Below are 72,089 nucleotides of genomic sequence, written 5' to 3' on the forward strand. Positions count from 1 at the left end.
AGAGTGTGGAGATTCCTTAAAAAATTGCAAATAGAACTGCCTTATGACCCAGCAATCCCACTGCTGGGCATACACTCCGAGGAAACCAGAATTGAAAGAGACACATGTACCCCAATGTTCATCGCAGCACTGTTTATAATAGCCAGGACATGGAAACAACCTAGATGTCCATCAGCAGATGAATGGATAAGAAATCAGTGGTACATATACACAATGGAGTATTACTCAGCTATTAAAAAGAATACATTTGAATCAGTTCTAATGAGAAGGTTGAAACTGGAGCAGATTATACAGACTGAAGTAAGCCAGAAAGAAAAACACCAATACAGTATCAGTTCAGTTCAGTCGCTCAGTCGTGTCCGACTCTTTGTGACCCCACAAATTGCAGCACACCAGGCCTCCCTGTCCATCACCATCTGCCGGAGTTCACTCAGACTCACGTCCATCAAGTCCGTGATGCCATCCAGCCATCTCATCCTCGGTCGTCCCCTTCTCCTCCTGACCCCAATCTCCCCCAGCATCAGAGTCTTTTCCAATGAGTCAACTCTTCGCATGAGGTGTCCAAAGTACTGGAGCTTCAGCTTTAGCATCATTCCTTCCAAAGAAATCCCAAGGCTGATCTCCTTCAGAATGGACTGGTTGGATCTCCTTGCAGTCCAAGGGACTCTCAAGAGTCTTCTCCAACACCACAGTTCAAACGCATCGATTCTTTGGCACTCAGCCTTCTTCACAGTCCAACTCTCACATCCATACATGACCACAGGAAAAACCATAGCCTTGACTAGACGGACCTTAGTTTGCAAAGTAACGTCTCTGCTTTTGAACATACTATCTAGTTTGGTCATAACTTTTCTTCCAAGGAGTAAGCGTCTTTTAATTTCATGGCTGCAGTCACCATCTGCAGTGGTTTTGGAGCCAAAAAAAATAAAGTCTGACACTGTTTCTACTGTTTCCCCATCTATTTCCCATGAAGTGATGGGACCAGATGCCGTGATCTTTGTTTTCTGAATGTTGAGCTTTAAGCCAACTTTTTCACTCTCCTCTTTCACTTTCATCAAGAGGCTTTTTAGCTCCTCTTCACTTTCTGCCATAAGGGTGGTGTCATCTGCATATATGAGGTAATTGATATTTCTCCCGGAAATCTTGATTCCAGCTTGTGTTTCTTCCAGTCCAGCGTTTCTCATGATGTACTCTGCATAGAAGTTAAATAAGCAGGGTGACAATATACAGCCTTGACGTACTCCGTTTCCTATTTGGAACCAGTCTGTTGTTCCATGTCCAGTTCTAACTGTTGCTTCCTGACCTGCATACAGATTTCTCAAGAGGCAGGTCAGGTGGTCTGCTATTCCCATCTCTTGAAGAATTTTCCACAGTTGATTGTGATCCACACAGTCAAAGGCTTTGGCATAGTCAATAAAGCAGAAATAGATGTTTTTCTGGAACTCTCTTGCTTTTTCCATGATCCAGCAGATGTTGGCAATTTGATCTCTGGTTCCTCTGCCTTTTCTAAAACCAGCTTGAACATCTGGGAGTTCATGGTTCACGTATTGCTGAAGTCTGGCTTGGAGAATTTTGAGCATGACTTTACTAGCATGTGAGATGAGTGCAATTGTGTGGTAGTTTGAGCATTCTTTGGCATTGCCTTCCTTTGGAATTGGAATGAAAAGCGACCTTTTCCAGTCCTGTGGCCACTGCTGTGTTTTCCAAATTTGCTGGCATATTGAGTGCCGCACTTTCACAGCATCATCTTTCAGGATTTGAAACAGCTCAACTGGAATTCCATCACCTCCACCAGCCTTGTTCGTAGTGATGCTTTCTAAGGCCCACTTGACTTCTCATTCCAAGATGTCTGGCTCGAGATGAGTGATCACATCATCTTGATTATCTGGGTCATGAAGATATTTTTTGTACAGTTCTTCCATGTATTCTTGCCATCTCTTCTTAATATCTTCTGCTTCTGTTAGGTCCATACCATTTCTGTCCTTTATTGAGCCCATCTTTGCATGAAATGTTCCCTTGGTATCTCTAATTTTCTTGAAGAGATCTCTAGTCTTTCCCATTCTGTTGTTTTCCTCTATTTCTTTGCATTGATCGCTGAAGAAGGTTTTCTTATCTCTTCTTGCTATTCTCTGGAACTCTGCATTCAGATGCTTATATGTTTCCTTTTCTCCTTTGCTTTTTGCCTCTCTTCTTTTCACAGCTATTTGTAAGGCCTCCCCAGACAGCCATTTTGCTTTTTTGCATTTCTTTTCCATGGGGATGGTCTTGATCCCTGTCTCCTTTACAGTATACTAACACATATATATGGAATTTAGAAAGACGGTAATGATGACCCTGTATGCAAGACAGCAAAAGAGACACAGATGTGTAGAGCAGACTTTTGGACTCTGAGGGAGAGGGAGAGGGTAGGATGATTTGGGAGAACGGCATTGAAACATGTATACTATCATGTAAGAAACAAATCGCCAATCTATGTTCGATGCAGGATTCAGGATGCTTGGGGCTGGTGCACAGGGATGATCCGGAGGGATGATGTGGGGTGGGAGGTGGGAGGGGGGTTCATGTTTGGGAGCTCATGTACACCCGTGGCAGATTCATATCAATGTACGCCAAAACCAATACAGTATTGTAAAATAAAATAAAGTAAAAATTAAAATTAAAATTAAAAAAATAAAAATAAAATATTGTAAAGTAACTAACCTCCAATTAAAATAAATAAATTTATATTAAAAATTAAATTTAAAAAGGAAAAAAATTTTAATAAATTAAAAAAAAAAAGTAGTGAAGTTCAGTGTCTGCCTGAGACAGTGGATGGAATGGGTTAAGGAGGTCAAAAGATACAGATTTCCAGTTGTAAAATAAATCATGGGACTATAATGTACAGCATGGTGACTATAGTTAATAAGACTGAATAGTATATTTGGAAGTTCCTACGAGACTAGATCTTAGAAGTTCTTATCACAAGAAAAAATGTCATAATTATGTATGGAAATTGTTAATTATATTTATTATGGTCATCAGTTTGCAGTACATATACATATCAAATCATTATGCCATACACCTGAAAGTAATAGAATGTTATTTGTTAACTATACCTCAATATGGGGCATCCCCAGTGACTCAGTAGTAAAGAATCCACCAGCAATGCAGGAGCCACAGGAGACGGTGGCTTTGATCCCTGGGTTGAGAAGATCCCCTAGGGGAGGAAATGCCAAGCAGTTCCATTATTCCTACAGGGATAATCCCATGGACAGAGAAGCCTGGCGGCCTACAGTCCATGGGGTCACAAAGAATCAGACATGACTGAAGTGACTTAGCAGGCATACACCAATTGTGATGATGATAAAAAGAGCTAAGACTATTAAACATAGCAGAGGTGCTCGACATTTGGTTATCCTCAATAATTTTTAGCTTATATAATAAATTTATCATTCTCATTTATTGTATGTTTGTGGTTTCCAGTTCCTGTTCCAGATTTCTATTTTTGTTACTATTTGAAATTATTGTAATCTGTTTTTAAGAGATTTAACTATAGGTATGAATGCTATTTTTTTCTCTCACACTCATTTTTTCTGCCAATTTTCATTTTTTAATAATTTGAGATTTACAGAAAAGTTACACAGGTAGTAAGTACAGAGATTTCCATAATGATGATAATGGAACTAGATAGAAATGATTTTTGTAAAACATTACAATATATCAGCATCTGCAATTGAATGTCACCTTAACGTAGCTATTGGTTTTTACAAATTTGTGGTATATCAACTGCCTTATTAAAATTATATTCAATGAAAGAGGTTTTCAGCTTTCAATTCATTATCAGAAACCAATCTATAATCTTCAAACAAAAATTTCAGATCTCAAGGGTGTTAGTAAATAGTACTTGTGAGTGTAAACTTTCTTTTCTTCTTTAATACTTAAAGGGGCATTCTTTTAATGTTTCTCTCACATATTTCCATGGTAATTTTGAAGGTAAGTTTTGATGTTCTAATTATTGATCTGTTATCCTACAAGCTGAATTAACCAATCAATAAATTTATCTCTTAGTGATTTTCAGTTTTTAATGAGGGTTTACAAGTAATATCATCTTGCAAAGTTAAGTATTTTCTTCTATATGTGTCCATTTTTCTCTTTCCTAATTTTAGGCATTTCTGTTCTTTCTCTTTCTTTTTATTGCTTTCATTAAGCATCTGATTTTCTCTATTTGACTTTTGTCAAAGAATTAGCACTAGAATTTATTTCTTGGTTGTAAAATTTTTCTTCTTCATTTATTAGCTCTGCTTTTAGCTTAATTTTCTGCTTTACTTAGTTTTGTTTTGTAAAACTTAACTGCATCTTCAAATTTTAAAATGTTTTTCACTCGAGATAGAGTACCTGTGTGACTATTTTTGAAAGAAATAGTAGGATAAAATGAATCTAAAAACCTAGACTTTTGTTGCCACTCAAACTTGATTTCTGCCCACAAGTTAGTGTATCTTGTTATAGGTCATTTCCCCTTGGGTTTGTACAAGTATGTGTCTAATTATAAAAGATCTGTATGCTGATTTAATTTCTCAAGGCCAGAAAAGCAGGTCAACTATCCTCTCATAGCAAGTGTTCAAAATTTTATTTTTCTTTCCACATGATGGAATTTTTCCTTCTTAATCTTTTTTGAAAAGACATAAATTCTAGCAATGAAGACAGTATCCCTCATAGAGCAATAGTAGAAAGAATTTTTGTCTAACATTTATTGCCTTTTTACACTTTCTTTTATGAACCTTTAATATCCTATGCCTTTTTCTAAATGCATGCATTAATCTTTCTATGATTTACACTTAGGACTTTCTAAATACATTAATTTTTATCAAATAGATTATTTTTTATATCCTAATTCTCTCCATAGCATATTCTCATTTATAATTTTTCAACTTATGGTACAATTATTGAATTTTTCTCCCCTTATTTCTACCAGATACTTTTTATTCAGAGAGAGCTACTGAACCTAGGAACAGATTTTCCAAGTAGCAATGGCAACCACAATTTGTTACCAAATAGATCAAATTTTTAGCCCCAAATGAATGACATCCCCCTGGGTTTGGATTAAGGATATTTCTGTCATTCGCAGTAATTATTATCTGGAATGAATTCTGTGTTTCTTTTCAGCTGATTCTGAACAAACCCAGCAGCCACATGGAAATAAACCAAACAAGAAGCTTTCTCCTCCTGGGATTCACAGAGGACCCAGACCTGCAGCCTCTCTTCTTTGGGCTGTTTCTGTCCTTGTACCTGGTCACATTTGCTGGGAACTTGGCCATCATCCTGGCCATCATCTCAGACCCCCACCTCCACACCCCCATGTACTTCTTTCTCTCCAACCTGTCCTTTGCAGACATAGGTTTCACCTCCACCACCATCCCAAAGATGCTGTGGAACATCCAGACACAGAGCAAAGTTATCACTTATGAAGGCTGCATCATCCAGATATTTTTTTTTCTTTGTATTTGGATGCCTGGACATTTTAATCCTGAGTGTGATGGCCTATGACCGCTTTGTGGCCATCTGTCACCCTCTACACTACATGGTCATCATTAACCCCTGGGTCTGTGGAATGCTGACTCTGGGTTCCTGGTGCCTCAGTGTCACAAGCTCCCTGCTTGAGACTTTGACTGTCTTGAGGCTGTCCTTCTGCATGAACATGACGATCCCACACTTTTTTTGTGATCTTCTTGAAGTCCTGAAGCTCACCTGTTCTGACACCCTCATCAATAACATAGTGGTGTATTTTGTGGCTATTGTTCTAGGTGTTTTTCCTCTCTTTTGGATCTTCTTTTCTTACTCTCAGATTTTCTCCTCCGTCCTGAGAATTTCATCAGCCAGGGGCAAGTATAAAGCTTTTTCCACCTGTGGATCTCACCTTTTTGTGGTTTCCTTGTTCTATAGCACAGGCCTAGGGGTCTACCTCAGTTATGCAGTCACTTCATCCTCTAGGACAATTCTGGTGGCCTCAGTGATGTACACTGTGGTCACCCCCATGCTGAATCCCTTCATCTACAGTCTGAGGAACAGAGACATGAAGGGGACCCTAGGGAGATTCCTCAGCAGGGCACCATCTCTCAATGATGGGATTGTTGTAGGACTCTCATAAGTAGCAAGGATCAAATCATTGGTAGGCATTTTTCACATTCTTGGATATATCTAAACATTAGTTTAATTTTTCTAGTTCTGTAATCACTATATCTTACTGTGCCTTGACTTTGACTATATTTAAAGATGGTGTATTATTTTTCTGGGGCTGTTATGACAAGTACCATAAATCAGTTGGCTTAAATAACAGAAATTTATTGCCTCACAGTTCTAGAGACTAAGATTCTGAAATCAAGGGATAAGCAGGGTCCATTCATCCTGAAGCTGTGATCAAAAACCTGTTCCATACCTAGCTTTTTTTAGTTTGCTTTCTGTAGTTTTATAGTTTCATACAATTGTGGTCAAAGAAAATGCTTGATGTAATTGCTGTTCTCTTAAATTGATTGAGGGTGTTTTGTGACCTTGTATGTGATCTATCCTGGAGATCATTTCATCTGCACTTGAAAAGAATGTGCACTCTGCTGGGTTTGGATATAAGTTCCTCTAGATAGCAATTTAGTTCAATTGGCCTATTGTATCATTTAGGCCCACTGATACCTTATTGATTTTCTATCTGGATGATCTTTCCATTGGTGGAACTAGGGTGTTAAAATTCTCTGCTATTATTGTATCATTGCTAGTTTCTCCCTTCATGTCTGTTAGCATTTGCGTTAAATATATAGGTGCTCCTGTATTAGGTATGTGTACGCTAACAACTGTAATATCTGAATGTCCTTCTTTGTCTTTTGTTATAGCCTTTGTTTTAAACTCTATTTTGTCTTACATGAGTAGAGCTACTCCTGCATTCTTGTTGTTTGCATTTCCATTAACTATCATTTCCATCCCCTCACTTTCAGTTTGTTTGTGTCTTGCCCTGAAGTGAGTTTTTGCAGGCAGCTTACTGAAGGACTTTCTTTTCCAACCAGCCACCCTATGTTTTTTTATTGGAATGTTTAGTCCATTGGTATGTAAATATTGATAGCTGTGTACTTATTGCTATTTTATTCCTTGTTTTTCAGTTGTTTTCATAGTTCTCTGTTCATTTCTTCTTTTTGTTTCTCCTGTTGTGACTTGATGAGTTTATTTAATGGTATACATGGTTTCCTTCCTTTTTTTTATTTTTGTTTATCTCCTATAGGTTTTCAGATTTGTATTTACCATGAGTTCATATTTCTTCACTCATAATTATATCTACTTGAAAAAACTGATAGGCATTTAAGTTCAAACATATTTTAAATGTTTCGTTTTTATGCTCCTATACCCCACATGTTGTGATTTTATGTCATATTTTACATATTCATGCTTATCTCTTTAGTATCTATTACAATCATCAGTTCAGTTCAGTTTAGTCACGCAGTTGTGTCCAACTCTTTGTGACCCCATGAATCACAGCACGCCATGCCTCCCTGTCCATCACCAACTCCTGGAGCACACCCAAATTCATGCCCATCGAGTCGGTGATGCCCTCCAGCCATCTCATCCTCTGTTGTCCCCTTCTCCTCCTGCCCCCAATCCCTCCCAGCATCAGAGTCTTTTCCAATGAGTCAACTCTTTGCATGAGGTGACCAAAGTATTGGAGTTTCAGCTTCAGCATCAGTCTTTCCAATGAACACCCAGGACTGATCTCCTTTAGGGTGGACTGGTTGGATCTCCTTGCAGTCCAAGGGACTCTCAAGAGTCTTCTCCAACACCACAGTTCAAAAGCATCAATTCTTTGGTGCTCAGATTTCTTCACAGTCCAAATCTCACATTCATACATGACCACAGGAAAAACCATAGCCATGACTACATGGACCTTTTTTGACAAAGTAATATCTCTGCTTTCCAATATTGCTATCTAGGTTGGTCATAACTTTCCTTCCAAGGAGTAAGCATCTTTTAATTTCATGGCTGAAGTCACCATCTGCTGTGATTTTGGAGCCCCCCAAAATAAAGTCTGACACTGTTTCCCCATCTATTTCCCATGAAGTGATGGGACCAATGCCATGATCCTCGTTTTCTGAATGTTGAGCTTTAAACCAACTTTTTCACTCTCCTCTTTTACTTTCATCAAGACGCTTTTTAGCTCCTCTTCACTTTCTGCCATAAGGGTGGTGTCATCTGCATATATGAGGTTACTGATATTTCTCCCAGCAATCTTGATTCCAGCTTGCACTTCTTCCAGCCCAGCGTTTCTCATCATGTACTCTGCATATATGTTAAATAAGCAGGGTGACAATATACAGCCTTGACATAGCACTTTTCCTATTTGGAACCAGTCTGTTGTTCCATGTCCAGTTCTAACTGTTGCTTCCTGACCTGCATATAGGTTTCTCAAGAGGCAGGTCAGGTGGTCTGGTATTCCCATCTCTTTCAGAATTTTCCACAGTTTATTGTGATCCACTCAGTCAAAGGCTTTGGCATAGTCAATAAAGCAGAAATAGATGTTTTTCTGGAACTCTTGCTTTTTCCATGAGCCAGCAGATGTTGGCAATTTGATCTCTGTTTCCTCTGCCTTTTCTAAAACCAGCTTGAACATCTGAAAGTTCACAGTTCACGTACTGCTGAAACCTGGCTTGGAGAATTTTGAGCATGACTTTACTAGCGTGTGAGATGAATGCAATTGTGTGGTAGTTTGAGCATTCTTTGGCATTGCCTTTCTTTGGGATTGGAATGAAAACTGATCTTTTCCAGTCTTGTGACCACTGCTGAGTTTTCCAAATTTGCTGGCATATTGAGTGCAGCACTTTCACAGCATCATCTTTCAGGATTTGAAATAGCTCCACTGGAATTCCATCACCTCCACTAGCTTTGTTCATAGTGATGCTTTCTAAGGCCCACTTGACTTCACATTCCAGGATGTCTGGCTCTAGGTGAGTGATCACATCATCATGATTATCTGGGTTGTGAAGCTCTTTTTTGTATAGTTCTTCTGTATATTCTTGCCATCTCTTCTTAATATCTTCTGCTTCTGTTAGGTCCAGACCATTTCTGTCCTTTATCGAGCCCATCTTTGCATGAAATGTTCCCTTGGTAACTCTAATTTTCTTGAAGAGATCTCTAGTCTTTGTCATTCTGTTGTTTTCTTCTATTTCTTTGCATTGATTGCTGAAGAAGGCTTTCTTATCTCTCCTTGCTATTCTTTGGAACTCTGCATTCAAATGGGAATATCTTTCCTTTTCTCCTTTGCTTTTCACTTCTCTTCTTTACAGAGTTATTTGTAAGGCCTCTTAAGACAGCCTTTTTGCTTTTTTGCATTTCTTTTCCATGGGGATGGTCTTGATCTTTGTCTCCTGTACAATGCCATCATAGTTACTTTTATATATCTTTGTCTTTTAATCTATGTATTAATTATTTAAGTAATCTTTAATCCTTACTATATATTTACCTTTCCTAGTGGACTTTTCCCTTTCCTATAGATATTTCTTTTATATTTAGAGAAGACTACAACTTTTCTTTTAAGATAGGTTCCCTATTGATGAAATATTTCCATTTTTGCTTGTCTGAGAACTTCTTTGTCTCTGCTTCTATTCTAAATGATGATCTTCCAGGGTAGGAGATCCTAGGTTGCAGGATTTTCCCTTTCAGTACTTTGAATGTATCAAGTCACTCTTTTCTGGCCTGCAAAGTTTCCACAGATAAATCAGTTGATATATGGATTCCCTTATATATCCAGAGATCTCATATGTTGCACTGTTTTTTTATTTCTTTTTGTTTGCTATTATGATTATATAATCTCTACTATTCTATCTTCCAAATCACTTATGCATTCTTCTGTATCATTGAGTATGCCCTTCATTTCTTCTAGAGTGCTTTTTATTTTAGATATTGAATTATCTATTTTTTATCAGATCTTCTTTATACTTTTGTTGCTGTTTAGTCACTCAGTCATGTTCAACTCTTTTTGACCCCAAGTACTGCAGCATGCCAGACTTCCCTGTCCTTCTCTATCTTCTGGAGTTTGCTCAAGCTCATGTTCATTGAGTTGATGATGCCATCCAGTCATTTCATCCTCTGATGCTCCATTTTCTTCCTGCCCTAAATCTTTCCCAGCATTAGGGTTTTTTCCAATAAGTCAGCTCTTTGCATCAAGTGGCCAAATATTGGAGCTTCAGCTTTATTATCTGCCCTTCCATTGACTATTTAGGGTTGATTTCCTTTAGGTTTGACCAGTTTTATCTCCTTGCTGTCCAAGGGACTCTCAAGATTCTTCTCCAGCATCACAGTTCAAAAGCATCAGTTCTTTGGTGCTCAGCCTTTTTTACAGTCCCACTCCCACATCTGTACATGACTACTGGAAAAACTATAGCTTTGACTATACAGAGCTTTATATCTTTGGGTCTATGCTAAGTCACTTCAGTCATGTCTGACTCTTTGAGACCCTACAGACTGCAGCTCACTAGGTTCCTCTTCCATGGCATTCTCCAGACAAGAATACTGAAGTGGGTTGCCATTTCCTCCTATAGGGGATCTTCCCAGGGATTGAACCCACATCTCTCATGTCTTCTGCACTGGCTGGTGGGTTCTTTGCCACTAGTGCCACCTAGGGACTTTTAGTTCCTTATTAAATTGATCTGTGTTTAGGTTAATTCTTTTCCCTAATTCATGTTTATTATCAATACATTTTTATTACAAATGTTTTGAATTCTTTGGTATATTATTTATTTCAGTTTCACTTACATTTCTTTTAATTTATACAGAGGCTTTCTCTTGCTCTTTCAAATGAGAACACTGCTATTTAGTAGCTGCAGCCACATGTGACTCTGTGCAACCCTATGGACTGTAGCCTGCAAGGCTCCTCTTTCTATGAAATTCTCCAGGCAAGAGTACTGGAACGAGTTTCCATTCCCTTCTCCAGGGGATCTTCCCAACCCAAGGACCGAACTCAGATTTCCTGCATTGCAGGCAGATTCTTTACCATTGACCCACCAGGGAAGTGGTGAAGGCAATGGCACCCCATTCCAGTACTCACTCTTGCCTGGAAAATCCCATGGACGGAGGAGCCTAGTAGGCTGCAGTCCATGAGGTCGCTAAGAGTCGGACAAGACTGAGCGATTTCACTTTCACTTTTCACTTTCATGTACTGGAGACGGAAATGGCAACCCACTCCAGTGTTCTTGCCTGGAGAATCCCAGGGATGCGGGAACCTGGTGGGCTGCCATCTATGGGGCTGCACGGAGTCGAACACAACTGAAGCAAGTTAGCAGCAGCAGCAGCAGCAGCACCAGGGAAGCCCTCATGAGAATAGTTCCTATTTATTTTCAGTTTACTTAATTTTTCTCTCTGTCTGTAATGAATTTCAGTGAAACGGTTATCTATTGTAATCTTAAAGGTCTTTTCTTATTTAGCAGTGTCTCTATGTAGATTGCTTATGTCCAATACCTTTGGAAGGATGGCTGGATTTGACATGGATGACAGTCATATCTTTCCATAGGGGGTGCTGGCTGCTATAACCTTGGTGATGGGAGAGCTAGAGCCTGGTGTAGAGTGGACATGGGTCTTCCTCTCTGCTTAGTGGCCATCACCATCCTGTTAGTGTCATGTTGCTCCCAAGTTAATGGAGCAGAAGGCCTGTTCATCAGGCTAGAGCTGGCTCTGTTCTCTTTAAGTGTATGTTTTCCTTCTTCACACACTTGTGCCTTTGTCTCAATAAAGGGGAATGCTGAAACAATATGGGTTTATGTGCTTATGGAGGTCCAATACTATGCCTGTGTAGGCATCTCTGGATACTCTCAGATGCAAGCCACAGTCACATCCTCTGCTTCAGCCACCCCAGATCTGTGCTAGGCTGTAGCATGGAGCATTTGGGGCCAGGGCATTCACACAGCTTGGGTTGGGGTACACAGTGAAGTAGTCATGGGAATTCACAACCAATAATATCAAATAACTTTAAATGGAGCATAATCTATAAAATTTTGAATCATTTATATGCCAGAAACTAATATATTGTAAGTCAAGTAGACTTCAATAAAAAAATTTTAACATGCATATAAAAATACAGTGAAATAATTTGTCACCATAATTATCTGATTAGTAATGGTATGATGAATTATTTTGTCTTTCTTTAATACTTTAAAAAATTCTCTTAAAGCATGTTTACATTTTGCTATCAGAAATAACAATATAGGGACTTCCCTGGTGATTCAGTGGTTGAGAGTCAGCCTTCCAATACAGGGGACACAGATTCAGTCCCTTATCTGAAAGCTAAGATCCCATGTACCACAACTAGAGAGCAACACATCACAACTACTGAGCCCATGTGTTCTAGAGCCTATGCTCTGCAACAAGGGAAATCTCTGTACACTGCAACTACAGAAAAGCCTGTGTGCCCCCAGGAAAACCCATCACTGACAAAAAGTGGGGGTGGTGGTGGAGTAATTATACATGTCATGAATTAAATGAAACTAACAAATCATAAGGCATTACAAAAAAATGAATTGAGAAACAAAAATTCGGTTTCTAAAAAAATTATTGAATAATTGTCTTTATTACATTTATTAATACATTCATGGCTACGGTAACCAATTACCACAATAGGGGTTGAAATAAAAAATATTTTGCTCTTACAGTTGAAGATCAGAAGGGAAATATCTCAGTGAGCTAAAGTCAACATGCCTGCATGGTCTCTGAGGAGAATCTGATTAATTTCCTTTTCTAGTTTCTAGTGGCCACAAGAATTTCTTGACTCATAGGCCTCTCTCCAGCTTCAAAGACAGCGGCTGTTGCTAAGTCACTTCAGTCATATCCGACTCTGTGCAACCCCATAGATGGCAGCTCACCAGGCTCCCCTGTCCCTGGGAATCTCCAGGCAAGAATACTGGAGTGGGTTGCCATTTCCTTCTCCAATGCATGAAAGTGAAAAGTGAAAGTGAAGTCACTCAGTCATGTCTGACTCTTAGCAACCCCATGGACTGCAGCCTATGAGGCTCCTCCATCCATGGGATTTTCCAGGCAAGAATAATGGAGTGGGTTGCCATTGCCTTCTCCGCAAAGACAGCAATGTAACATTTTCAAATATTTCTCTGATTTCAACCTTTCTGTCTTCCTCTTCTACAGTCAGAGGTTCATTGTGATTCCATTAGTCTCTTCCAGATAATCATAGTCGATCTTCTTATCTTAAAGTCACTGATTAGCAACCTTCCTCCATCTGCTACCTTAATCCCCTCTTGCTATGTAAAATAATATAATCAAAAGCTCTGGGGATTAGGATGTAGTCATCATTTGGAGGCCATTACTCTGATTATCAAAGTAATTTTCATAGCCCTATTATTTGCTGTCTCTTAAGGACCAAGCTGGTTTTAGGAAAGGAAGAGGAACCAGAGATCAAATTGCCAGTATCCACTGGATCTTGGAAAAACAAAGAGAGTTCCAGAAAAACATCTATTTCTGCTTTATTGACTATGCCAAAGCCTTTGACTGTGTGGATCACAATCAACTGTGGAAAATTCTGAAAGAGATGGGAACACCAGACCACCTGACCTGCCTCTTGAGAAATCTGTATGCAGGTCAGGAAGCAACAGTTAAAACTGGACATGGAACAACAGACTGGTTCCAAATAGGAAAAGGAGTATGTCAAGGCTTTATATTGTCACCCTGCTTATTTAACTTCTATGCAGAGTACTTGATGAGAAACGCTGGACTGGAAGAAACACAAGCTGGAATCAAGATTGCCAGGAGAAATATCAATAACGTCAAATATGCAGATGACACCACCCTTATGGCAGAAAGTGAAGAGGAGCTAAAAAGCCTCTTGAAGAAAGTGAAAGAGGAGAGTGAGAAAGTTGGCTTAAAGCTCAACATTCAGAAAACGGGGATCATGGCATCTGGTCCCATCACTTCATGGGAAATAGATGGGGAAACAGTGGAAACAGTGGCTGACTTTATTTTGGGGGGGCTTCAAAATCACAGCAGATGGTGATTGCAGCCATGAAATTAAAAGACGCTTACTCCTTGGAAGGAAAGTTATGACCAAACTAGTTTGCATATTCAAAAGCAGAGACGTTACTTTGCCAGAAGAGGTCCATCTAGTCAAGGCTACGGTTTTTCCAGTGGTCATGTATGGATGTGAGACTTGGACTGTGAAGAAAGCTGAGCACCAAAGAATTGATGCTTTTGAACTGTGGTGTTGGAGAAGACTCTTGAGAGTCCCTTGAACTGCAAGGAGATCCAACCAGTCTATCCTAAAAGAGACCAATCTTGGGTGTTTATTGGAAGTACTGATGCTGAGGCTGAAACTCCAATACTTTGGCGACCTCATAAGAAGAGTTGACTCATTGGAAAAGACCCTGATGCTGGGAGGGATTTGGGGGAAGGAGAAGGAGACAACAGAGGATGAGATGGCTGGATGGCATCACCGACTCGATGGACGTGAGTTTGGGTAGACTCTGGGAGTTGGTGATGGACAGGAAGGCCTGCCGTGTTGCAATTCATGGGATCACAAAGAGTCAGACACAACTGAGTGACTGAACTGAACTGAACTGATAAGATGTCTCCCCATAAGTGAGAGATTTTATTAATTGAAGTGAAAGGTTGGGTACTGTATTTTACATTTTGTCACTTTGTTTTTGTCCTGTTTGTGCTTGAAAACTTCTAATGCTACCTACTAACATGAATCTTTCTGTTGTTTTATGAAATATCTCCTCTTTCTTGATGTGTCATAAGTACACAAAGATGGTGAATGAACATCAATTCATCCATTTCCCATGTCTTTCAAACTCAGCAGTTGCTGGGGTCCAGCCCCAGTGGATCCAGGGAATTCGAAGCGGGGATGGAGTCGGCGTCTGGAAAAGGACTATTTAATTAGAAATATAAAGAAATTAGGAAAGAATAGTGTAGCAGGAAAATTAGTGGAGAATAGAAGCTGAATAACTTGGTTTACATGGAAAGTTAATAAAGTTTCAAGACAAGAAACTTGCACCACCTACGTAGGCCACTGGTGCCCGCTTGAATAGCGGGGGGTGCCCCGCCTTGGGCTCCCTCTCGCGTGGGTCTTAGAAGCCAGGGCAAGTAAGTAGACATGGTGAGCCTCCATGCTCCAGATGAGAATTCAGTCAGAAAAAAAGGAGAAAAGACCACATGGGAGAAACCAGTCTTTCCAGTGACTGGTCCATTCTTTATTGTCTGGGAAAGCTTTTTGTACTTTTGGTTGTACATAGAGATCAATGGATAATACAAAGTTATGCAGCATCAACAGCCCTGACTCTTACTGAGACCAGGCTTTCTCTCTGCATACTTAGCTGTATACACAAGTCTTAGGTGATTTACATCACCTTCTGGCCAGGAGGCCTATTAGCATTTTACAGCCCTTTTCTGATAAGGGTCTGTCAACCAGAAAACTTATTTGCCTTAAAAGTGTTGTTCTTTCCAAAGTCTGGTACCACTCTCAGAAAGCACTAAATACGGTTACATTCTTATATAGCAAGGACACAACTATTTATAACAAAGAAAGAGGAGTACAGTGATTTATAACAAAAAGAAAGTTCACTAACTCAAAAGTCTAGTGTTGCTAAGATCAAAACTACTATATTCTTTTTTCTATATCCAATTACATTGATTAATATCCTTCAGGTGCCTAAAAGATAAAGAATATGGAGGCCTGGCAGCAGTCATTGACTCAACAATGAAAACCCATCACAAATATAATGCTTAGCTCTTTAGAAAAGGCTCTATATCTTTAAGATGTTTTAAGCTCCATGCCTCTCATGGTAGGGGGGCTGTAAACAATCACAAGTTGTAAAAGTCTTTAACTGTCAGGCAAGTTAGAGAGCCATCAGAGGGATTTGAGCTGAGACACTCATTTTATATGCAGGAGACTGTTAACTGGAGCTCTAAGTTAACTCTTTCCAGAGAAAAGTGGTCGGGAATAGCCCCCTGTTATGTCAGAAGAGTGGAAAGTACAGTACAATAAAGCAGGCAGACTCTGGTTTGGGGGGTAGATGCTCAGGAAAATCCAGGGGTACCCCTGAGGCTTGATCTCAGCCTTTGCCTTTTGCCAGGCCCCCTTCCTCATGACTTTTGCCATGGGCGGGATTCCCCATGCTGGCTCCCGGCAAGGAGTCTCTTCCTTCCTCGTGATCAGAGGATGATTCACAAGAGAGGTTGACATCCTGCCCAGTCATATGATTCAGAGTCACCAGGTTTTCTGTACCAACAGGAATGTCTGTCCACCTCTCCTAGTTTCCTAGAAGATAGTCACTTGTTACTATAGTTACCTGAAATAAGCATGGGTAATGGAATGACCATGGATGTTCTCCTCAAATATAAGAGCATATGCCAAAAATAAAATGCTGTATATTATTATAATCGCTCTCAGTTCTATTCATTTGGATTATTGTATCAGTTAGCTGTTGCTGCATGGCAAGCCATTCGATGTCAATTTGGTTACCATAATATCCTTACTATCCAATGAAGTTTTATGCTGGGGAGTTGTACTGATTTCTTGTAGCTCATGAGTGTGTAGTCAGCTGTCAGTCTCTATACTGCGTTTTTAAGGTTCATCCATGATGTTAGCAAGGCTGTAGTGCTTTTCTGTCTTGAATCAATTTATCTTCAGTTTACTATAGTTCTGTTAAGACTAGTCATATATTTACAGAAAAGAATGAGTTTACCATGCAAATTACTTAAATTTAGTTCCACTGTCCCTACATCCATAAATAATACTTGGCTTTCTTCCCTGTTAGATGACATATCTCCTACCTTTGCTAAATGAGAACCAGCTACCTATGCTTTCATCCTACCCTTAGCCACACACCATTGAATTCCTTAAATTTAATTAAATAATCAGAGCATAATTACACAGAAAAACTGCATACTTAGAGTGTACAATTTGATAAATTAAAGGAGTTATACAAAAATTAAAGAACATATTGTATGTTTCCACTTCAGTATAATTTGATAGTATAATTTAAAGCATATCTTTAAATGCTTTATTACATAATTATGAGAAATTTCAGTTCCTTGAGCCTCAGTTTGCATATTTCTGAAGGTATTGTGGGGATACTAAACAAAACTTCATGTGGATGCTCTGAGAAATAAATGAAGGGTGTAGAAGTTCATTTTTCAGTCCAAAGAAAACAAGGATAAATATCATATATGATTATCTGTGTGCTTGTATACATTTTCCTTCAAATAAACACAATCATACATACACATATACACACGTAGACACAATTATGAATTCCTCTATGTTAAAAAGAAACCTGAGAGAAATAGAAATGAAAACAATGAACAATTTGGGAGTTCACTGGTGATCAGGTGGTTAAGAATCTGCCTTTCAATGCAGGGGACATGGGTTCAATCCCTAGTCAGGGAAGTAAGATACCATATACCACGGGGCAACTAAACCCATGCACCACAACTAGAGCCCACATGCTGCAACTAGAGAAACCTACAAGCAACAACTACTGAGATTGCTTGCCCTCGAGTTCATGCACAGCAAGTAGAGAAGCTTCCACACCACAACAAAGAGACTGTTTTGTTTGGGTCTCTACACTGTCAGTTCAGTTCAGTTCAGTCGCTCAGTCGTGTCTGACTCTTTGCGACCCCGTGAATCACAGCACGCCAGTCCTCCCTGTCCATCACCAACTCCCGGAGTTCACTCAGACTCACATCCATCACTCAGACTCACGTCCATCAACTCCGTGATGCCATCCAGCCATCTCATCCTCTGTCATCCCCTTCTCCTTCTGGCCCCAATCCCTCCCAGCATCAGTCTTTTCCAATGAGTCAACTCTTCGCATGAGGTGGCCAAAGTACTTGAGTTTCAGCTTTAGCATCATTCCTTCCAAAGAACTCCCAGGGCTGATCTCCTTCAGAAGGGACTGGTTGGATCTCCTTGCAGTCCAAGGGACTCTCAAGAGTCTTCTCCAACACGACAGTTCAAAAGCATCAATTCTTCGGCGCTCAGCCTTCTTCACAGACCAACTCTCACATCCATACATGACTCCTGGAAAAACCATAGCCTTGACTAGATGGACCTTAGTTGGCAAAGTAATGTCTCTGCTTTTGAATATGCTATCTAGTTTGGTCATAACTTTTCTTCCAAGGAGTAAGCGTCTTTTAATTTCATGGCTGCAGTCACCATCTGCAGTGATTTTGGAGCCCAAAAAAATAGTCAGCAAATGTTTCCACTGTTTCTCCATCTATTTCCCATGAAGTGATGGGACCAGATGCGATAATCTTTGTTTTATGAATGTTGAGCTTTAAGCCAACTTTCTCACTCTCCACTTTCACTTTCATCAAGAGGCTTTCTAGTTCCTTTTCACTTTCTGTCATAAGGGTGATGTAATCTGCATATCTGAGGTTATTGATATTTCTCCCGGCAATCTTGATTCCAGCTTGTGCTTCTTCCAGCCCAGGGTTTTCTCATGATGTACTTTGCATAGAAGTTAAATAAGCAGGGTGACAATATATAGCCTTGACATACTCCTTTTCCTATTTGGAACCAGTCTGTTGTTCCATGTCCAGTTTTAACTGTTGCTTCCTGACCTGCATACAGATTTCTCAAGAGGCAGGTCAGGTGGTCTGGTGTTCCCATCTCTTTCAGAATTTTCCACAGTTGATTGTGATCCACACAGTCAAAGGCTTTGGCATAGTCAATAAAGCAGAAATAGATGTTTTTCTGGAACTCTCTTGCTTTTTCCATGATCCAGCAGATGTTGGCAATTTGATCTCTGGTTCCTCTGCCTTTTCTAAAACCAGCATGAACATCTGGAAGTTCACAGTTCACATACTGCTGAAGCCTGGCTTGGAGAATTTTGAGCATTACTTTACTAGCAGGTGAAATGAGTGCAATTGTGTGGTAGTTTGAGCACTCTTTGGCATTGCCTTTCTTTGGGATTGGAATGAAAACTGATCTTTTCCAGTCTTGTGACCACTGCTGAGTTTTCCAAATTTGCTGGCATAATGAGTGCAGCACTTTCACAGCATCATCTTTCAGGATTTGAAACAGCTCCACTGGAATTCCATCACCTCCACTAGCTTTGTTCGTAGTGATGCTTTCTAAGGCCCATTTGACTTCACATTCCAGGATGTCTGGCTCTAGATGAGTGATCACACCATCATGACTATCTGGGTCGTGAAGATCTTTTTTGTACAGTTCTTCTGTGTATTCTTGCCACCTCTTCTTGATATCTTCTGCTTCTGTTAGAGACCCCCCCCCCCCAAAAAAAGTTGAACATTTGAATTATCATGAAGCAGAAGAATGTAGAAATATAGACACAAAATTTTAAAGTACAATAGCTGACCTCAACTTGTATAATGGGTTCCTTTTCTACCATAATATCACAAGGCATCCTGGTCAGGCAACATTTACAATTATGTAATGAGGAGTTCACTATATCATCTAATGAGGTGGAAGATCTTCAAATTGATTTAAATGATTTTTTTTTCCTATGTATGCTTTTCCACATAAAATGCCCTTACCCGAGGCCAGCTAATGAATAAATTGAGAAGTTTAAAATCAATTCTTGTAAGCAAATTTTATTGAATAAATGTCTGTATTAGATTCATATTGCTGTTGTAAAATACTGCCAAATAAGTTAAAATAAACAAATATATGCTTTTATAGTTCAGGTGTCAAAAGCTTTAAATGAGTCTTGTTGGGCTAATATCAAATGTTGGGGTGGCAGTACAAGATGGCAGCATAGAAAGATCCTAAACTCACCACAACCCATGGACACGCCAAATCTACAGCTACATGTGGATTAATTTCCTCTGAAAACTAGCTGAATATCTGTGCTGCTGTGCTGTGCTTAGTCACTCAGTTGTGCCCAACTCTTTGTGACCCCCATGGACTGTAACCTGCCAGGCTTCTCTGTCCATGGGATGTTCCAGGCAAGAATACTGAAGTTGGTTGCATGCTCTCCTCCAGGGGATCTTCTCAACACAGGGTCAAACCGAGGTCTCCTGCATTGGAAGCAGATTCTTTACCATCTGAACACCAGGGAAGCCCATGAATACTGGCATGGGTAGCCTATCCCTTTCCTAGGGGATCTTCCTGACCCTGGAATCAAACTGGTGTCTCCTGCATTGCAGGCAGATTCTTTACCAGCTGAGCTATCAGGGAAGCCCCAGCTGAACATCTGCTCCACAACAAAGGATAGTAGGACCACATCAATATGGCAGAAGAGGCAGAGGAGTGGTCTCTTCAAAAACCCCACCCCAGCGTAGTAACCCACAAGTGGGCTGGATTTCACATTTACAGGGATCTTTTCCTGGTGACTCAGATGGTAAAGAGTCTGCCTGCAGTGCAGGAGACCCAGGTTCAATCTCTGGACCAGGAATATCCCCTGGAGAAAGAAATGGCAACCCACTCCATTATTCTTGCCTGGAAAATCCCATGGATGGAGGAGCCTGGCAGACTACAGTCCATGGGGTCACGAAGAGTTGGACACGACTGAGCAACTTCACTTTTTCCTAAAAGACGATAGATTTGTGCAGTACATTTTATGTGTCAACCCTTGGAACCTGCACCAGAAAGACAAGTCACCAAAATATGGGACAATAGGGCTTATTTCCAGAAGACCCCAAAGTCAGTGTGGAAGGGAACACTTGGGATAAAGTGCTAGAAGTTTGGAACTCTAGAAGGCAGAAGGGTTCGTGGAGAAGGGTTAGTATAAACAGGATTCACCTGACTTCTAACTTGGTCTCTTGGGAACAGAAAATCATTATGAAAAACTTCTCTCTAGACCAGTTCACTGGGAGAAATCACATGCTTAAGGATGGCGTAACAAGAGGGAAATGTCCCTAATGACCAAATCTAGGCATCCAAAAGTATCTCACATGCTGCAGTCCTTCTGCTTCTGCCACCTCAGAGTAGAGGAGACATGCTCATTGCTTTTGGAGTCCTGCATCTGCAAAGGGACTTTAGTTCCTCTTGCTGTCTTGTCTGAGAACACAGCTTCAGACTCCATCATAAACCATCCTTAAGGAATTCAAACTTCCACACAAGATCTTCCTTTCAAAGAACCTAACTAGGTGGGTCTAAGGACTCACAGATACTTCAGGTAAGATTCAGAGAGAATGGAAGATGAAAATTTTTACCCAAGGTCACAAGAGATTCTCAGGAGACTAGTTCAGAGCCAAGACTTGGACATGTTTGTTTGTTGGTTGACTAATTTATTTATAAGTACTTTATTGTGGCTTTTCAGGTGGCACAGTGGTAAAGAATCTACCTGCCAGACTTTAATTATATTTCACTTAATTTTGTTTTGATACTGCCATATTTAACCTAGTTTTGTTTCCACCTCATTTTCAATTTTTTTCCATATATGTGCACACATTTATGAAAACAAAAATGTGAACCAAGCAGAGGAGATTCTTGCTCATTTGGATATTATAATAGAGAAAATAGAACACAATAAAATAAGTGCATGAATAACATAACATCCTCAGGGATAATTCATCTGAAGAATGGAGACAGACAGTTGTGGTAAATACAGTATATTACAGAGTATGAGCTGGGGAGAATTTTGCAGGAGGCATAAGGAGCATAACCTGGACTAGTGTCCAAAAGGAAGCCTACTGGATATGTCCGAAAGGAAAAAAGAGAGAGATAAAAATTTACAGCCCAAGAGAAGAATTACACAGAGAAAAATAAGAGAAAGGCCAACCTCATTCACTATTGGACCATATGGAAAATTGGGGTGGCAAATAAATAGGAATAGGTACAGGATTAAAAATTAGATAAGAGACCTGACACCGATGACATGATGAAGCAAGTGGAGCAATAAAGGTCGAGTGGTCGGTGTGCCCTTGAATCCAAGGTACTTCAGCACCCAAACAACTGCCTCTTCTCTCTGAAACCTGGCTCCTCTCTTGGGCTCTTTATTCATATTGATTTTCCCTCATTAGCAGGAACTGCCCTTTTACAAGTTTTCTTGCCTTTACTGCAGTGGATTCCAGACTTTTTGACTAAGTCCCAAAGTAAGATGTGCCTTTTACATCATGATCCTGGGTTGATTGTGAAGAATCAGACGTGACTCCACAACTGCACATGCATGCTAGCATGTCTGTATAGACAAACACAGACAAACACACATATGCACACACAGACAGGTTCCTAACCATGCATATGACTGAGCAAAGAGGGTCAGAAATGATTTTGTGTGTATCCTTACTAGTTATGGTACCCTCTGATAATTTTTGTGTTTCATTTATTATATTCTATTTAATTTTTGCAGACCATGGTTCAAACCACCAATGGGACCTAATCTGAGAACATGAAAACATTCCTCTTGCTTGTTCTCCATGCCTATTCTAGTATTCCCCTGCATCTTTTTTGTCTCTTATTGTCTTTTATTGGCAGCAATTTTTGTGAGGCCATATTCTTTCAAGTCCATGCAATATATATTGAATTAGTTACAGTTCCCCACTAAATCTGCTCAGAGTGGGGTAGGGAAAAGGTGGTGAATGTGTATAACATTGCTGCATGTGTCACGGTTCTCACAGTCTAGCAGGGAAAAAAAAAACACATGGAATTAAATAAAAGTTACAGAGAGAAGAATAGCCCCACCACAGTGCTGTGTGTGTGCGTGTGTGTGTGTTGTAGGCCATGAGAGTCCTCAAAGGAAGGGTATACGAACCGGTGTACACCAAAATGTTCCCCTGAAAATACAGATGACAGAATGTCAACCAAATGTGAAAACAAAAATTGGATTGATTTTTGTGCTCCGGATTCCTTAGAAATAAAATTAATAATGTGCAAAGAACAACTTGTGAATTACGGACTCCCTGTACCTTAAGGTCGGAGAAGGCAATAGCACCCCACTCCAGTACTCTTGCCTGGAAAATCCCATGGATGGAGGAGCCTGGTAGGCTGCAGTCCATGGGGTCGCTAAGAGTCGGATGCGACTGAGAGACTTCACTTTCACTTTTCACTTTCATGCATTGGAGAAGGAAATGGCAACCCACTCCAGTACTCTTGCCTGGGGAATTTCAGAGACAGGGGAGCCTGGTGGGCTGCCATCTATGGGGATGCACAGAGTCGGACACGACTGAAGCAACTTAGCAGCAGCAGCAGTAGCAGTACCTTAAGGTTGAGTAGCAGCAGGAAGGTCACTTCATTCCTTAGCATCCTCTGGCCCCCTCTCTCATCACCCTCCCTCTTGGATCTTCCCCTTGGGAAACTGGCTTCTTTGGAGCCTGAAACAGGTGTCTTCTTCAGGGCCTTTGCACTGGCCATTCCTTCTAACAGGCCTCTCTTCCTTGAGATCTCTGTTCAAATATTACCTACTTTGCCAGCCTACCTGAACACCCGGTAAAGAATAATACCCCAGCCTCTCTCCCTTATGCCCCCTTTTTCTTCATTTTACCTGTCACCATTTAACATGTTATATGATTTTATATTTGATAACATTATTTCTCCAGCATCCAATTATAGGAACTTTTGTCTCTCAGCACACTCTACCCCTTGCCTTGAAGCTGGTAAGTACTCAATTTATGAGCCCCAGAGGATTGACAGAAATCTCATTAAAAGTATGCAATACCTGACCTCTTGGGGAAAAGGCTGCAAAAGACCAGGTATTTGTAATCAGAGATGGAACAGGGAATGCCCTAAAGGGGACAGATTTCACACCAAAATTATAGGTATTGATTTCATGACTGCAAAATATAAATTGTATCATTTGACTATGCCAGTAATGCTCATTTTTGTGAAAAGTGGTCATATCATTTTGGGGGATTTAATTCCAGGTCATTCCCTCTACCACATGGAACCAGAGAATGATACACATATTTCAGAATTTCTTCTTCTTGGAATATCAAATGAACCAGAACTTCAACCCCTCATATTTGGGCTTTTCCTCACCATGTACCTGATCACTGTGTTTGGAAACCTGCTCATCATCCTGACTGTCAGCTCAGACTCCCACCTCCACACCCCCATGTACTTCTTCCTCTCCAACCTGTCCTTTGTAGACGTCTGTTTCATCTCTACCACCATCCCAAAGATGCTGTGGAATATCCAGATGCAGAGCAAAGTTATCACCTATGAAGGCTGCATCAACCAGATATACTTTTTACTACTCTTTGCAGGGTTGGATGACTTCCTCCTGACCGTGATGGCCTATGACCGGTTTGTGGCCATCTGCCACCCCCTGCACTACACAGTCATCATGAACCCCTGGCTCTGTGGACTGCTGGTTCTGGTGTCATGGATGATGAGTGCCCTGAATTCCTTGATACAAATCTTAATGATGTTGCGGCTGTCCTTCTGTAGAGTCCCGGAGATACCCAACTATTTCTGTGAACTCAATCAGGTAGTCCGAAGTGCCTGTTCTGACACCTTTCTTAATGATGTGACGGTGTTTGTTGCAGCTGGGCTGCTGAGTGGTGGTCCATTCACTGGAATACTTTACTCCTACTCTAAGATAGTTTCCTCCATACGAGGAATCTCATCAGCTCAGGGGAAGTACAGAGCATTTTCCACCTGTGCATCTCACCTCTCAGTTGTCTCCTTATTTTATTGTACAATCCTAGGAGTGTACCTTAACCCTGCTGATGCCCACAACTCACACTCAAGTGCAATAGCCTCAGTGATGTACACTGTGGTCACCCCAATGCTGAACCCCTTCATCTACAGTCTTCGGAATAAAGATATAAAGGAGGCTCTGAAAAGATTCATTGGGCAATAAAAGGGCAAACTCTTCTGGGGCTGATAAGTGGATCCAGAAATTGCCATTCTTCCGTAGGACTGTGAACATATAATTTGTCTTTTCTATTGCTTCCTTAATTTTACATTTTTTGACTTCAACTTCTGTTTATATATAAATAATGCAGTTTATTAAGCTTTCCCATTTATTTCATTTTCCTGCTTTGACATATTTTCTTCCAAGCTTATATCAGAAATATTTGCAAATTCCCTTTTATTTCTTGAGTCTATGGGAATTCCTTAGGAATAGTATCTTTTCAAGTGACATATATCATTTCAAGTTTTTTCTTTTATTTTACTAAAAGAATAGTTAGAAATTGTATTACTCATATTGAATAAGCTCTACTTGGCACCTTCACTATGTAATTTAAGTAACTCACTTTATCAGGCCTTTTCTTCTATCTCATACAGAACAATGAATGAGAACCACTGACCTAGAGCAAGAGAACTAGAAAAATCTCATGTTCTAATCACCACACACACCTTACTCACTTCATAGCTTTGGGTTTTTTTTAATTTAATTTATTTATTTTAATTGGAGGCTAATTACTTTACAATATTGTAGTGGTTTTTCCCATACATTGACATGAATCAGCCATGGGTGTACATGTGTTCCCCGTCCTGAACCCCCCTCCCACCTCCTTCCCCATCCCATCCCTCTGGGTTATCCCAGTGCACCAGCCCTGAGCACCCTGTCTCATGCATTGAACCTGGACTGGCCATCTATTTCACATATGGTAATATACATGTTTCAATGTTATTCTCTCAAATCATCCCACCTTCGCCTTCTCCCACAGAGTTGAATAGACTGTTCTATACATCTGTGTCTCTTTTGCTGTTTTGCATATAACATTATCATTACCATCTTTCTAAATTCCATATATATGCATTAGTATACTGTATTGGTGTTTTTCTTTCTGACTTACTTCACTCTGTATAATAGGCTCCAGTTTCATCCACCTCATTAGAATTGATTCAAATACATTCTTTTTAATGGCTAAGTAATATTCCATTGTGTATATGTACCACAGCTTTCTTATCCATTCGTCTGCTGATGGACATCTAGGTTGCTTCCATGTCCTGGCTATTATAAACAGTGCTGTGATGAACATTGGGGTACATGTGTCTCTTTCAATTCTGGTTTCCTTGGTGTGTATGCCCAGCAGTGGGATTGCTGGGTCATATGGAAGTTCTATTTCCAGTTTTTTAAGGAATCTCCACACTGTTCTCCATAGTGACTGTACTAGTTTGCATTCCCACCAACAGTGTAAGAGGGTTCCCTTTTCTCCACACCCTCTCCAACATATACTGTTTGTAGATTTTTGGATCACAGCCATTCTGACCGGCATGAGATGGTACCTCATTGTGGTTTTGATTTGCATTTCCCTGATAGTCAGTTTAATCACTTCACCCTTCTGAACCATAATTTTGCAAATTTAGAATGAGGCTTATAATTGTACATCCTCATAAGATGTTCTGTGGCAAAGTAACAAATGAGACAACAGATATGAGATGCTAAGCTCAGTCCATGGTGCATTAAAAGATCCATGTAGATTTCTTATCATTACCAAGTTTTTTTATGATTAAAGGATTAAACCCTAGCTTTTCACTTGTGTTAAAACAGAAAACACCTAATTGATGTGTCAAAAGCGTTTTGAAGTCAGGGATTATTTTAGCTATGGTTTCATAGCAAAGGAACACAGCTCTGTCCCTTATTGAGGAGGAAATAATAATTTTCTGGAGATAGCAAGAGCTGCATTCCCATCACAAGATAGTGCTTTTGAAACCCAAGGGTCTTAGTCCAGACAGGTTCCTCAGACTTAGAGGACACTTTGACTCAGAGTTGCAAAAAGTGTCAGTGTTAGAACTCTGGAATACAGGAGGGTTCATGGAGTAGTAATATGAATTGGATACACTTGACTTCTAATCTGGTCTCCTGGGAATGACCAATCAGCTGAAAAACTTCCATTCTGTCCAGACAAGTTCCCCTGAGGAAATGATGTGTGAGGATTGAAGTAATAGTGGAAATGTGCTGAACATGTATAATGAGCAGATACAGCAAATACACAGAGCTATAAATATCTCCACTGCTGCAGTGTCTGAGCAGCTCCACCTTTAGCTGAACGGGGCATATTTTGCATTTGGATTCTTAAGTATGGTTCAGAGTCCCACGCTTCACTCTTTCCTTCTTTCTTGTCTGGATTCAGAGCTTCAGTCTCCACCATCAACCCTTCAAGAGGAATTTGGACTTCCGCACAGAGACCTTCCTCTCAGACTTCCTATATGGGTGAGTCTGAAAGCCCAGCAGGAGAAAGTCAGAGAGGATGAAACCCAAGAACATTTACTTGAGGTCACCTGAAAGCCCAAACTGCTGGTCCAGAGCCAAGGTTGTCTTAATAATTTATAATCAGTTTGTTTCATATGTAAAAAAGACAAGCGTCTACTGCATTCAGCAATTCAAGAATTGTTGATAATTATGTAATGGGGACAAAAATCTAGTTAGAGGAGACTCAAGAAGAAATGGAAGGCATAGTGGTGTCAGTAAAAGTTGAACATTTCCAAGGAGATTTGCAGTTTAAGAGAGTAGGAAAACATGGTTAAGAGTGGCTTGCAGTGAAGTGATGACATTTTATGTATTTATTTTTTATTTTTGAGATGGGGTATATTTGAGCATGTTCTATATTCATAAGGAAGATCCAGATCAATGGAATAGCTACTACCTGGAAGCTTACAGTTCTTAAGACACACATTTCATAGAATCTTTTCTCACATTGAGTATTCACTTGAAAAAATTGAATTTAGTATACAGAGTCATATTATGCTAAAAGGCTTAATTTTGCATTAGGTTTGTTACCTGGGAGGCTGAATATATTTGGGGGTGAATTATCATTTGCTTCTCTATTACATATTATCTATGCACATTGTTTCATATACTGGCATTTGAGTGTTATTGTTCCTTTCTTTTTTTGCTCTATTATTTCCTCTGTTATTTTATTAATACCTCTATGAAGGCACCAGAGTGTATAAAGCAGGTAAGGTCTCTGATGATTTGGATCTAATATTTTAATGGATTTAACATTTATTTTATTTCAGAATAAAATAAACACATATATTGCAAAGTGTCATCAGGTACAAATCACGTGAAGGAAGGGATAGGTTCTGTGGTGTTTATAGGATTTTGTAGGGTATATTATGAGGAGTTTATCACAGGTGGGACAAGTCTCAGAAGTAGAGTGTGACCAAGGGGTTTGCCACCAAAAAAAAAAAAATCAAAGCCAAGGAATAACAAAGAAAAATGCCACTTAAGAAAAATGATAGGGGGCTTACGTCCTGGCGCAGTAGTGAAGAATCCACCTGCCAATGTAGGAGACATGGTCCAATCCCTGACCCAGGAAGATCCCACATGCTGTGGAGCAACTAAGCCTGTGCACAACAATTATTGAGCCTGTGATCTAGAGCCCAGGAGGTGCAACTACTCAAGGCCACACACCCTAGAGCCTGGACTCTGCAATGGGAAGTCACAGCAATGAGAAAGCCACACCACAACTAGAGAGTAGCCCCTGCTCGTTTCATCTAGAGAAAAGTCTGCACAGCAATGTAGACCCAACACAACCAAAATTAAATAAATAAAATCTATTTTTAAAAGAAAGAAAAGCAATAAAAAGGAGAGTCTCATTCACTACTGGACCGTATGAAAATTGTGGACAAATACGCAGGAATAAATATGCAATAAAGAATTGACCGAGGGCCTGATGTGGGCACTGTAGTGAGGCACTGGAGGAATAGAAGTGCAGTCAGTGTGCAGGCCCTTGAGTCTGAGGTCACTTCAGCCCCCACACTCCTGTCTGGTCCTTCTGCAACCTGCTCTTGCCTTGGCCTCTATTTATACTGCTTCTCCCTCAGCAAGGACTGGTCTCTTATAAATGTCTTCTTGCATTTATTGCAGTGGGTAAGAAACTTTTTTGACTCTGTCATGTGATCCAGCCATACATGCACGCATGGGCATGAGCATACACAAACACAGGCATCTGAAAGAAGAGAATCAGAAAAATCCTACTGTATGTGATGCAGTCTGACATTTTAATTTTGCATTTTATTTTTTCTACCTTATTTTATTCTTACAAACTACGTAGTCTGAACCTCTAATAGGTGTGAATCTCAGAATATGGGAAACGTTTCTCCAGCATGTCTTTGAAAACTATGTTAATGTTTCCCTGGTCCTTTTTAGCGATTTCTATGAGAACATGTCTTTTTCATTACTTCATGCAGTATGTATTTATTCAGGTACTGCTCCCAACTAAACAAAATCTAAGGGGTTGAAGAGTATGTATGATATTGACGTATGCCTCAAGGCACTTATAGTCTAACAAAGAATAAAAGATGCAGAATTAATTGAAACCTCATAATGATAACCCTTTATCTAAATGACTGTAAGTGAAATTCCCTGTTTTCTGTACAAATGTTTTAAAAAGAGAAGAATTCATGAAAGAAATGATCTGAAAAAGAAGATGGTGTTTTGGAGATAGGGAGGGGTGAAAATTCCAAATAGAGTGGTTGATTCTCTGAGGAAGTGCATATAAGCTCTGAGTGTTGAGCCTGTGGCATCAAGTGAATCTGTGACTCAAGTTTAATATTCATGAGATTGATGTGAATGAAGGCAGCACGAGGGTGAAGTGGTGGTTCAGTCACAGAGAGTCAAGGCTAGGATTTGAAGCTGTGGAATCTGGGGCTCGTTTCACAGTGGGGAGTCACTGGGAGAGAAGGAAGTCAGGGAGTTGGTTGTTTTGAAACACAGCTGTTCCCTCTGACTAGCACACACTTCTACCCAGAGAGACTCATGTCTCCTTCATTCTCTTTCTTGAGGTCTCTGATCAAATGTTTTCCAGGCTACCTGAACAATACAGTATTGTAAAGTAAAAAAATAAAATTAAAATAAATAAATAAATAAATTTACTTAAAAGGAAAAAAAAATAATAATACCCTCATCAACTCTCTTCTTTATATTTGATCTATTTTCCTTTTCTGCACTTGTCAATGTATGATCATTTCTATGAGTTTTTAAATTTTTTTCCTTATATATTTTCTCCACCATTGAACCACAGGACCTATTGTCTCTCAGCACCCTCTCCTCTTTCTCCAGAATTTAGTAGGCCTTAAATTTGTATTCCCTCAAATGCATGACAAAATCCCTCATTACAAATGTAGAATACCTGATCACTGGGGGCAAAAGCTAACTGTAAGATAGGCTTTCCTATCTGGAGATGACACAGGAGATTGGCTTGAAGAGGAAATTTCTACACAAAATCATGAATATTTTTTGAATGCAAAATATAAATGTTAGAGTTCACCTATGTTTGCAATGCCAATTTTTGAAAAACTAGTCATGCTATTTTTTGTTTCTAGGCAGTAATTTGCATCATATGGGACCTGGGAATGAGACACCAGTTTCAGAATTTATTCTCCTGGGATTATCAAATGAACCAGAACTGCAGCCCCTCATCTTTGGGCTTTTCCTCTCCATGTACCTGGTCACTGTGTTTGGAAACCTGCTCATCATCCTGGCTGTCAGCTCAGACCCCCACCTCCACACCCCCATGTACTTCTTCCTCTCCAATCTGTCCTTTGTAGACATCTGCTTTATCTCCACCACTGTCCCAAAGATGTTGAGGAACATAAGGACACAGAACAAAGTAATAACCTATGAAGGCTGCATCATCCAGATGCATTTTTTCTTATTTTTTGCAACACTGGACGTGTTCCTCCTGACTGTGATGGCCTATGACCGCTTTGTGGCCATCTGCCACCCACTCCACTACACAGTCATCATGAACCCCTGGCTCTGTGGACTCCTGGTTCTGCTGTCCTGGATCATGAGTGCTCTGAATTCCTTGACACAAAGCATAACGGTGTTGTGGCTGGCCTTCTGTACAGACTTGGAAATCCCCCACTTTTTCTGTGAAGTTAATCAAGTGGTTCAACTTGCTTGTTCTGACACTTTTCTTAATGACATCTTGATGTATTTTGCAGCTGGGGTGTATGGTGGCATTTCCCTCACTGGAATTCTTTACTCATATTCTAAGATAGCTTCCTCTATACTAGGAATTTCATCTGCTCAGGGGAAGTATAAAGCATTTTCCACCTGTGCCTCTCACCTCTCAGTTGTCTCTTTATTCTTCTGTACAGTCCTGGGAGTGTATCTTGGCTCTGCTGCTACTCACAGCTCACAATCAAGTGCTGTTTCCTCGGTGATATACACTGTGGTCACACCCATGCTGAACCCCTTCATCTATAGTCTGAGGAATAAAGACATAAAGAGGGCTCTGAAAAGGATCATTGGGATGGCAGCTAAATAAGGACCAGTTTTCCTGGGGCTGAAGAAATGCCTGTGATTTTAGGGCTCAAAACCTCAGAGCCCAATTCTTTGATCAGGTTGCTGAAGTAAAACTTGATCCTTCTATTTATTTCCCAAATTTTCCATTTCTTTGAATTCAAGGCCTCTACATTTTATTATCAAATGAAATTATATACTGGGGAATCGTACCAACTTTATTGTTCTCCCCATGAGTGTGTAGTCAGCTGTAAATCTCTCTATTATGTTTCTAAGTGATGTTGAATAAGCATGCCATGCTCTTCTGTCTTGAATCGGTTTATGGTTATTTCTGTATCTATGATGATCTCTTATTTACAGAAAAAAAAAATGAGTTCATCATGTGAATTACTTATATTTAATTTCAGCATTTCTATATCCATAAATGATGTTTGACTTCCTTCCCAGTTAGAAGACAGCTCTCACCCATGTTAAGTGAGAACCACCTGCCTAAGCCCTAGATTCAACCCTTAGCCATTCACCATCGGATTCTTTTCCATTTAATTAAGTTATTAGAATATAATTACACAAATAAACTGCATAACAGTTTGAGGGGCTTCCCTGATGGTCCAGTGATTAAAAATCTGCTTTCCAATGCAAGGGACACAGATTCGATCCTTGGTCTGGGAACTAAGAGCCCACATGCTACAGGGCAACTAAGCCCCTGCACCTCAACTAGAGAGCCCACATGCCACAACTAGAGAAAAGCCTGCACACCATAATGAAGAACCTGTGCAGCCTAAATAAGTAACTAAATAAAAAGTGTACAATTTAATGAAATAAACAAGCTATCCAAAACTGAGAACATAATGCCTATTTCTCTTTGTGTTTAATTTGACGGTGCACATAGCTTTACATGCTTTATTATGTAATTGTGAAAAAATTTAAGCTCCCTGAGCCTGTTTCCTTGTTTATGAAGGTGTTGTGAAATACTAAACAAAACTTCATATGGATGTTATGAAAAACAAGTGAAATGTGTGGACATTTCTTTTCTAATCCAAAGAAAACAGCTAAGGGCTAAGTTCATTTCTGTGTGTATACATTTTTTTTCTTTCAAATAAACAGTGTAGTACACATGTGTGCGTGCACACAGACATCTTTTATGTAGAGAGGAAATGAAAATGGAAATGGAAAAATGGAAATGAAAATGAAAATGGGAGAATGGAAATTAAAATAATGAACATTTGAATTAATATAAAATAAAAATATAGAAATATAGACACAAAAATTTAAAGTGCAAATGAGTAACCTCAATTTGATGTGAATTACTTTTCCTACCTCAATGCCACAAAAGAATCACAGGCAGACAGTTGACATTTACATCTAAAAAATTAAAAATGTATTGTACCAGTTAATGAGGCAGAACATCTTCAAATTGATTTAGTTTTTTTTTTTTACATAATATGGGCTTTTATTTACTTAATATGGGTTTTTGACATAACATGCCCTTACTCAAGCTAAGCTAATTAATGGAGAGGATTAAATTTTATTCTTGCAAACAAATTTTATTGAATAAGTATCTACATTAGATTTCTTTTTTTTAATTTATTTATTTTTTATTTTACTTTACAATTCTGTATTGGTTTTGCCATACAATGACATGAATCCACCACAGATTTCTAGTCCACTAGTTGCAAAATACTTCCACACTAGTTGCTTAAATAAACACATTTATTCTCTTGGATGTCAGAAGATTAAAATGAGTCTTGTTGGGCTAATATAAAATATTTAGGTGACAGTTCAAGATGGCAGCATAGAAAAAACAGAAAGGGCTCAAATAAATCAGAAATGGAAGAGGAAAAATTACAATTAATATCGCAGAAATTCAAAGGACCACAAGAGACTACTATGAATATTTATACCAACAAATTGGACAACCTAGAAGAAACAGAAACATTCCTACAAAACAAACATTTTCCCAAGAGGGAATCATGAAGAAACAGAAAATATGAATACACTAGTTGAAGTGACTTAGCAGTAGCAGCAGTTACTAGTAAGGATATTGAATCAGTAACCAAAAACCTCACAACAAACAAAAGTCCAGGACCAGAAGCTTCACTGATAAATTCTAATAAACATAAAGATTTAGTATCTATCTTCCAAAAACTTTCAAAAAAATCAAAGAGGAAAAATGCTTCCAAACTCACTTTACAAGGCCAGCATTACCTTGATTCAAAATCAGACAAGGACAATAAAAGAATAAAGAATTGTACCAATATCATTGATGAACAAACATGCAAAAATCTTCAAAAAATATTAGCAAATAAATTCAAAAATATATCTAATGGATCTTACATCATGATCAAGTGGGACTCACTTCAAGGATGCAAGAATGGTTCAGTTCAGTTCAGTTCAGTTGCTCAGTCATGTCCGACTCTTTGTGACCTCATGAATCGCAGCACGCCAGGCCTCCCTGTCCATTACCAACTTCCGGAGTTCACTCAGACTCACGTCCATCAAGTCAGTGATGCCATCCAGCCATCTCATCCTCTGTCATCCCCTTCTCCTCCTGGCCCCAATCCCTCCCAGCATCAGAGTCTTTTCCATGAGTCAACTCTTCACATGAGGTGGCCAAAGTACTGGAGTTTCAGCTTCAGCATAATTCCTTCCAAAGAAATCCCAGGGCTGATCTCCTTCAGAATGGACTGGTTGGATATCCTTGCAGTCCAAGGGATTCTCAAGAGTCTTCTCCAACACCACGGTTCAAAAACATCAATTCTTTGGCACTCAGCTTTCTTCAAGAATGGTTAAACATCCTCAAATCAGTCAAACAATACACCAAATTAACTAAAGGAAGGATAAATATCATATGATAATTTCAGTGTGCTGTGCTAAGTCGCTTCAGTCATGTCCATCTCTTTGTGACCCCGTGGACTATAGCCCACCAGATTCCTCTGTCCATGGGACTTTCCAGGCAAGCACACTGGAGTGGGTTATCATTTCATCTTCCAGGGGATCTTCCCAATCCAAGGACTGAAACTTTGTCTCTTTCATCTCCTGGATTGGCAGGCAGGTTCTTTACTACTAGGGCCACCTGGAAAGCCCAATCATTTCAACAGATGCAGAATAATCATTTGACAAAATTCAATATTTTTTTATGATAAAAACCATCAATAGAGTGGGTACAGAGGAAGCATACCACCACATAATGTAGGCTATATATACAAGTCCACAGATAACATTATACCCAATGGTGAAAAGATGAAAAACTTTTCCTCTAAGATCAGAAAAAAAAAAAAGAATGCTCACTCAGGCCACTTTCATTCAACATAGTATTGGAAATCCTAGCCACAGTAATTAGACAATAAAATGCAATGCAATGCAATGCTGCTAAGTCACTTCAGTTGTGTCTGACTCTGTGTGACCCCATAGACGGCAGCCCACCAGGCTCCCCCATCCCTGGGATTCTCCAGGTAAGAACACTGGAGTGGGTTGCCATTTCCTTCTCCAATACATGAAAGTGAAAAGTGAAAGGGAAGTCACTCAGTCATGTCCGACTCTTCGCAACCCATTGGAATGCAGCCTACCAGGCTCTTCCATCCATGGGATTTTCCAGGCAAGAGTACTGGATTGGGGTGCCATCGCCTTCTCTGATAAAATACAATAACAGAGTCCAAATTAGAAAAGGAGAAGTAAAACTGTCACTATTTCACTTTTCACTTTCATGCATTGGAGAAGGAAATGGCAACCCATCCCAGTATTCTTCTCCGGAGAATCCCAGGGACCGGGGAGCCTCATGGGCTGCCGTCTATGGGGGTCGCACAGAGTCGGACACGACTGAAGCGACTTAGCAGCAGCAGCAGCAGCCGCATTTACAGATAAAATGATACTATATATACATATATATATTTAAAAATTCTAACGAACTTTTTGAACTAACAAATAAATTTCTTGAAACTGTGAGATACAAAATCAACATACAGATACCTCTCGTGTTTCTAGACTCTAATAATGAATTATCAGAAAAAGAAATGTAAAAAAAAATCCCATTTAAAACTGCATAAAAAATAAAATAACTTGGCACAATTTATGAAAGAGGGAAAAAACCTATACACTGAAATCTAGAAGACATGGAGGAAAGAAATTGAAGAAGTCACAAATAAATGGAAATAGACCTTAAGTTCATGGATTGAAATCATTAATATTCTTAAAATGACCTAGATATTTTTCCAAAAAGGCAAACAAGTGGCAGGCAGACACATAAACAGATGTCTCAACATCCTTAATTACCAGGAAAATGCAAATCAAAACAGAAAGAAATCATGTCACATTCTTTAGAATGGCTATTACAAGAAAAATGAGAGCCTGATATCTTATTCAACCTGTAACTGAAAGATTTCACTACCCTCTCCCTATTTCCTCCACCCCCTACAACTTTTCTATGTAGTTACACATATTTAGTCACTCAGTCGTGCCCAACTCTTTGTGACCCCCTAGCGTTCCGCCAAGGGCCTCTGTGTGTGTGTGTATATCAATGGGATTCTCTAGAAAAGAATATTGTAGTGGGTTGCCTTTCCCTTCTCCAGGGGATCTTCCTGACTCTGGGGTCAAATCTGAGTCTCCCACACTGCAGGCAGATTCTTTACCATCTGAGCCACCAGGGAAGCAGAGAGTTACAAGTATACCACCTGGCATTTTTTCTTATTGGAGGTTAATTACTTTTACAATGTTGTGGTGGTCTCTGCCATACATCAACGTAAATAAGTCACAATTATGTTTATAATTATGTATATAATTATGAGATTCCTCTTGAATCTCCCTCCCACTCCCCACTTCCACCCATCTAGGTCATCACAGAGCACCAGGCTGGTCTCCCTGTGTCATACAGAAGCTTCCCACTAGTTGCCTATTTCACACATGATAGTGTTTATATTGTCAGTGCTGCTTTTTCAATAGGTCCTATCCTCTCCTTCCCCCACAGTGTCCAAAAGTCTGGTAGCTCACCTACATCCCCATTTCTTCTCTCTAAATTGGTTCATCAGTACTATTTTTTCTAGATTCCATGTATATGCATTAATAAATGTTATTTGTTTTTCTCTTTCTGACTTACTTCACTCTGTATAAATAACTGGCTCTATGTTCATCCACCCCATTACAACTGACTCAATGCTTTCCTTTTTATAACTGAGCTATATTCCATTGCATATATGTATCATATCTTCTTTTTCCATTCATCTTGGTACTCTAATATTAATCTAAATTTATATATATACATACACACACACACACACACATCCCATAATATCATACATAAAACCCAAATGAACTTTTTGGCCAACCGAATAAATCATGATGACTATTGTTGACAACACTGCATTGTACAATTGCAATTTGCTAAGACAATAGTGTATTTGTCATCACTTCATGACGAATAGATGGAGAAACAGTGGAAACAGTGACAGACTTTATTTTGGGGGGCTCCAAAATCACTGCAGATGGTGATTGCAGCCATGAAATTAAAAGATGCTTACTCCTTGGAAGGAAAGTTATAACCAACCTAGACAGCATATTCAAAAGCAGAGACATTACTTTGCCAACAAAGGTCCATCTAGTCAAGGCTATGGTTTTTCCAGTAGTCATGTATGGATGTGAAAGTTGGACCATAAAGAAAGCTGAGCACCGAAGAGTTGATACTTTTGAACTGAAAGTCTCTTGGACTGCAAGGAGATCCAACAGTCCATCCTAAAGGAAATCAGCCCTGAATATTCATTGGAAGGACTGATGTTGAAGTTGAAACTCCAATATTTTGGCCACCTGATGCGAAGAGTTGACTCATTTGAAAAGACCCTGATGCTGGGAAAGATAGAAGGTGGGAGAAGGGGATGATAGAGGATGAGATGGTTGGATGGCATAACCGACTTAACAGACATGAGTTTGAGTAAACTCCAGGAACTGGTGATGGACAGGGAGGCCTGGCGTGCTGCAGTCCATGGGGTAGCAGAGTCAGACATGACTCAGCGACTTAATTGAAGAGAGCAGAACTTAAATTTTCTCACACATACACAAACAAACAAGATAACTGTGTAAAGTAATGGGTGTGTAAGTTAAAGGAGAATTCCTTTCACAAAGTATACATAAATCAGATCATCATGAGGTACACTTCAAATATCTTATGATTATAAATATTAACTATACCTTAATAAAGCTAAATTTTGTGTAATGAATCGCCAGTCCAGGTTCGATGCATAATACTGGATGCTTGGGGCTGGTGCACTGAGATGACCCAGAGGGATGGTACAGGGAGGGAGGTAGCAGGGGGGTTCAGGATGGGGAACACGTGTATACCTGTGGTGGATTCATGTTGATGTATGGCCAAGCCAATACAATATTGTAAAGTAATTAACCTCCAATTAAAGCTAATTTTTTAAAGCTTCTTAAAAATGAAAAAGGAGAAATAACAAATGTTGGTGAGGATGTGGAGAAAAGGAAACCCTAGTGCACTGTTGGTAGAAATGTGAATGTGTACAGCCATTATGGAGAGCAGTATGGAGATTCCTCAAAAATTATAAATAGAACTACTATATTACCTAGGTATTCAACTTCTGGGTATTTCTCTGAATAAAATGAGAGCAGTAATTTGAAAAGATATATGCAACCCTATATTCATTGCACCATTATTTACATTGACCAAGACATGAAAGCTACCTACATGTCCATTGATGGATGAATGGATAATGATGTGAAATACACACACACACACACACACACACACACATAATGGCATACTACTCAGCCATGAAAAATAAAAATCTGGCCATTTGTGACAATGTGGATGGACCTTCCAGGTATTATGCCACACTAAATAAGCCAGACAGAGAAAGATAAATGCAAGTATGATTTCACTTGCACATGAAATCTAAAAAACAAAACGAATAAAGAAATGGACCAAAACTTACAGATGCAGAGAACAGATTGATGTTTATCAGAGAGGAAGGGGATTGGGGTAGTTGTGCAAACTGGGTGAAAGCAGTCAATTGTAATATGATACATATTAGCTGGTTTACTTTGCTGATTGGGCTTCCCAGGTGACTCAGCGGTAAAGAATCTATCTGACAAGCAGGAGACACAGGTTCCATCCCAGGGTCAGAAAGATCCCCTAGAGGAGGAAATGGCAACACACTCCAATATTCTTGCCTGGGAAAACCCATGGACAGAGGAGCCTGGTGCACTGCAGTCCATGGGGTCACAAAGAGTTGACATAACTTAGCGACTAAACAACATTCTGCCTACTACACAGTCTGTTTTGTTAGTGTATCGTTTTGTATCATTCAAGAATCCCGGGGAGGATGGAGTCTGGTGGGCTGCCATCTATAGGGTCGCACAGAGTCGGACACAACTGAAGCGGCTTGGCAAGAACCCTTCTATAAGAGAAACAGACAGAATTAGCCACAGCCTCTGAAATGAGTGAACGCACTATTTCTTCAAAATTAAATGCAAAAACACATTTTGAGGAAGAAGACCTAAAACTATCTACAACTAATTGTATCACAGGATCACAGCCTTGCTACTCAAAGAGTGTCCACAGACCAGGACCTGCAGAGTTAGCATCATCCAGCAGCTTGTTAGAAATGCAGTCTTTGGACCCACCAGGACCTGCTGAATCAGATTCTGAATTTGTAGTAGGATTGTTGTTGATTTGTAGCTACAATGAAGTTAGAAAAGGACTGACTTAGAATAACTTTGCTACCCCTTATTGTTGCCATTTGAGGAAGCATACTATTCTGGGGATGGTTTCCCACAGATTTTAGATGTTTGGCAGCATCATTTCAGATGTTGTCAAACATCCCAGGGAAAAATCTTCTATGATTCAGAAATACTGGTGTATAGTTTGGAAACTAGACACACCCCTTGACAGGTTTACAATCAAGGACCATCAAATACTCAGATATTAATTTCAGCTGTATCATTAAACTCCTCCAAGCTCCATTTCTGCAGTGGAGAATGGAGTTCTTAAATGTACTTCCTCACAGATGAAACATCTGTAAATATTCAATCAAACAATTCTCATCAGGCACTAAGATCAAGCTTTAGCACAAAATATCTAAATATATTTACTATCATCAAAAAATATTTTATAATGGAGAATTACACAAAAGCTCAGAACTAGATATATAAGTATGAAGTTCCTAAATGTTATAGCAAAAGTGTCATGACGACAACATATGTAGTGCCCCAAGGTTGATTAACAAAAGAACTGAGTTCTTTCCCTTATTGAAAAAGAGAACCGAAATTTCCTGGAGATTTAGAGTCTGTATCCCCATCATAAATCAAAACTTCGGAGATACAAGAGACCTAATTCAGATACTCAGTCTTAGACTTAGAAAAAACTTTAACTCAAGGTTGAAACAAGGGACTAGGAGATTTAGAGATCTGAAAGAGAGGAAATTTTATGGAGAAGGAGTGAAAAAAAAAACCAAGAAAAAAATTGGATTCTCTTGACTTCTACCCTGATCCCTTGTGAATAGAGAATCTTTAGGGAAAACTTCCTTCCTTCCTGAACAGGTTTCCACAGGGGAATTATGTTCTTAGAGGTTGAAATAACAAGAAATGTGCCTAATGAGCAGGAGGAGGGAACTATAAAGACTAACATCTGCAGTCTCTCAGTGTGTGTAATCTTGAGCTGGATGAACACTTTGTTTCCTTTGTTTGGAGTCCTAATCCTGATTGGGGTTGGGGTTGGCCTGTAGCTTCATCCCTTTCTGCTGTTTTGTCTAGGGACAGGGCCTTCATCTCCATCATTAGCCTTCCAGAGAAGAATTCAGACTCCCCCTCAGAGAGCTTCCTCCCAGGGTTCCCCCATCAAGGTGAGTCTCCAATCTAGATGGTGGTACATGAGAAGGTCAGAAAGAAAAGAAGCCAGTTCAACTAAGCCCAGAGGCAAAAGATTGCTGTGTCTGTTTGTTTGCTTGATTGATTAATTAAAGTATTTGTGTCAGAGGCTAGGTAATATTTCACAGTATGGCTATGCTACTCACACTTTTGATGAATGGCCTTTCATACTCTATCATTAAAGTGCTATTTCATTCATGCCACGGAAATATGTTGAGATTTTTGAACCAACTGTGGTTCAAATCAAGAAGGATTTTTCCCATGCAGAAGATTCTGAGTAATGTCCAGGAACATTTTGACTGTCTCACTGGAGAGGATTGGGTGGAGGCCAGAGAGGCTCTCAACATCTTTCAATGCATGGGACAAACAGAGCAACAGAGACTGATCTGACTGGGAGTGTCAGTAGTGTTGAGACTCAGAAAACTTGAATTAGAGAATATCTGTATGATGACATTTATAGCTGTCTTCATGTTGTTTACCAAATCTGTAAGACTTTAGTTTTCTGGCAGCAAAATTAACAACACTGCTTTTGCTACTGGTTTAAAAGTTCAAACTCCAGGCAATGTGACAGGTCTTTACACTTATTTCTCAGGCTAATGGGTATAAAAGACATTTTTTTGTTTTCATAAACTGTGGCTCAGCTTCAGCAAAATTTACATATTTGATCATCATTTTGACTTATCTATTATTACTGTGTCATATATCATTTGCCCAGTTTTCTCCAGTTATTAGCATTTCAAAAAATTTTATGGATTATTATTTCTCAATTGACTTCTGGAGGATATTTTCATGAAAAAATATTTGTTTTATTTCAAAATATCTATCTTCCGACTTCTGAGTTTTTTGGTTTTCATTTTGCCACATGTAAATTTTATGTATAGTTTTCTAGAATGTTCATCTGAAATGTATTGGTCACTTTACACTAACATTGTAATACCTCATTTTTTGTAAGATGAGTGAGCTAGGACACCAACTTCATAATCTCTCAGATAACTAGTCATTCATGATCAATCTTTTTGGGGGGGTAAGTATTTTTTTAAATTTTTTAACTTTTAATTAAAGGGTAGTTGCTTTACAGTATTGCTTTGGTTTCTATTAAACATCAACATGAATCAGCTTCAGGCCAGATCTTATTTGACAACATAATCTTTTGCAACTAAATGTTCAAAACTATTATAACTTAATTCCTAACCATTCAAAAATAAATAATGGAACATCCACTATGTGCCAGGAAGTTCTCGGTACATTACATGTTATATTCTCTTCTATCAGGCCTTTGCTTCATTAAATATCAGCACATATTCATGCCATTAAATTATAGCTATTTTTTATCACATTTCATTTAGTCTGATTCTTCATTCAATTTTGCTCACTAAGTTTTTTCAAACTCTTCACTTTAACCTGGTTTCAGTTCAGTTCAGTTGCTCAGTCATGTCCAACTCTTTGTGACCCCATGAATCGCAGCACGCCAGGTCTCCCTGTCCATCACCAACTCCCAGAGTCCACCCAAACCCATGTCCATTGAGTCGGTGATGCCATCCAACCATCTCATCCTCTATCATCCCCTTCTCCTCCTGCCCTCAATCTTTCCCAGCATTAAGGTCGTTTCAAATGAGTCAACTCTTCACATCAGGTGGCCAAAGTATTGGAGTTTCAACTTCAACATCAGTCCTTCCAATGAATATTCAGGACTGATTTCCTTAGGATGGACTGGTTGGATCTCCTTGCAGTCCAAGGGACTCTCAAGAGTCTTCTCCAACACCACAGTTCAAAGGCATCAATTCTTTGGTGCTCAGGTTTCTTTATAGTCCAACTCTCACATCCATACATGACTACTGGAAAAACCATAGCCTTGACTAGTTGGACGTTTGTTGACAAAGCAATGTCTCTGCTTTTGAATATGCTATCTAGGTTGGTCATAACTTTCCTTCCAAGGAGTAAGCATCTTTTAATTTCATGGCTGCAGTCACCATCTGCAGTGATTTTGGAGCCCAAAAAAATAAAGTCTGACACTGTTTCCACTGTTTCCCCATCTATTTCCCATGAAGTGATGGGACCACATGGCATGATCTTAGTTTTCTGAATGTTGAGCTTTAAGCCAACTTTTTCACTCTCCTCTTTCACTTTCATCAAGAGACTCTTTAGTTCTTCTTCACTTTCTGCCATAAGGGTGGTGTCATATGCATATCTGAGGTTATTGATATTTCTCCCAGCATTCCAGCCTGTGCTTCTTCCAGTCCAGCGTTTCTCATGATGTACTCTGCATAGAAGTTAAATAAGCAGGGTGACAATATACAGCCTTGATGTACTACCTTTTATTCTTTCATTGTATAGCTTTTCACACTCTTATGTGTTTTTCTGGATAAGCATATATTCATCTACCTTTCTGAAAAGTACAAAAGTGAACAAAGCAGGTATGGTCCCTGCCTTTTTGGGTAACACAGTCTCACAATGAGGTCAGAGTACAATGAAATAAGTGTGTCGTGATGTAATGTCCTCACACATTATTATATGAAGGAAGTTATTCAGCATAAAAATACAGAATTGCCATGGTGTAGGACACCATGGATTTACAAAGCATGGCCCAGGGAGGCCTCTGCATGTTGGATGAAGTTCAGAACCAGGATCAGAGTATGCCCATTGGGTTTCTCAAAACCCAAAGTCCAAGAACAGCTAAGGAAAGATGCTACATGAGAAAAGTGAAAAAGGAGCTAACCTCATCCCTTATCAGACCATACAAAAACTAACTGGTCAAGTAATTATGAAACAGGCCCAGGAGAAACAAGTCTTCTATGGCTTGATATTAAAAATGCCCAATTTTGTTACACTTTGTATATTTTGTTTTATGAAGTGTTGGTTTATCCCTCTGCTCATTTTCTCTTAGGGGGAACAATAAGTAAAATGTCTTTTGATATCTTTTGACATCATAGTGGTATCACTACTATTGTCTTTCAGACAAGTTCATTTTGGATCTCTTATTATTTTGCTGGGCATCAAAGGAAAATAATTAAGGTTGTAACGCTGCCAGGACCAAGGAAGATTATTCTTTCTCACAGCCTCTCAGGGACCAATTGATCTTGTTAAGATATTTTTCTCATCATTGCTCTCTCTCTCTACCTCCCTCCCTCTCTCTCTTTGCTCTCTCTTTATTGAAAAGACAATTTAATGTTTGTTTAAATACACAAAATGGCCATCTCAGTGTGGAACCCCAGGTTTATTTGTCCATAGGAAACTTAAGACTTGGAATTTCAGGGAATCACTTCTATATTATATAGGGTAAACTTGGGTTGTACACATTCCTAGTGTATTCAGTAATGCATCAGCTGAGAAAGACATGAAAATAACACAGTGAAGAAAGACACAGTGTGTTCTGTGTCTGTTTGCTACTGGTGGGGTGTCAGAAATCTTCAGAACAAGGGTACCAGTTCTCATATATTCCAAGATGACTCTTAATGTAGTGGGGCCAGAATTCAATCAAGGGAGGTACTAAAGACGTAAGCTGTTTCAATTCATAGGATCCCTTTGCAACAAGATTAATAAAGGGCAAGATATAGTACAGAACAGGAAGTCCCTTGCCCTGGGATTTCAGCAGTAGCCAAGAGACCACGACCCTCCTCAACAGGTGGGACACCATCTCTCATCACTCTTTGTCATCTTCATTCACTTGCACACTGGCTTTACTTTCTTTGACTTGAGCACTGGAAACAAGCACTTTCCTCAAGGCCTTTCACTAGATATTTCCTCTGCCAGGTACATACTTCATTACATAACCTTGCATCTCCCTCCCTCTCTTGCTTGAGGTCACTGTTCAAATGTCACCTTGTTTGCAGGTCTTACCTAAACACCCATGCAAAATATAAAGCCTAATTCACTCTCTCCTTTACATGAGCTTACCCTTTCTATATAGCATCTGTCGCCATCTGAAATGTAATGATCTCTATTATTTGCTTAGATTTTCTATCTCCATCATTGAATGTGTGTACATGCTCAGTCGTGTCTAGCTTTCTGTGACCCCATGGACTATAGCCCACCAGGCTCCTCTGTCCATGGGATTATCGAGGCAAGAATACTGGAGTGGGCTGCCATTTCTTTCTCCAGGGGATCTTCCTGACCCAGGGATCAAACCCTAGTCTCTTGCATCTCCTGCATGGGAAGGCGGATTCTTTACCACTGCACCACATGCGAGCACCCCCATCATTTAATAGTAGGGTCCTATTTTTTTCTTCAGCAAACTACTTGTTGCCTAGACATTGGTAACATGGTCAGCTCTCAATTTTACTACTGAAATGCACGAAAAAAATTTCTAATGAAAATTGTAGGATGCATAATCCCTCAAGGAAAGAGTTGACAGGGACAAAAATTCCATATCAATGATGGCATGAGGGAATCTAAAGGAGACCATATTCATACACAAAATATATTTTATTGAATTACATGACTGCAATATGTAAATACCAGCATTTAAAATGTGTGAGTAAAGCATGTGGTTGTGAAAAATTAGTCATGTTACTTTCCTCTTTCAATGAAGTCACTTCCATCATATGGAACGAGGTAATGACACACGAATTTCAGAATTTCTTCTTCTGGGATTTTCAGAGGATCCACAACTACAGCCCGTCATATTTGGGCTTTTCCTCTCTATGTACCTGATCACTGTTTTTGGAAACCTGCTCATCATCTTGGCCATCACTTCAGACTCTCACCTGCACACCCCCATGTACTTCTTCCTCTCCAATCTGTCCTTTGTAGACATCTGTTTCACTTCCACCACCATTCCAAAGATGCTGTGGAACATCCAAACACAGAGGAAAGTTATCACCTATGAAGGCTGCATCACACAGATTTATTTTCTCATCCTCTTTGCAGTGTTGGACATTTTTCTCCTGACTGTGATGGCCTATGACCGCTTTGTGGCCATCTGCCATCCCTTGCATTACACTGTCATCATGAACCCAAGACTTTGTGGACTGCTGGTGTTGATGTCCTGGATCATAAATATTCTTAATTCCTCATTACAAAGCTTAATGATGCTGCAACTGTCCTTCTGCACAAACATTGACATTCCCCACTTTTTCTGTGAACTCAATCATATGGTCCAACTTGCCTGTTCTGACACATTTCTTAATAACATAGTGATGTATTTTGCAGCTGTCCTGCTGGGTGGTGGTCCCTTTGCTGGTATCCTTTACTCTTATTCTAAGATAGTCTCCTCTATACGCAGAATCTCATCTGCTCAGGGGAAATATAAAGCATTTTCCACCTGTGCATCTCACCTCACCGTTGTCTCCTTATTTTATTGTACAATGCTTGGAGTGTACCTTAGCTCTGCAGCTACCCACAATGCACACTCAAGTGCAACAGCCTCTGTGATGTACACAGTCATCACACCCATGCTGAACCCCTTCATCTACAGCCTGAGGAATAAAGACATGAAGAGGGCTCTGAAAGTATTCTTTGTGAGAGGTACTGTATAAGAGCTAGTTGTCATAAAACTGAAAAAGCACTTGAGATTGCAGAGGTCAAAGCCTCAGAGTCAGAAATTGTGACTATTTGATCAGATGAAATTATAACTTGCTCTTTTTAAATAAATACATTCCTGGAATTTGCATTTATTTGACTCTAACTTTTCTATTTGACAGAGAAGGCAATGGTACCCCACTCCAGTACTCTTGCCTGGCAAATCCCATGGACGGAGGAGCCTGGTGGGCTGCAGTCCATGGGGTCGCTAAGAGTCAGACACGACTGAGGAACTTCTCTTTCACTTTTCACCTTCATGCATTGGAGAAGGAAATGGCAACCCACTCCAGTGTTCTTGCCTGGAGAATCCCAGGGACGGGAGAGCCTGGTGAGCTGCCGTCTATGGGGTCGCAAAGAGTCGGACACGACTGAAGGGACTTAGCAACAGCAGCAGTTTCTATTCAATTCATGTAAATCACTTTATTAAGCTTCCTTTTCTCTCTGACATCCATCTGCTTTCTCTTTGTTCTATTCCCACTTTCACAAATTTACTTCAACAGTGTATCAGGAATGTGTGGAAATTCCCACTGACTAAATGAGATTCATTGGAAAAGACTCTGATGCTGGGAGGGATTGGGGGCAGGAGGAGAAGGGGATGACAGAGGATGAGATGGCTGGATAGCATCACTGACTCGATGGATGTGAGTCTGAGTGAACTCCGGGAGTTGGTGATGACCAGGGTGGCCTGGGGTGCTGCGATTCATGCGGTCGCAAAGAGTCAGATATGACTGAGCGACTGAATTGAACTGAACTGAAATGAGACAACATCAATTTTTTTTTTTTAGAATAACTTTTCACAAATAACATACCTGCTCAGTCGCTCAATCATGTCTGACTCTATGCAACCCTATGGACTGTAGTCCACCAGGCTCCTCTATCCATGGAATTTTTCTGGCAAGTATACAGGTGTGGGTTGCCATTTCCTCTTCCAAGGATCAAACTTGTGTCTCTTTCATCCGCATTGGCAGGCACATTCTTTACCCCTAGTGCAACCTGGGAAGGCCCCAAAATGACTTTTGTCTTACCAGATATTTTTATTCTGTTTCTCTAAAAGAAGTGTCATGAGTTGTAGTCTTCCTACACAAAAACATATGTTTGATCATGAAGACAATTTATATAATTTTATAACAGAGGAAAACCTGAGACACTATTTTCACCTTTATATCCAATATTCTCATGTACATCACTATCTTAACTGCCTTTTCTAGCCATTGAGACTGTAACATACTACTATGATTTGTGACAAGTCATTGATTTTTATTCTCCTCATTTGGATCTTGTTCTTAGCATCTGTATTGCCCACAATGGCCACTGTCAACATGATTATCAGATACATGTCTGCAAAAGGAGTTCCCACTGAAAGACACATTTTAATAAACAGATTGACCTAATATGGCTTTAAAATCACAGATGAACATCAATATTTCAGTTCAGTTGCTCAGTTGTGTCCGACTCTTTGCAACCCCATGGACTGCAGCACGCCAGGCTTCCCTGTCCATCATCAACTCCCAGAGCTTGCTCAAACTCATGTCCATCCAACCATCTTATTCTCTGTCATCCGCTTCTCCTCCTGCCTTCAATCTTTCCCAGCATCAGGGTCTTTTTCAATGAGTCAGCTCTTCACATCAGATGGCCAAAGTATTGGAGTTGCAGCTTCAGCATCAGTCCTTCCAATGAATATTCAGGACTGACTTGTTTTAGGATTAACTGGTTTGATCTCCTTGCAGTCCAAGGGACCTTTAACATGATGAAGCAAAATTGTAATTCATACATTGTATTTCTTTGAAAAATATTCATTTTCCATGCTGTATATCTACTCATTGGAAAATGGAGGATTGGTGTCCATGTGTTAAGGGGAGGTTTATACATATTAATGAAAGATTGATTAACATTTTTCTCTTTTTATTCAATTGTCTTCCTGTTTCTGCTTGAAAACTTTCAGTGCTACCTGTAATATGACTCATGTCATTGATTTAATGGAACTGTATCTCCACTGCATTTTGTCATAACCCAAGAAGGGTGGTGAATGATCACTATCATTATCCTCCATAACTCTGTTATACTCATGATTCTATTCACATTTTATGATCAAAGAGTGGCTCAACAGACATCTTGAATTGCTGTCCAGTCGTGTGGATCAGGGTTACCAGTTTTTTTTCCTACATCGACATGCATGTCCTTTCAACCTCTTCTGGTTACTGAGAAATGAACCCCAGTGAGAGATTTCAATTACAGTTATCTGAAATGAACTGAAATGACAGAGTAACCATAAAAGCTATCCTGAAATATAAGAACAAATGACAAGAATAATCAGGAGCAATTATAACTCTCCTCATTCTGTTCACTTTGATTATTGTATCAGTTAGATATTGCTGCATAACAAGCCATCCTAAAGCTAATGCTATAATATACTGCCTTTGTTACCAGATGAGATTATAAGGTAGAGAGTTGTTCTGAGCTCTGCTGATCTCCTAATGAGTGTAAACTCAGCTGTGAGTCTCTACGTTGCTTTTCTTAGGTTTATCCATGATACGATGTGTGAGATGATACCTTTTTCACTTGACCCAATGTGATCAGTTTATTTCTCTGGTTTTATCTTCAATTTTACCAAGAGAGTACCAAGAGTGAATTGCTTTAATTTACTTCTATTTCTATACCCATATATGACACTTTTCTTTTCACCTGGGTAAGGAGATATCTCCTATCACTGCTCAGTGTGAATTAGCTATCTGTGCTCTAGATCTTACTCTGATCCATGCACCTTTAGACTTCAAAGTGATGTATTCGAAAATAATTGCATACCATAAACTGCATATTTTGAAATGATAAATAAAATTATCTGTACCAAATTTACAATGCATACTGTATATTTCCATTTGCACATAATTCATGACAGTGCACAATAACTTTAAAAGCTTTTAAAAGTGTTTAAATATGTTAATCTCCCTGAGCCTAAATCATTATCTATGTAGGTAATGTGGGATAATAAACATAACTTCAGAGGAAGATTTCAAGAAATTAATGATGTAAGTGGATGTATTTTTGTGGAATCCTAAGAAAATGTTCAAATGTAAACGTGTGTGTATTTATTTATATAAATTTATCTTTCAAATGAGCATAAGCATACCTATCTATGTACACACAGAAATGCATTTGTGGTTCTATGTTTTATATAGAAAGAAAGCTTGAGAGAAAGTTGGAGAGGATACCCTATGGGGCATATATACTGAGAAAACCATAATTCAAAAAGATAATTCAAAGCACATGTACCCCAATGTTCATTGCAGCACTATTTATAAAATCAATGATATGATATGGAAGCAACCTAGATGTCCATCAACAGATGAGTGGATAAAGAAGATGTAGTACATATATACAATGGAATATTACTCAACCATAAAAAGGAATGAAATTGAATCAGTTGTAGTGATATCGATGAACCTAGAGCTTACCATACAGAGTGAAGTAAGCCAGAAAAGCAAATATCATATATTAATGCATACATACAGAATCTAGAAAAATAGTGCTGAGGAACCATTTGTGGGGGAAGAATAGAGATTTAAATGTAGAGAATAGACTTGTGAACACAAAGGAGAAAAAAGAGGGGGAACAAACTGAGAGAGTGGCATTGACATATATATACCACCATGACTAAAATAGATAGCTGCCAGGAAACTGCTGTATAACACAGGGAGCTCAGCTCAGGGTGCTCTGTGATGACCTGAGATAGGGGATGGGGTGGGAAGGAGACTCAAGAGGGAAGGGATATATGTATACATATAGCTGATTCACTTTGTTGTACAGCAAAAATTGACATAACATTGCAAAGCAATTATATTCCAATAAAAATTAAAAAAAAAAAAGACTGTAGAAAGTTAAGCACAGATTTAAAGTGAACCAGAGAGGGACTGGTCCAGGATGGTAATATAGGAAGATACTGAATTCACTCCTCCCATGGATATGCTGAATCTACAGCTACACGGGGATCAAGTCCTTCTGATAAGGACCTGAAAACTAGGTGAAATGTTCCTTGCTATCAAATGAGAAAAGACCACATTGAGGCAGGTAGGAGAGACTGAGATGATCTCTTGCCAAAACCCCCAACCCTGATGCAGCAACCCAAATTCAGAAGGGGTTTTACCAATCTGGAGCCTCTTCTTGAGGATTAAAATGTTCATAGCCTATATTAAGACCTGCTCTTAATATTAAGACCCCAACTCTTAAGACCTGCATGTGGGAGATGAGCCTCCAAAATACCTATCTTTGAAAACCATCAGGATTTATGTCTATGAGATGCAAAGTGACATAGCAAATGGAGACACTGCTTTTAAAAGGTTCACACATAGACTCAACCACCACATAAACTCAATGCTCACTGCTGAAGCAAAAGTTTGAACAGTGAGGGACTATATGTGAGGGACTGTTGTTGTTTATTTATTCATTGTGTTCAACTCTTTGCGATCCCATGGACTGTAGCCCACTAGTTCCTTTGTCCATGGGATTTCCCAAGCAAGAATACTGGAGTGGGTTGCCATTTCCTGCTCCAAGGGATCTTCCCCACCCAGGTATCAAACCTGTGTCTAGTGCATTGGCAGACAGATTCTTTACCACTGAGCCACCTGGGGGATATTGAGTTGCTAATCTAAATACATCCACCAAGAGGGCAGAAGCCTGTTGAAATTCTCTCTTGGCATGGAGGCATTGGTGGGAGTCACCTCACACTGTCATTCTGCATCACTAAAGCCAGCAGATATAATTCCTTGGCTCATCCTTTATCAATCTCCACACTACGATTATCTCCTAGAGGGGAGATTTTGCACACATCTGATCCTCTGTGATTTTTTTCTTTTTCTTTATGTGCAGCATCCCAGTTTCTCTGGCAGCACTCCAGAGGACATTCTTTGTGTCCCTGGCCCTAGAGACCAGAGTACTTGCATTCCAAGGTTTGACTATATTGCAAAATCACAAAGACAGTTCTTGACAGCTTATCACCTCCAGGACGTTGCACAGATAGCAGACTGAATCACACTCCAGCCTTTCTGGAATAGAGGCCTCCGCTTGCTTGTCCAGGAGCTTTGGCCTGAGGGGCAGGCTTCTGTTCTGGTGTGCTCCTAGAGGTCTGTGGCTATGATCTCAGGGAACAGAGATGAGCCTGGTGGATAAGTCTTTGTGCTCTGCCTCTGCTCTGTTTCAACTTGATAGTGAATCAGTGGCCTCCTGATTTTTTTCAGCTGCTTCCTGGGACAACCTTACATCCCAGGAAGACTCTCAAGAACTGCAGAACTATAACCAAGGGAGGAAGAGTTCTTAAACTGCTACCACTTTCAGGACACAGGAGATAACAGACCCAGATACTCAATCTTTCTGTGAAATAAGCTTACAACATTATCATCAATTGTAGCTTCAGCCTTAGAGACAGGCTTCTCATTTAACACATACCTACAGTCTTCCCTGATGGTTCAGTGGTAAAGAATTCACCTGCCAACACAACATGGGTTCAATCCCTAGTCCAGGAAGATACCCTGGAGAAGGAAATGGCAGCCCATTCCAGTATTCTTGCCTGGGAAATCCCATGGACAGAAGAGCCTGGCAGGTTATATTATAGTCCAGGGGGTTGCAAGAGTCAGACACAATTTAACGACTTTACAATACAAGAACATAGGCTGACTATAAACGTTTTCAGTTACCTTGAGAGGTGGGTATTATCTTCATCCTCTCTCTCTACCATGTCCCAGACTCCCAGTATGCCTTGGAGTGGAATTCTCACATGTGTCTGGTGCCCCAGTTTTTACATCCAATGGCCTGGATTTTGTAGCTACTGCACAAGGAACCATCCTCAATTGCCTGGCTCTGGATGCTGGAGGTGGGGAGGCTTGTATGTAGTGCCCAAGGTTCACTAACAAAAGAACTCAGTTCCTCCCCCTGTTGAAAAAAACAGAAAATTTCTGGAGGCTCAGAGTCTGCGTCCCCATCATAAATCAAAGTTTTGAAGACACAAGAGACCCAATCCAGACAGGTTCCTCAGTCTTTGACTTGGGAGAAAATTCTAATTGAGAGTTGAGATAAGATGCTAAGAGATTTAGAAATATTAAAGGGGGGCAATTTAATGGAGAAGGAGTAAAAAGAAGAAAATAAAGCTGGATTCAATTGACTTCTACACTGGCCTCTTGTGACCAGAAAATCATTAGGAAAAATTTCCTTTCTTCCAGAAGAGCTTTCCACAGGGGAATTATGTACTTAGAGGTTGAAATAACATGAGAGAAGTGTGCTTAATGAGCAGATACAGGAAGCTATAAATATCTCCATGTCTGAAGTCTCTAGGTGTTTGCAAACCTCACCTAGAAGGGCCTTTATTTTGTTTTGTTTGATTTGAGTCCTAATCCTGGCTGGAGGTCTGTAGCTTCACCCTATCCTGCTGCTAGTCTGGGGACAGAACCTTAGTCTCCATCATAAACCATCCAGGGAGGGGTTCAGACTCCTCCTCGGAGACCTTCCTCTCAGAGTTCCCATCCAGGTGAGTCCAACAACCCAGATGATGGTGCATGAGATGGTCAGAGAGAATGGAAGCCAATTCAACTCAGCCCAGAAGCAAGAGACTGCTGTCCTTGTTCCTTTGTTTGATTAATTAATGTGTTTATTTCTGTGATTACGTATTTCACAATACAAGAGTGCTATTTACACCTTTGACCATCTTTCACATTCTTTGTCATTAAATTGCTGTTACGTCAGTGCTAGAAAAATATGTTGAGATTGTTAATTTAAAACTGTGCTTCTAGTCAGGGGATTAGATTTTTCCCTGGGGGACACATTGAACAATGTCCAAGGACATTTTTAGCTGTCACACTGGAGAGGGGTGAGTGGAAACTGTGGATGCTGTAAACATCTTTCAATGCACAGGACAGAGCACACAGTAGAGAATGATTTGGCCCAGAATATTCACAGCACTTGGGGTTGAGAAAGCCTGAGTTAAAAAACAACATTTATTGCAATATTTATAGTTGCCTTGAGAGTCCCTTGGACTGCAAGGAGATCCAACCAGTCCATCCCGAAGGAGATCAGTCTTGGGTGTTCATTGGAAGCACTGATGTTGAAGCTGAAACTCCAAAACTGTGGCCACCTGATGCGAAGAGCTGACTCATTTGAAAAGACCATGATGCCGGGAAAGATTGAGGGCAGGAGGAGAAGGGGATGACAGAGGATGAGACGGTTGGATGCCATCACTGACTCGATGGACATGGGTTTGGGTAGACTCCAGGAGTTGGTGATGGACATGGAGGCCTGGTGTGCTGTGGTTCATGGGGTCGCAAAGAGTCGGACACGACTGAGTGACTGAACTGAACCTATAGTTGTCTTCAGATTTCTTTCCAATCTTGTAACATTTTATGTTTCTAACAGCAAAGTTAGAGAACTGCTTTTGCTGCCAGTTTAAAAGATCTAATCACAATCAACATAACAGTTCTTTAAGGGTTCCCTCCCCCCGACCCCCACTGACGTGAGGCTGATGGGTGTGAAAGACACTTCTTTGTTTCTTAAGCTATAGCTCAGATTCATCACACTTTACATATTTGATCACCATTTTGACCTGCCTATTATTATGTTGTTGTTGTTGTTTCATGGCTAAGTCATGTCCAACTCTTTTGTGATCCCATGGACAGTAGCCCTCCAGGCTCCTCTGTCCATAAGATTTCCCAGGCAAGAACACTAGAGTGGGTTTCCATTTCCTGCTCCAGGGGATCTTCCAAACCCAAGAATCAAACTCCCAACTCCTGCAATGACCTATATAATAATTACCTATTTTTCTACAGTTTTTAGCATTTCAAAAAATTTCTATGGATCATAGCTTTTCAATTGTCTTTTGGAGGACATTTTTAGCCATAAAAGGTTTTACTTTATTGAAATATATCTGTATTCTTAGTTTTGAATTTCTTGTTTTATTGGATGGTTTTGCCCCCTGCAAATTGAATATGTCGCTTTCTAGATGTTCATCTAAAATGTATTGGCTACCCCTACACAGAGCATGGATGCAATACGTTTCTTTTGTATGAAGTATGAGGGAGCAGAACTGTCATAGTGGGGACAGGACTTATATAACATGCCCCAGGGCAGCCTCTGCATGTTGGATGAAGTCCAGAATCATTATTAGAATGTGCCCACTGAGATTCTCAAAAAAGGGATGAAATATTACAGAACGGGAATGGTAAAAGAAAGATACCACATGAGAAAATTGAGAAAGGGGCTAATCTCATCCATTATTGGGCCATACAAAAACTGTATGGTCAGGGACTTCCCCGGTGGTACAGTTGGTTAAGAATTCACCTTCCAATGCAGGGAGTGTAGGTTCGATCCCTGGTGCCGGTGCTATGACTCCACATGCCTGATGGCCAAAAAACTAAAATTAAAAAAAAAAGAAGAAGAAGCAATGTTGTAACAAATTCAGTAAAGACTTTAAAAATGGTTCACATCAAAAAATCTTAAAAAAAAAAAAAACAATTGGTCATATAATTATGGAATAGGCACAGGAAATCTACTGCATCATGCTAACAACGTCCAACTTTTGTTATACTGTATGCATTTTCTCTGCAGAAATGTTGCTTTACCCCTTTGTTCATTTTTTGGTGGATGTACCGTATATAAGGTGCTTGACACCATTAAAGAAAATCACTACTTCTGTCTTTTAGACAGGTTTTTTGTTGTTGTTGTTCTCTTATTATTTTCTCAAGGGAATGTAATCAGGGTTGAAATGCTGCCAGAACCAAGGGAGACTATTCTTCCTCACAATCTCTCTGGGACCAGCTGAGCTTATTAGATCTTTTCCTCCTGACCCACTTTATTTTTTCTCTCTTTCTGTTAATTGAACAGATTCTTTTTTTGCTAAAAAAAAATCAACCAAAAATGGCTCTATCAGTATGGAGTCCCAGGTTTATATGTCCACGGGAAGTGGAAGAATTGGAATATCTGAGGACCATTTCTGCATTCTACAGGGGAAAGATCACTGATTGGGCCAGTTTGCGTTTTATGCATTCCTAGTGCAAAGCTCAACATTCAGAAAATGAAGATCATGGCATCTGGTCCCGTCACTTCATGGGAAATAGATGGGGAAACAGTGGAAACAGTGTCAGACTTTATTTTAGAGGGCTCCAAAATCACTGCAGATGGTGATTGCAGCCATGAAATTAAAAGACGCTTACTTCTTGGAAGGAAAGTTATGACCAACCTAGATAGCATATTCAAAAGCAGAGACATTACTTTGCCGGCAAAGGTTTGTCTAGTCAAGGCTATGGTTTTTCCAATAGTCATGTATGGATGTGAGAGTTGGACTATGAAGAAAGCTGAGCACTGAAGAATTGATGCTTTTGAACTGTGGTGTTGGAGAAAGACTCTTGAGAGTCCCTTGGACTGCAAGGAGATTCAACCAGTCCATCCTAAAGGAGATCAGTACTGGGTTTTCATTAGAAGGACTGATGCTGAAGCTGAAACTCCAGTACTTTGGCCACCTCATGCGAAGAGTTGACTCATTGGAAAAAACTCTGATGCTGGGAGGGATTGGGGGCAGGAGGAGAAGGGGATGACAGAGGATAAGATGGCTGGATGGCATCACCGACTCAATGGACATGAGTTTGAGTGAACTCCAGGAGTTGGTGATGGACAAGAAGGCCTAGCATGCTGAGATTCATGGGGTCACAAAGAGTTGGACATGACTGAGCAACTGAACTGAACTGAGTGCAATTAGGAAAGGAAATCAACACTGCATATACACTGGAAGGACTATTGCTGAAGCTGAAGCTCCAATACTTTAGCTACTTGAAGACTTGAAGACCCAATTATTGGAAAAGACCCTGATGCCAGGAAAATTTGAAGGCAAAATGAGAAGAGGGCACCAGAGAATGAAATGGCTAGATAACATCACCGACTCAATGGATATGAATTTGAGCAAACTCTAGGAGATAGTGAAGGACAGGGAGCCTGGCGTGCTGCAGTCCATGGGGTTGCAAAGAGTCAGACAGGACTTAGCAACTGAAAATCAACAACAAAGTGTAATCAGAAAGGCTATGGCTGAGAAAGACATGGAAATACTGCTGTGCTGGAGGCCATTGTGTGTGTGAGAGAGAGAGACACTTGTGGAGTGTTACCAGTCTTCAGAACAAGAGTACAAGGACTCATATATTCCAAGATGATTCTCACAGTCCTGGGACCAGAATTCAAACAGAGGAGGTACTAAGGAGGGGAGCTGTTTCTTTTTTAAAATATTGACTGATTGATTGATTGACTTGGCTGTGCAGAATCTTCATTGCAGCCTATGAGATCTTTAACTGTGGAATGTGAACTCTTAGTCGTCTCATGTGGGATCTAGTTCCCTGAGCAGGGATCAAACCCTGGCCCCCTGCATTGTAAGCAAGAGTCTTAGCCACTGGATCACCAGGGGAGTCCCCTGGGGACTCTTTAGCAACAATATGAATAAAATGCAAGTTGTAGTATGGAACAGGAAATGCCTGTACCTTGGGGTATCAGCAGTGGCAGAGAGACCACCTCCCTCCTCAACATGTGTGACACCAACTCTCCTCAGCCTTTCAGGTTCATTCACTTGCAACACTGCTTCTCTTTTTTTCAATTGAGCACAGGAAACAAGCACCTTCTTTAAGGCCTTTGCCCTGGCCATCCCTTCTGCTGGGCACACATGTCCCCACATAGACCCAATCTCTCCTTTGTTCCTGTTGTTAGTTTCATCACAGAATCTGTCACCATAGGATGATATATAATTTTACAGTCTATTTAGTCATTCTCTTTTTTTATGTCCTGATTCATTTTTTCAATTTATTTTTAGTTGGAGGATAATAATTACTTTATGATGTTGTGCTGGTTTCCTCTATACAATAATGTGAATCAGCCAGTAGTATACATGTATCACCTCCTTCTTGAGCCTCCCTCTCACCCCACCCCATCCCACCCCTCTAGGTCATCACCGAGCACAAGGCAGGACTCCCTATGTTATGTAGCAGCTTCTCACTAGCTATCGATTCTACTCATGATAGTATATAGATGTCAATGTTATTTTCTCAATTCGTCCCCCTGCTTCCCCTGATGTGTTCACAAGTCCATTCTCTACATCTGCATCTTTATTCCTATATCTCAGATAGGTTCATCTGTATCATTTTTCTAGATTCCATATATATGCATTAATGTGCAATATTTATTTTTCTCCTTCTGACTTACTTCACTCTGTATAACAGGCTCTAGATTTGTCCACCACCCTTCAGTTGACATAAATTAGTTCCTTTTTATGGCTGAATGATATTCCTTTGTGTAAATATACCACAACTTCTTTATCCATTCATCTGTCCATGGACATCTAGGTTGCTTCCATGTCTTGGCTACTGTAAATACTGCTGCAATAAACATTGGGGTACATGTGTTGTTTCAATTTATAGCTTTCTCAGGTTATATACACAGTTGTGGGATTATGGAGTCATATGGTAGTTTTATTTCCAGTTTTTTTTAAGGCATCTCTACACTATTTTCCATAGTGGCTATATCAACTTACATTTCCACCAAATATTCATTCTCTATAATTGAAATGAGACTTTGGGGACTTTTGCTTTTTAGCACCTTTTACTCATTGCCTAGACAGTGCTTAAAAATGATAGACTTTGTATTACATTCTTGAATTACATTATGAAATTCTCATTAAAAGTGCAAAACTCATGACCCTTATGGTAAAAGCTAGTTGGGAAAAAATTCCACATTATGTGAGGCACAAAAATACCTTCCATGGTGTTATGCAAAATACACAAAATATCAAATTAATATTTGACAACAAAATATAAATTTGAAACACTATTTTGAATATGTGAGCAATACAAGTTTGTGTGAAAATTAGCCATGTTATAGCCTTTCTTTTCCAGAAGTCACCCTCCTGCATGGAACCAGACAATGATACGCAACTTCTAGAATTTCTCCTTCTGGGACTTTCAGAGAAAGTAAAAGTACAGCCCCTCATATTTGGGCTTTTCCTCTCCACGTGCTTGATCACTATGTTTGGAAACCTGCTCATCATCTTGGCCATCACTTCAGATGCCCTCCTGCACACACCCATGTACTTCTTCCTCTCCAACCTGTCCTTTGTGGACATCTGTTTCACCTCCACCACCATCCCAAAGATGCTCTGGAATACCTGGACACAAAGCAAAGTTATCAGCTATAAAGAATGCATCACACAGATTTATTTTCTCATCCTCTTTGCAGTGTTGGACATCCTCCTCCTGACTGTGATGGCCTATGACCGCTTTGTGGCCATTTGTCAACCTCTCCACTACACATTCATCATGAACCCCCAGCTCTGTGGACTACTGGTGCTGATATCCTGGATCATAAGTGTCCTGAATTCCTTATTACAAAGCTTAATGGTGTTGCGACTGTCCTTCTGCACAAACATTGAAATTCCCCACTTTTTCTGTGAACTCAATCATATGGTCCAACTTGCCTGTTCTGACACTTTTCTTAATAACATAGTGATGTATTTTGCAGCTGTCCTGCTGTGTGGTGGTCCCTTCTTTGGTATCCTTTGTTCATATTCTAAAATAGTTTCCTCTGTATGCAGAATCTCATCTGCTCAGGGGAAATATAAAGCATTTTCCACCTGTGTGTCTCACCTCACCATTGTCTCCTTATTTTATTGTACGATGCTTGGAGTGTACCTTAGCTCTGCAGCTACCCACAATGCACACTCAAGTGCAACAGCCTCGGTGATGTACACAGTCATCACACCCATGCTGAACCCCTTCATCTACAGCCTGAGGAATAAAGACATGAAGAGGGCTCTGAAAGCATTGTTTGTGAAGGGAAATATATAAAGGCCAGTTGTTGTAAAACTGAAGAAGTACCCAAGATTGAAGAGGTCAAAGCCTCAGAGTCAGATATTGTCACTGTTTGATCAGACTACAAAAGCAGAACTTGCTACTTTTATTTTCTTGAATTTTCATTTCTTTGACTTCAACCTTTCTATCTTAACTTATAGCTCATTTTAATAAGCTTTCTTCTTTTTTCGATATCCAGCAAATTTTCCCTTGTTTTATATTTTTAATTTATTTTTTTATTGAAGGATAATTGCTTTAGAGAATTTTATTGTATTCTCAACATGAATCAGCCATAGGTATACATATATCTCCTCCCTTTTGAACCTCTCTCCCATTTCCCAGCCCATTCCACCCCTCTAGGTTGATACAGAACCCCTGAGGCATACAGCAAATTCCCACTGGCTATCTATTTTACATATGGTAAAGTAAGTTTCCATGTTACTCTTTCCATGCATCTCACCCTCTCCTCCCCTCTCCCCATGTCCATAAGTCTATTCTCTATGTCTGTTTCTCCATTGTTGCCCTGTAAAAAAAATACTTCAGTACCATTTTTCCAGATTCCATATATATGTGTTAGAATATAAAATTTATCTTTCTCTTTCTGACTCACTTTACTCTGTATAATAGGTTCTAGGTTCATCCACCTCATCAAAACTGACTCAGATGCATTCCTTTTTATGGCTGTGTAATATTCCATTGTGTATATGTACCACAACTTCTTCATCCAATCATCTGTCAGTGGACATCTAGGTTGCTTCCACGTTCTAGCTATTATAAATAGTGCTGCAATGAACAATGGGATACATGTGTCTTTTTAAATTTTGGTTTCCTCAGGATATATGCCTAGAAGTGGGATTGCTGGGCCATAAGGTGGTTTTATTCCTATTTTTTAAGGACTCTCCATACCGTCTTCCATAGAGGCTGTATCAATTTACATTCCCACCAACAGTGCAAGAGCATTCCCTTTTCTCCACACCCTCTCCAGCATGTTTGTAGACTTTTTAATGATGGCCATTCGGACCAGTGTGAGGTGATATCTCACTGTAGTTTTGATTTTCATTTCTGTAACAATGAGTGATGTTGAGCATCTTTCCATGTGTTTGCTAGCCATCTGTATGTCTTCTTTGGAGAAATGTCTGTTTAAGTATGTTTTCCATGATTGTTTGTTTTTCTGGCATTGAGTTGTATGAACTGCTTATATATTTTGGAAATTAATCCTTTGTCAGTTGTTTCATTTGTAATTATTTTCTCCCATTCTGATAGCTGTCTTTTCACCTTGCTTATAGTTTCCTTTGCCATGCAAAAGCTTTTAAGCTTAATCAGGTCCCATTTGTTTACTTTTGTTTCTATTTCCATTACTCTAGGAGGTGAGTCATATAGGATCTTGCTTGATTTATGTCATCGAGTGTTCTCCCTATGTTTTCCTCCAAGAGTTTTATAGTTTCTGGTCTTACATTTAGGCCTTTAATCCATTTTTGAGTTTATCTTTGTGTTTGATGTTAGGAAGTGTTCTAATTTCATTCTTTTACATGCGGCTGTCCAGTTTTCCCAGCACCATTTATTGAAGAGGCTGTCTTTGCCCCATTCCTCCTTTGTCAAAAATAGTGTACCCATAGGTGCATGGATTTATTTCTGGACTTTCTATCTTGTTCCATTGGTTTGTGTTTCTGTTTTTGTGCCAGTACCATGCTGTCTTGATGACTGTAGCTTTGTAGTATAATCTGAAGTCAGGAAGATTGATTCCTCCAGCTCCATTCTATTTCTCAGGACTGCTTCGGCTATTTGGGATCTTTTGTGTTTCCATATGAATTGTGAAATTTTTGTTCTAGTTCTGTGAAAAATGCCATTGATAATTTCATAGGGATCACATTGAATCTGTAGATTGCATTTGGTAGTATAGTCATTTTCACAGTATTGACTCCTCCTACCCAGGAGCATAGAATATCTCTCCATCTGTTTATGTTGTCTTTATTTAATTCATTAGTGTCTTATAATTTTCTTTGTACAGTTCTTTTGTGTCCTTAGGTAAGTTTATTTCTAGATATTTAATTATTTTTGTTGCAATGGTGAATGAAATTGATTCCTTAAGTTCTCTTTCTGATTTTTCATTGTTAGTATATAGAAATGCACGTGATTTCTGTGTGTTGATTTTGTATTCTGCAACTTTGCTAAATTCACTGATTAGCTCTACTAACTATCTGATGCTATCTTTAGGGCTTTCTATGTACAGTATCATGTCATCTGCAAAGAGTGAGAGATTTACTTCTTGTTTTCCAATATGGATTCCTTTTATTTCTTTTTCTTCTCTGATTGCTGTAGCTAGGATGCCCAAAACTATGTTTAATAATAGTGGTGAAAGTGGACACCCTTGTCTTGTTCTTGATCATAAGTGGAATGCTTTCAATTTTTCACCATTGAGAATAATGTTTGTTTCCTTCTCTAATATGGCATCCCAAGTGATTCAGTGGTAAAGAATCCACCTACAAAAGCAGGAAACACAGGTTCAATGCCTGGGTAGGAAAGATACATCCCCTGGGGAAGGAAATGGCAACCCACTCCAGTATCCTTGCCTGCAGAACCCCATGGACAAAGGAGCATGGCAGGCTACAGTTCATGGGGTCAGAAAAGAGAGCTGGACATGGCTTAGTAATTAAACAACAACATTTAATATACTGTATCCATTTAATCTGTAAAAACTGAAGAAATTAAAATGTCATTTAAAAATTAAGACTATATTCTACCAGTTTCCATTGAATGCAACTTGAGAAAGTCTAAAATAAGTTTTACTGCTTTGTTATAAATTTGTTTTAAACGTGATTCCCTGATGTCTGTTTGCTTAGTTCATAAGGTAATGTGGGATAGGAAACATAACTTCTGAGGTATGTAGTGAGAAAAAATGAAATCTGTAAAACTAAACCAAAGACATTCAATAGGAAACATAACTTCTGAAGGATGTGGTGAGAAAAAACGAAATCTGTAAAACTAGACCAAAGAAGACATTCAAGGGTATGGGATGTGTATGTCTGTGTGTTCTTTGTATACATTTTTCTCTCAAATAAACACATTCACATACAGGTGTATAAATTGTTATTTATAATCCCATATAGTATGTTGAGGGAAACATTTAAAGAGAGTTGAATGGTAAAGAAATGAAAATAATGAATGTTAGACTTAAGATAAAAGTCAAAGATTGTAGAAATGTTGACAAAAGACACAAAGAGAATGTGTGATTTTACTTTTGATATGAATTATCTACCTTAATGCCTCAAAGTCAGAACTACATCTATATTTAAGGAATTTGTAATTCAATTCATCAGAAATGGGGGAAAATATCCCTGAATTGACTTTGATTTCTTCTTCTTTTAATGTGGGACTTCAACACAAAATACCTTGATCTAGGGGAAACTAGATGGCTAAACTGAGAAGCTTAAAATCATTTCCCATGAGCCATATGTTATTGGATAAGTGTGTATATTACCTTCTTATTGCAACTATAACAAATTACTATACTAGTGGCTGCAGAATTAAGGCTCTGGAGAACAGAAGATGTTCTCCCTCTCATTGGAATGAAGACAAATGTGTGTGAAAGCTGAGATGCATTTGGACGCTCCAAGAAAAAATGAACAGCCTTACTAGATCAACTTCTAGTGGCCTCCTGCGTTCTTTATGTCATAGTCCTTCCAGCATCTTCAAAGCCAGCAGCACGGCATCTTCAAAGCTCTCCCTTGCTACAATTTTTCCTCTCTCCTCCATATTTAGAATACCATTGCCATCACTTATGTTGTTCAGTCGCTAGGTTGTATCTGACTTTTCAAGACCACATGGACTGGAGCACGCCAGGCCTCCCTGTCCTTCACCATCTTCCAAAGTTTATTCAAATTGATGTCCACTGAGTCAGTGGCTCTATCTAACCATCTCATCCTCTGCCACCCTCTTCTCCTTTTGCCTTCAGTCTTTGCCTTTGCATATACCAACCTGGATAATCCAAGCTAATCTCAGCAGAGAATGAATGATCAGAAAGTTTTTTATCTGCTACCTTTATTCCCCCTTATACAAGCTAACATATTAAAAAGTTCTTGGGATTAGGATGTGGACAGCTTTTTGAGACCATTATTCTGCCTACCACAAAGGATTTTCCTCGTGTATATAATGCAATGTCATTCAAGAGCCGTTATACGAAGAATTGAATACAGAATGCATTACAGCTACTGCAAAGAGTAAAATCTTTTTCTTATAAAATTATATACAAAAATGATATTGGGTACAGAAGACGTAAAGTATCACCTACACCCTACTGTAACACAGTGTGTGCTAAGTTGCCTCAGTAATCCACCAGGCTCCTCTGTCCAGAGGATTCTCCAAGCAAGAATGCTAGAGTGGGTTGCCATGCCTCTTCCAGGGGATCTTCCCAACCCAGGGATCAAATCCACATCTCTTACATCTCTTGCATTGGCAGGCAGGTTCTTTACCACTATCACCACCCAGGAAGCCTGTACTGTAACAAAGGACGTTAGCCCTATTAAAGTGTGACCACAGACCAGGACCTGCAGCATCACTCAGGAGCATGTTAGAAATGCAAGGTCCTAGAAGTGAAAAGGAACTAAAAAGCCTCTTGATGAAAGTGAAAGAGGAGAGTGAAAAAGTTGGCTTAAAGCTCAGCATTCAGAAAACGAAGATCATGGCCTCCGATCCCATCACTTCATGGGAAACAGATGGGGAAACAGTGGAAACAATGGCTGACTTTATTTTTTTGGGCTCCAAAATCCCTGCAGATGGTGACTGCAGCCATGAAATTAAAAGACGCTTACTCCTTGGAAGAAAAGTTATGACCAAACTAGATAGCATATTCAAAAGCAGAGACATTACTTTGTCAACAAAGGTCTGTCTAGTCAAGGCTATGGTTTTTCCAATGGTCATGTATGGATGTGAGAGTTGGACTGTGAAAAAAGCTGAGCGCCGAAGAATTAATGCTTTTGAACTGTGGTGTTGGAGAAGACTCTTGAGAGTCCCTTGGACTGCAAGAAGATCCAACCAGTCCATTCTGAAGATCAGCCCTGGGATTTCTTTGGAAGGAATGATCCTAAAGCTGAAACTCCAGTACTTTGGCCACTTCATGCAAAAGAGTTGACTCATTGGAAAAGACTCTGATGCTGGGAGGGATTGGGGGAAGGAGGAGAAGGGGACAACAGAGGATGAGATGGCTGAATGGCATCACTGACTCGATGGACGTGAATCTGAGTGAACTCCAGGAGTTGGTGATGGACAGGGAGGCCTGGCGTGCTGTGATTCATGGGGTCTCAAAAAGTCAGACACAACTGAGCAACTGAACTGAACTGAGGGCTCACCACAGACCTAGTTGGTCAGCACTTGTACTTGAATTAGAATCCCTGATGACCTGTATGTGCAAGGATGTAAAAGAAGTGCTGGTATAAAATGGGTTTTCTCACCTTCTCAGGGTTAACATTTGTGGCAGGATAATTATTTGTGTCAAGTGCTATACTGTTTATTATGGGGTTTTTGCAGCATCCTCTAAAATACTGCCAAATATCCCCAGGAGCAAAATCATCTCTGATGGAAAACCACGACCCAAAGTTTAAGAACTGGAAACATTCTGATGGAATTCCATTCATGACTCCAATCTGAAATAGGTTTGCAATTTTCAGCAGAAAATTACATACAGCAGAACATTACATACTTCTGACTTCTATACCTGAAATGGAGGATGGAGTTAGTAGACAGTGCTACCTCACAGAAAGTAGTTCTCTGAAAATTAAATCAGATAATCCCTCTAGTGTTCTAAGGTAGGTTATGGTGCTTGAAAATACCAAAATATACATCATAACTTACAAATACTTTTAATTAGGAGCTAATCAATTCCCCTTAACTTCAGAAATAAGTATGAAGTCCTATCTTCCTGACCCAGGGATCAAAGGCAGGTCTCCTTCATTGCATGCAGATTCTTTACTGTTGGAGACACCAGGAAAGCCCACTTAGCATACTCAATTCCCCTTCACTTCAGGAATAGGGTTGAAATTCCTAGTAGAGTTAGTAAAAGTGTCAGGAAGGGAGAAGTGCACTGCTCAATATTTTACATCAAAGGAGCAAAGTTGGTCCTCTAATAAAGAGGGGAGTAATGATTTCCTAGGGATATCTTGGGCTATGCCCCCACCACAAGTCAGTGTTTTGGAGAACCAAGGAACCTACGCAAGAGAATTGCCTCATTCTCATAGGACTGATAACCTGCTCTCCTGAGAAACAAAAAATCACCAGGAAAAAAAATTTCTTTCTGTCCAGACCAAGTTCCACAGGGAAATCCAGTGTTTATAGGTTAATGTAACCAAAGGGAAGTGCTTCTAATGAGCAGATTGTTAGGACCCCATGAACCGTAGCCCACCAGGCTCCTCTGTCCATGGGATTTCCCAGGCAACGATACCAGAGTGGGTTGCCATTTCCTTTTCCAGGGGATGTTCCAGATACAGGGATCAAACCTATGTCTCCTGCATGGGCAGGTGGATTTTTTACCAGAGTCACCTGGGAAGCCCAACGAGCAGGTATAGAGCTGTAAATATCTCCTCTGCTGTGTTCCCTGAGTCTGTGTAACCTGAACATGAATGAGACACAGCTGTGGTTTTGGAGTCCTGTATCTGACTAAAGGATCAACGGGAGACCCCTTCCTGTTGTCTTATCTGGGGAAAGGGTTTCAGCCTTCATCATCAGTCATCCGGGAAGAGATTCAGATTTCCATATAAAAAAACTGTCTCAGAGTTCCCATGCAGGTGAGTCCAAGAGCCCAAAAGACATTGATGGAAAAGGTCAGAGGAAGGAAATTCAAGAATGCTTACCTGACATCACCTAAACACCAGCTCAGCCCAGCCCAGAGCCCAGAGACCACTGTGGTTGATTGAATATCAGGGTATCTTTATGATGCTAAAAAGTAAAGTGAACACTGAATTCAATAAGACAATGCTCAGTGATACCAGCCAAATGATAGAAACAGAAGCCCAATTATGAGAGGCATAAGTGCCTCCAGTAAAAGTACAACGTATGTCCAAGCATCTTCCTAATGAACTGGAGTAGAGAAATAGGGTATTAGTTGTGCAGTGTATAAAATAAAGTGAAGGCATTTCTTCCTAACTTTTAAGATTGGATATTTGACCTTATTTCCGAATTGATGAGAAGGATCCACACCAAGGCATACCTGCAAATACATCCTTGCAACTACAGTACACATATTTCACAGTATAGGAAACATATGTCAGAGTGTCTTCTGTGAATAAATGGAAAAACAAAAAAGATGTAAAAAGGAGTATGCTAATGAGGTTAAAGTAAAGTGTGAAAGTTGTTCAGTCGTGTCCAACTCTGTGCAACCTCATGGACTATATAGTCCATGGAATTCTCCAGGCCAGAATACTGGAATGGTAGCCTTTCCATTCTCCAGGGGATCTTCCCAACCCAGGAATTGAACCGGGGTCTCCTCCATTGCAGGTAGATTCTTTACCAACTAAGCTATCAAGGAAGCCCTAAAATACTATAACACCTTGTATTTCTGCAGAAAACTCAGAGACTCAGGAAAACCCTTGCTACTATTTCAAAAGTTCTCACCCCAAAATATGACAGATCTTTAAGGTTTTCCCAGGTCTATGATATGAAAGAGATTTCCTATGGCTTTCTTAAACTATACACTGAGTTAGAGCAAAGATTTTTATATTTGGTCACCTTTTTATTTACCTATTTCTCATACATCTGTGTAGTATGTGTCCATTTCTACATTTATCAACCTTTCAAATAATTTTTACAAATTACTTTTGTTCAATTGACTTTTGGGCATATTTTTGGCCATAACATTTTAAATTTATTTACTTAAATATGTTTATTATCTTACTTCTGAGTTCTTTTCCTTATTTAAGTTGCTTGTGCCCACCCTTTGTTGTTGTTCAGTCACTCAGTCATGTCCAGCTCTTTGTGAACCAATGGACTGCAGCATGCCAGGCTTCCCTGCCCTTCACCATCTCCCAGAGCTTGCTCAAACTCATGTCCATTGAGTCAATGATGCCATCCAACTAGCTCATCCTCTGTCATCCCCTTCTTCTCCTGCTTTTAATCTTTCCCAGCATCAGGGTCTTTTCTAATGAGTTGTCTCTTAACACCAGGTAGCCAAAGTCTTGGAGCTTCAACTTCAGCATCAATCCTTTCAGTGAAATTTCAGGATTGATTTCCTGAACAGTATGAAAAGACAAAGAGATATGCCCACCCTTAGATTTTATATATTTAGATATCAGGGCATTATTCTTATGCTGAACTTGTAATCTCTTTAATTTTTTGTAAAATGTTAGAAGGAGGAAGAGAGGCAAACAGTTTTTTTGCAAACAGTTCTTCAAATAAATATGAAATAGGCACAGGAAAACCATGTTCTTCTATCTGATTTTTCAAATGACCAATTTCATTTTATATTCATTGTATGTTTTAAACATCCTCTTTTGAAGCTTTGGTTTTTTCCCATTCTTTATTTTTCTCTTGGGCTACATATTTCATACATCTATCAAACCATAAAGATAATATTATTTTATTCTTCCTTTGGATTAATTTATTTTTTCTTTTTAATCATTTTTGTGGCATTAAGCAAATATAAGAGAGCATGAAATTTCACCATAACCAAAGAAGTTTTTCTTTACCACAGTCTCTCAGGGATCATTTGAGCTTATTAGATCTTTACACCCTCTGACGTCCATTTTCTCTATATGTGTGTGTCTATATTTCTCTGCCTCTCCTTCTCTGTCTCTCTCTTTCTCCCTCTGTCTCTGTCTCTGCTTCTCTCTCTTTCACTTTCCATATATATATATGTGTGTGTGTGTGTGTGTGTGTGTGTGTGTGTGCTTAGTCACTCCAGTCATGTCCAACTCTTTGCGACCCCATGGACGGTAGCTGACCAAGCTCCTCTGTCCATGGGATTTTCCAGGCAAGAATACAGGAGTGGCTTGCCATTTCCTCCTCCAGGGAATCTTCCTGACCCAGGGCACAAGCCCATGTCTCTTGAGTCTCCTGCATTGTCAGGCAGATTCTTTACTATTACACTGGGAAGCCCAAATATGTATACACACATATTTCTTAAAATCCAGGTTTTGAGAAAGAATATAGATTCATATACAGACACATATTCACTTAACAACTCTTTATGTATGTTTAATACATGGCATAAAAAAAGCAATGCCAATTTCAAAGCACAAGTTTATTGAACCTGGAAAGTTTGAAACTGGACATTTTGGGTGCCTTTTGTATATAACCTAATCTGATTAATTTGAGCTATTTTGACCTCTAACTTAATCAGGATAGTTAGGGGTGAAAAGGATATGTTAGTAACAGCCTATGAAACCAGGATGTACTGTGTGTGTGTGTATGTGTGTGTTTCTGTCCCTGACTTGTGGAATGTGAGATGTCCTCAAAGCAAAGATACTGAGCTCACATATTCCAAAGTGACTCTTACACAAAGAGACCAGAATTCAGTCAAAAGAAGGCATTCATTTAAAGATACAGGTCACCTTTGCAACAATTTCATAAAGTGCTAGGGGAAAATAGTGTGGATGAGGGGAATCTTTGTGCCTTGAAAAGTTAGCATCAGCTAGGCCACCTTGTTTTTTTAACATCCTCTGACTTCATTTCTCCTCACTCTCCCTCCTGTCCATTAATCTCCCCAAATTGGCTTCCTTTTTTAAAAAACATAAATGTTATGAACAAATACACTAGAGGCTTCTGCAATGAAAGTATATCCTGTCTACAGTACAATTCCACTGATATATTCATAGTTTTTTTTTTCTTCCTTTAGGTCTCTAACCAAAGGTAACATATTTTCAAGTTTTTCTTGAAGCCACAAAAAATAGCACACTCTCTTTGCTTTGTCCCTTAAACCTACTGCAGCCATCTGACATGCTACATATAGTGCATATATTTTTAATTAGCTTATATTATTTTTTATAACTGGAATTTAAGAGCTTTTTGTTTCTCAGAACCCTGTACTTGTTGCCTTGACGGCACCTGGAACATTGCTCAAGTCAGTTTATATTCCCCAAAAGAATGAAAGAATTTCTCATTAAAACTATGGAATAGTAAAACAACTGTACTACAATAAAAATTAATTTAAAATAAAAATCAATTTATAAAAATTAACTGGAAAAGTTAAGAACATAAAACAGAAAAAAAAAACTATGGAATACATGACATCTTGAGTAAAAAGGTAAAAACACTACTTTGCTACTTAGAGAAGGCATAGACAGTTCCCTAAAGAGGATCAAATCCATGAACAAAATATTGGCAATATATTGTGACCGAAAATTATGTTGTGCTTAGTCATGTCCAACTTTTTTTGACTCCTTGGACAGTAGCTGCCAGGCTCCTCTGTCCATGGGATTCACAGGCAAGAATACTAGTGTGGGTTGCCATTCCCTCCTCCAGGGGAACTTCCTAACCCAAGTCTCCCACATTGCAGACAGATTCTTTGCCATCTGAGCCATCAGGGAAGTCCACAGAAAATTATAAATGGTAGCATTTCAACTGTGTGGTTAATGTCATTTGGTGCAAAAAAAAATCACAATATTAATGTTTTCCTTGTAGTCACCTCTATCACATGGCACCAAGAAACATAACAAGGGATTCAGAATTTTTGCTTCTGGGACTTTCGGAGAAACCAGAACTGCAGCATCTCATATTTGGACTTTTCCTCTCCATGTACCTGATCACCGTGTTTGGAAACATGCTCATAATCCTAACAGTCAGCTCAGACCCCCACCTCCACACCCCCATGTACTTCTTCCTCTCCAACCTGTCCTTTGTAGACATCTGTTTCACCTCCACCACCATCCCAAAGATGCTGTGGAACATCCAGACACAGAGCCAAGTTATAACTTATGAAGACTGCATCACCCAGATGTTTTTTTTTCATGCTATTTGCAGGGTTGGACATCTTCCTCCTGACAGTGATGGCCTATGACCGTTTCGTGGCCATCTGTCACCCCCTGCATTACACAGTCATCATGAACTCCAAAATATGTGGAATTTTGGTTCTGGTTAGCTGGATCATCAGTGCCCTGGATTCCTTGTTACAAACCTTAATGGTCTTAAGGCTGTCCTTTTTCAAAGAGGTGAAAATCCCTCACTATTACTGTGAAGTCAAGTTGTTGATCCAACTTGCCTGTTCTGACAACTTTCTTAATGACATGGTGATGTACTTTGCAGCTGGACTGCTAGGAGTTGGTCCCTTTGCTGGCATCCTTTACTCATACTCTAAGATAGCTTCTTCCATACATAGAATCTCATCAGCTCAGGGGAAGTATAAAGCATTTTCCACCTGTACATCTCACCTCTCAGTTGTCTCCTTATTTTATTGCACAGGCTTAGGAGTGTACCTTAGCTCTGCTGCTACCCACAGCTCACATTCAACTGCAATGATGTCAGTGATGTACACTGTGGTCACACCCATGCTGAACCCCTTCATCTACAGTCTGAGGAACAAAGACATAAAGAGGGCTCTGAACACTTTCTTTAGAAAAGGGTTACTTGTCTTCCACTGAGGAAGGGCACATGATTGAAGGCTTCAAAGCCTCAGAGCCAGAAATTGCAGATCTTTAATGAGCTTCTTTGATCAGACTGTGGAATTCAAACTTGCTCTTTCTATTTATTTCCTGAAATTTCCACTTATTTGACTTCAACTCCTCCCTGCAATTTCTGTAACTAGTTTGATTAAGCTTGTGAGCTCCCTCATATCTAAAAGATTTTCCCCTTTATTTTTTTCCAACTCTCAAATTTATCCTCACCCTTGGATCTGAAAAATTGGGGAATTCACATTTATCATAGGATTTATCACATTTATCATAGAAGAGTTTCTTTTTTTAATTGAAGAAGAGTAGTTTACAATGTTGTTAGTTTCAGATATACAGCAGCAATGTGACTCAGTTATACGTATACGTAAATTTTTCAGGTTATTTTCCCTTGTACTTTATTACAAAAAGTTGAGTATAATTCCCTGTGGTATATAGTACATCTCTATTTGTTATCTATTTTTATATATAGTAGTGTGGATATGGAGTCAGACACGACTGAGCGACTTCACTTTCACTTTTCACTTTCATGCATTGGAGAAGGAAATGCAACCCACTCCAGTGTTCTTGCCTGGAGAATCCGAGGCTGCCGTCTATGGGGTCGCACAGAGTCAGACACAACTGAAGCAACTTAGCAGCAGCAGCAGCAGCAGCAGTGTGGATATGTTAATCCTTAACTCCTAAATTATTCCACCCCCTACCATTTTTCTTTGGTAATCATAAGTTTGTTTTCTATCTGTGGTATATTTCTGTTTGGTACATAGGTTCACTTGTATCATTTTTTTTAGATTCTACATATAAATGATACCATCTGATATTTTTCTTTGTCTTAGTGTGATAATCTCTAGGTCAATCCATGCTGCTGTGAGTGTCATTATTTTATTCTTTTATGGATGAGTAATATTCCTCTATATCGGTACCACATACATATGTTCAATGAGTTTTATTCTCTTCACTAAGATTCCACTGTGTTCTTCAGCTCTGTGTCCATAATGCCTACCACAGCCGCAGCCACTGGCAAAAATAGATTATTGAATATACCTGTCTTCATGTAGATTCCAAAAGTGAAAGTGAAATCGCTCAGTCGTGTCCAACTCTTTGCGACCCCGTGGACTGTAGCCTACCAGGCTCCTCCGTCCATGGGATTCTCCAGGCAAAAGTACTGGGGTGGTTGCCATTTCCTTCTCCAGGGGATCTTCCCAACCCAGAGATCGAACCTGGGTCTTCCTCATTGGAGGCAGACGCTTTAACCTCTGAGCCACCAGGGAAGCCCCCGTAGATTCTGAAGGTAACTCAAATTTGAGTAGTTTGTCAATAAATACGTGAAACATAGTGAAGAATTTTAAAATATACTTTACACTATTGTGCAAAATATTTCGTTTTCAAGCTGTACATCTACTCTTCATATTATGGAAGATCGACATTCATTGAAATGGATTTTATATATTGGAATGAAACAGTCGATGGCTTATCTATGGGTTTGTATTGGACTATCTTCCTGTTTCTGCTTGAAAACTTCTAGTACTTGCCTATACATGAATCTTTCATTACTCTACATGTAATCTCTCTGTCTTTTTGTGTGTGTGTGCTTGTTGTTATTTTTTTAGTTGGAATATAATCACTTCACAGTGTTGTCTTAGTTTCTGCTGTACAACAATATGAATCAACTATACATATATCCCCTCCCTCTTGAACTCTCCCCCATCCTTCCCGTCTCAACCCCTCTAGGTCATCACAGGGCACCAAGCTGAGCTCCCTGTGTTATAACGCAGCTTCCCACTAGCTATTTTACACATGATAGCATATATATGTCAATGCTACTCTCTCAATTCTTCCCACCTTTTCCTCTCCCTCAGTGTCCACAAGCCTGTTCTCCACATCTGCATCTCTTTCTTACCCTGCAAGTAGGTTCACTGTAACATTTTCTAGATTACATATACGTGTTGCTCTTTAGTTGCTAAGTTGTGTCCAACTCTTTTGCACCCCATGGACTGTAGGCTGCCAGGCTCCTTTTCCATGGGATTTCCCAAGCAACAATACTGGAGTGGGTTACCATTTCCTTCTTCAGGCGATCTTCCCAACCCAGGGATCAAACCCATCTCTCCTGCATTGACAGGTGGATTCTTCACCACTGAGCCACCAGGGAAGCCCCCATATAAGTGTTAATATATATTTGTCTTTATATTTTGATTACTTCACTCTGTATG

The 72,089-nt window shown here is 39.6% G+C and overlaps 5 protein-coding genes and 1 pseudogene across 6 annotated transcripts in view; all 6 read left to right on the forward strand.

The window, feature by feature from the left end:
• Positions 1 to 6,124, forward strand: part of LOC120864638 (olfactory receptor 7C2-like) — a 7,564-nt gene extending 1,440 nt beyond the window's left edge. The window contains 3 exon segments of the mRNA XM_040241663.1: positions 3,924 to 3,972; positions 5,105 to 5,463; positions 5,465 to 6,124. Of these exon segments, the coding sequence (XP_040097597.1) occupies positions 3,924 to 3,972; positions 5,105 to 5,463; positions 5,465 to 6,124 (1,068 nt within the window).
• Positions 6,125 to 23,780: 17,656 nt separating this feature from the next.
• LOC120864134 (olfactory receptor 7A17-like) lies at positions 23,781 to 24,713 on the forward strand. Its single transcript, XM_040240971.1, has one exon. It carries the CDS (start codon positions 23,790 to 23,792, stop codon positions 24,711 to 24,713), a length of 924 nt encoding a protein of 307 aa, XP_040096905.1. The 5' UTR covers positions 23,781 to 23,789.
• Positions 24,714 to 30,108: 5,395 nt separating this feature from the next.
• LOC120864135 (olfactory receptor 7A17-like) lies at positions 30,109 to 31,083 on the forward strand. Its single transcript, XM_040240972.1, has one exon. The coding sequence runs from the start codon at positions 30,151 to 30,153 to the stop codon at positions 31,081 to 31,083; it is 933 nt and encodes a 310-aa protein (XP_040096906.1). The 5' UTR covers positions 30,109 to 30,150.
• Positions 31,084 to 44,467: 13,384 nt separating this feature from the next.
• On the forward strand, positions 44,468 to 45,400 carry LOC120864136 (olfactory receptor 7A17-like). The gene has a single exon (XM_040240973.1). The coding sequence runs from the start codon at positions 44,468 to 44,470 to the stop codon at positions 45,398 to 45,400; it is 933 nt and encodes a 310-aa protein (XP_040096907.1).
• An 11,751-nt stretch (positions 45,401 to 57,151) lies between these two features.
• On the forward strand, positions 57,152 to 58,291 carry LOC120864137 (olfactory receptor 7A17-like). Of its 2 annotated transcripts, XM_040240974.1 has the most exons (2): positions 57,152 to 57,164; positions 57,369 to 58,291. In XM_040240974.1, exons 1-2 carry the CDS (start codon positions 57,152 to 57,154, stop codon positions 58,289 to 58,291), a joined length of 936 nt encoding a protein of 311 aa, XP_040096908.1. The 2 variants fall into 2 exon arrangements, with proteins under 2 accessions (XP_040096908.1, XP_040096909.1); XM_040240975.1 differs by lacking the exon at positions 57,152 to 57,164 and having other exon boundaries at positions 57,359 to 58,291.
• Positions 58,292 to 68,894: 10,603 nt separating this feature from the next.
• LOC120864639 lies at positions 68,895 to 69,855 on the forward strand (annotated as a pseudogene).
• Positions 69,856 to 72,089: the final 2,234 nt, after the last annotated feature.

Source organism: Oryx dammah, unplaced genomic scaffold, assembly GCF_014754425.2.
Source record: "Oryx dammah isolate SB20612 unplaced genomic scaffold, SCBI_Odam_1.1 HiC_scaffold_5, whole genome shotgun sequence".
NCBI classification, from domain to species: Eukaryota; Metazoa; Chordata; class Mammalia; order Artiodactyla; family Bovidae; genus Oryx; species Oryx dammah.

What these genes read in the sequence shown, in the direction of transcription:
- LOC120864136 (XM_040240973.1), top strand. Translation starts at nt 44,468, where the DNA reads ATGGAACGAGGTAATGACACACGAATTTCAGAATTTCTTCTTCTGGGA.
- LOC120864135 (XM_040240972.1), top strand. Translation starts at nt 30,151, where the DNA reads ATGGGACCTGGGAATGAGACACCAGTTTCAGAATTTATTCTCCTGGGA.
- LOC120864134 (XM_040240971.1), top strand. Translation starts at nt 23,790, where the DNA reads ATGGAACCAGAGAATGATACACATATTTCAGAATTTCTTCTTCTTGGA.